The following is a 71,056-nucleotide window of genomic DNA, read 5'->3' on the forward strand; positions in this document are numbered from 1 at the left end:
CGCACCTCAGACATTTCTTGGAATAGCACTGGAGACCATGCTGCTTCAAAGTGACGACCTGGGTTCCGGCCCAAGACCAACTTTGTACGTGTTGTCCCTTCGGGGTTGTGATCCAGCTGGGGGCCCCGCCAATGCAGATTGCCCAAGCTCAAAGAACTCCATCAGCTGGCAAGTGCCCAAGGTAACAGTGAGGACCGTTCTTTGTACCCTTCCAGTTGGCTTAGGGAGCCTTGACTGTACCTTGGAAGGCTGTGCTAGCCCAATGTGCTCACAGGACTGCTGTGGAAACCCAAGTAGCCTCGGTAGTTTTTAGGAACTGTCTTGGATGACATCCTCAGCTCCAGGTATAACTGTCACTGACCCCCAGGTCTAGAAGTGAGAACCAGCTGGTCCTTTTGAAGAGCTATTAACTCAGCCAAGCAAGCTAAAGACAGCAAGCCACCAGTCTGAAGAAGCTGGAGCGAGGGCCTGTACTCAGTGCCGGCTGACTAGCCTGGGAAGAGGGTGGGGCCCAAAGGCACACTACCACTTTGTGTGTTACGCATTCTTTCCCAAGTGTAGGTGTTTGCTGAGAAGCCAGGGAGAAGCAATAGAGCTGAGGAAATCAAGGATGCTTCCTTCACCCCTCCCCTTTACCACCAAGCCAAGTGGGCCCCAAGGTAAACTCCTGGGGGGAGGGAGAGCTCTGTAGACATCATTCGCAAGCCAAAACAAGGGGGGGGGGGGAGCAAACCAAAACCCATAAAAATCCGTGTTTACAGCTATGTACACAAAGTCAGGGTCCGGGAGGGGTTGCCAGGAAACAGGGTCTGTGTGGTGGAGGGTCAGTGTGTAAGTGTCACGTGTGCATGTCCGCATACACGGCTTATGTAACTCAACTGTCCACAGAGGTGTATAGACCAAGATCACCAAAGTGCAACTTGCCACTGGGTCAAATGTCCTGTGGAGACAAATTGAGGGAGGGACCCCGGGCAAAGCTCCCAGGCTTTTTAGAAAGGGTGCTCGTGTGTGCTATCGTTTGGGGGGCTTCCCTCCACATGCCTCATCTGAGGAAACATCTGCAGCCCCTTCTGCAAGCTTCTAATACATTCAATTAGTGTAAGTGGTTGGCTGAATGTGTTTCGGTCTTCCATCTTCTGTCCTTCTGATCTGTGCAAGAACACCGCAAGCGACTGGGGCAAGGGCAGCTATATGGGTTAGCCAGGGAATGAAGATGCCATATTTTATACTTGCCGTTTACAAGCCAGTAAATGTTACATAAATAAAGCTGAACACAAACCCCTCCCTTCCTCCAATCAATAAATACCTATGGTTACAATTAACTTATTCTAAATCATAAGGTGTTACAACTAGTTTCCAAGGTGGGGTTGGGGGGTGGGGTGAATCCTTGAGAAAGAGCATTAGGTACAAGCTACTCATAGCTACCTGCCTGCTGGCCCCTCCTCTTTCCTGGGGGCAGCTCTGGTCCCACACGAAGAGCCAGAAACGCTACACATGATTTTTGCCTAATGCTTTTCCAATTTCCCCTGGGGCACCTCTTCTGACCCGGGCCATTTCTCGCATCATTAAGAGGCAGGGATGGGGACAAAAATACCACACAAAGCAAAAACCCCACACAACAGCTGAGGGGCAAGGACCAGAGACACTATAGCTTTTTGCATGCAACAAGTACCTACCCACTGGACGTGCTGCACTTTCTGAGTCCTTTAGCACCGTGAGAGAAAGAGTTGCTACGTCTTTGGGGGCTGTCGGGAGGGGCGGGGTTTGTGCTGCGCACAAAAGTGGGGCTCAAATCCAGTAGCCCCTGGAGAACTGTTCCCCACCCTCTCTGAGCTCCTCTGACTTCCCCACCGGGGCCTCCTAACACTAAAATAGACTCTGTTCATCCTCTCTCTATTTACATAAAGACAGACACATCACTATACACAAAAGGCTATGACAGCAAGCAGCAGAACCCGAAGAAAACCCAACCTCAGCTCGGCTCAACTGTCATTCTGCCAATGGGAGGTGTGGCCTCTTCTTCGCCATTCTTGATGGGCAGGGGAATTATGCTCCTTGAGGTTGTTGCCCCCAGATTTTGAAATCAGCCCTTCCTGGGGGGGTGGCCCAAAAGGAAGCAAGTTGTTGTATTATTATTGTTTAAACACCATTAGCATCTAGTTTAATTAAACATGTAAAAACATCGTGACTGGATCCAGAGACCACAGCCTCAGACTCATTGGCAAAATGATATTTGGTCTCGCTTGTGTCGCCCTGGCCCTCTTTAACCCAGCAAGTTTCTGCAAAGAATCTGAGTAGAGAGCGCTCGGGACACACAGCAGGCAGGCCAGTCCGTGACTCCGTTAAGAAGCAGAGGATGGTGTGATGAGTGGACACCCCCAAGTTAGTGATTGAAGCTAGGAGGAACACACTGCCCCGTGGCTCCTTAGCCATCCTGTGGCTCCGGGTGATCTGTTCTCAGCTATCAAGTCCATACAGCAGGAATTGCTACAGCGCACCTTCCCAAGAGGCCAAGGCCAACAGGCATGGACAGAGGAAGAAAAGGTAGAAGTCAAGGCTCTGAGGGTCTTCCTCAAGGTATCCCACCTTCCATTAACTGTTCTTCCCAGGCAGGAGGCTCCAGCAGGAGCCACAGACAATAGCAAAGTGGGAGGAAGAGACCGAGGAGGAGCTGGGAAGGCCATTGAGCAGCCGAACTTCCGGATTGTGTCCACATCTGTGTTCCGTCTTCTGAAATAGGAAAACCACATCCCAAACCAGCACACCCCGATGCTATCACTGCTGCTTGACACAAAGTTTCAAGAACATGAAAATCCCAAAGTGCATCTTCATCCTTTTGGGGACTCTTAAGCTGGGTGGCAGTGGTCTCTGCCTGCTTCTTCTCAATCTAGGGTTTAGGAGAGGACAGATGAGCAAGGTCAGCCTTAGGAGACTGGCAGGAGGGGACCACGTTTCCAAGGGCAGTGTCAGAAAGGCTTGTCGGACCTGCTGGCCTTGGGGTCGCCGCTGGCTGCCTTGCAGATGACACTGTTCGTGTGCTTGCAGCGGCAACCAGGACGTCTCAGGCGGTCATAGCCGTGCTGGGCCAGCTTGACACAGCCTGTGGCTGGCAGGTAGCACAGCAAACAGGGCAGCACCAGAGAGAGGGCACCCATGAAGGACCAGCGGGCGCAGCAGTTGGAGCGGGAGCAGGAGCAGGGATGGTCAGCACAGGAGCCCTCATCATCCTCGTTGGTGCAATGGTAGAAGATGCCTTGCACTAGGCACATGCATGTGCCATAGTTGACCAGGGTCTGGGCCGAGCACAGGCACTCCTGGTTGCAGACCCAGCAGGAGGGCAACGTCCGAGGGGACGAACATTCCTTGCACTTACACTTCCCACAGGCCTCACACAGCAAGAAGTGCTTATCGAGCTCTGGCGGAGCTGCTGGGCCCTTGAGGTCCAGTGGCTTACAGTGGACCGCCTTGGGCTGGAGGCGCACAGCCCTGGGCGAAGCCTGCTCAGCCACTGGCGGTGGAGCCATGTGGTCGAGCAGCCTCTGGTCTGAGGAGGTACTGCTGCTGCTGCTCACAGAGCTGGGCCGCCCGCTGAAGGAGATCCAGTGGTGAGTGACGTCCTGGTCACAGCGGGCAGGTGTAGGGGCCAGCTCTGGGGGCCCACCCCGGGTCCGCTTGGGACCCATGGAGGGGGCCAGGCTGGGATTGTCTATGTAGTCATTCTCCACGTGGCTGGTCTTCATCTGGTCAATGGGTAAGATGGTGAGTGGGTGCTGGAGCCGGCTGTGGGCCACTCGGCCGTCAAGGAGGGGCTGCACCATGACGGAGCTGGGAGTCAAAGGGGCGGCGCCCTGCGGGATCGGGGGCTCCATGAGGCTGGAGGTCCTGGACTGCACCGATAGACAGGCTTCTAGGGGCCCTGGGAGGGAGGAAGGAAAAAGAGAAAATGGATTTCTGAGCATCAATATGGCCTGTTAATACCCTCCTCTCCCCTCAATCTTGTATCAGGCCTTGGGAGCCTAAATGAAATGGAACCAAATTTCTTCAGTGAACGTCCTAGCAATTCCCAAGGCTTAAATGGTCACTACTACTGAGAATCACAGCAGTAGAAGTAACATCTATTGGGCTGAGGGGCAGCTTGGTGGTAGATCGCTCTCTGAGTATGCGTCACAGGTTCTTGCTATGGTCATCAGCACCACTGGGTGAGGTAAAGAATAGGTAGGGCCGGGAGGTGGTGGCACAGGCCTTTAATCCCAGCCAGCACCCGGGAGGCAGGCACGGTGGCATAGGCCTAGAATTCCAGAGTTTGGAAGGTGGAAGCAGAGTGGCAGCTGTGAATTTGAGACCAGCCTGCCTACAGAGCAAGAGCCCGTCTCAAAAAACAAAACAAAACAAAAACCGAAACACTTTAGGCCTAACAAGTGCTGCTGTGAACAAACTACAACTTCCTTCTCCATTATTTTGAATGTATGTGGAGGTCAGAGTTACTTCTCTCAGGGAACAATCCTTCTCTCTTCTCCCACTTCTGTGTGTCACACTGAAGGAACGGAGGTCCCCAGGCTTGTGAACAAGCGCCTGTACCAACCGAATGAGCCATCTCACTCCCCCAGTATGGGGGGGGCAGGTGGAGGGTCTCACTGTGTAGCCCTGGGCTAACTCACAGAGATCCACCTGCCTCTGCAGTGGTGAGTGCTAGGGCCCAAGCTGCCCAAGTTCTTTTACATCTATGGCTTATGCCTTAGTTTTGTGGCTGTAAAGAGGGTTCTTGCAGGGACTAAAGGGAAAAACACACACCTGATACCTGCACACATAGAAAACACTAAACAACTCACCACTATCTCAAAATATAACCATTTTTGACTTCCTACATAAACACTTCCTAAGTCCCGTAGGAACTGTACTGGGCACTGAGGACCGTGTATGTGGTCACTACAACAGCTCCTGTGTGCCCCCTCGAGCTCGTCAGCTGGATAAGTAAAAGCCTTCACTTTGGGAACTAAGAAGAGAAGGGCTGCATCTGATGCCCACTCATCTGGGACACTATTAACCTATTACTCCTGCTTCCAAGAGTGGTAACCTCCAGCAGCCAATAAGCCCCCTGGGTAGGTGAGCTCCCGACAACCTACATGGGAAATCCTCTCAAGGGGCACTCACATCACCCATTTCCAAGTGCTGAGCTGAACATTCAGACTAAATGCTATTTACTAGAATAGCTAAGGCAACCCTGGATCAGTTTCTAATTTCACTGAGAGAGTGCAATTTTAAGTTGGCATCCGGCCAGAGATTCAACTGCAGCGCCTGACACGGAAACCCAGGAAGTCACTTAAATCAAAGAGCGGAAACGGCTTGGTTCAAATTTAGAAAGTGCACATTGTTTTCTATTAGAAGTGCCATTTCCTTGCCTGCTGACCTTTACATTTGGAATTCGGATGGAGATCAATTTAAAGAAATAGCAGCAGAAGGCCAGGACCTCTGCTCAGAGGAGACACAATTTGGAATCCAAAGGAAAGATTACACTCTGGGAAGATTCCACAAAGAACTTCAAGGGACTGGGGGAGGGAAGGATGGAGAAAGGGAAGAGGAGTCTCCATAAAGACAACACACACTCAGCTCCTCGGTGTTAAGGGTGGTGTTTCTGTAAATGTCTTTTCAAGATGCTAATGACAGCTCATGTCTCTCAACTAAGTTTATCTCGCATCAAAGGCGTTGCCAAGGCAATGTGAAGTAGGTTTCTAGTTCCGTTTACCCCTCTTCCTGGGACTGTTAGTCCATCTCAGTATCACAGGAGAGTGACACTTGGCTCCCTGGAAGTGAAACTAGAGTAAAGTGTTCGTGGTGGTGGAGAGAGGAGGCTGATGGGAAGGCACAACTGTGCTTGCCTCTGCTCGGAGACTAGGGTTTGGTTACAAATAGTTGAAGCGTTTTCTTGGATGCTTCTAGTCGGCATGAAATAAACACAGCTAGCTCTAAATAGAAAGTTCATGAAAGGGATAGAAAGAAGGTTATCCACAGCATTCATCTGTACATCATCTATGCCGCTAAATGCAAAAAAAAAAAAAATCACATCTTTTCTACAAGGGTCAATGGTTCACTCACCAGACAGTTCCCATTCACACGGGAACTAACTATTGTCCCGACAGGTATTTCTTTATATACTATTTCCCTGTCTGTCTTGGATAAGAGTCTACATAGTGGCAGGGGCCACAAAGTTCTTTTCAGTGAAATCAGAACTTTTTTTTTTTACCTTTTAATTATTTTTTAAAACAAGACATTCATATAACATCTTAGATTGTCTGAAACTTATTATGTAATAGTCCAGGCTGGGCTACAGAAGTCCTCATTCCTCAGCTTCCCAATTGCTACAATTAAAGGAGTGCGCCACTATACACAGTTCAGAGCATCACCTTTGAGGTGAAAGCCTCCTCAACCACCTGGCAGGCTTTCTACCAAAGACTACCTAGTCCCTTGTCAAGGCAGCTTTAAGTGAATTGTTGTGATCAGGGCTGGGTAGAAGTATCGTGGAGAGCATCCCTCTAAGGAATGCTACCTTTCAGCTTATACACTTGTTCCAAGAGGTTTCCAAGGCCTTGCCTCTACAAAAAAATGTTAAGTTAGGGTCAACGGACCAGTAAACTTAAAAGCCCCAGGTTGTGGGGTCTTTGGCTAAGGAAAAAAAAAATCACTAAGTTGATATAAAGTGTCACAGATCAGACTCGTCAGGTGCTAGCCAAGTCAGAACCTTCTTCCTTGGACAATGATTCCAGAAAGCCCAGGTTGGGAATACCTGCCAACAAAAAGATGTGGAATCTTCAAGTAGCTGCATATTGGCCCTTGTAGCTAGGGTTTTATCTCAGGACCAAGTCCAGGACTGACCAAACTGCAGGAGAGAAAAAAGGTACTGCTAGGCAGACAGACAGACAGAGGCAAACCGATTCCCCACTCTGCTTTGCCAAGCAGGTTAACCAATTCTCTTTAAAAACAGCTGCATTTCTTGCAGATGAAGCAAAAAGCCTTAGGCAACTTTCAAGGATGTTTAACAGGCCCTGGAATCAGCAAGCAGACTCTCCAAAGCATGCAAAAGCCCCATCAGCAAGCCAGTTTGGAGCGGCCACCATAGGCAGGGAGGCTACTGCCTCCCATCACCCTCCAGAGGCAGCTGTCAACATCTGCGCTGGCAAATGAGGCCAGCCTAGAGAGTGTGGGATCTTGGCCCCCAGTGACTCAGCTCTCTCAGGACACGCACATCTGACATTTGGTTCCAGAAGACACGTTTCAAAAGGCATCTCCCTACCATAACCCTGAACTCTTTCCAGCCACCATCTCAGCAAAACCGAAGGGCTGGCTCCGAGAGCCACGGCTCACACTTGCTTAGGCCACGGCTCACACTTGCTTAGGCCTGCCCCAGCCTCTGCTGAATTGATGTGGCCGAAAAAGAAAAACAACTTCCTAAACTGCCTGTTTGATATAACCCCTCAAGCACAGCTCCCGGTCTACTCCCCCCCCCCCAGCAACACTGCCCCCCGGCCCCCACCCCGCCCCCCCAGTCTGAGTTCTATTTCCAAGATCAGTCTCCACCCCGGGACATTTCCAGCCCTCAGTTTGTGCATCCCCGCAGGTGTTAAGTGCACTTTAATAGGCACCTCCGCTTCTCCTCCAAGGAAGGAAGAGATTTATATAATATAAATGGGACAGGAGGCTTCGCCTCCCTAAGCTCTTGGGAAGAGCTTGATGGTCAATTTGGAAGATTCTGGATGGAAATGACGCCAACCCTGCACTTAAGCCTAGGAAGGATCTCACAGCCAGAGGATTAGCATAAGAAGGAACACTTTCACCTTCCCTCCAATAATAATAATAATAACAACAACAACAACAACAACAACAACAACAACAACAGCTAATTACTAGAAATGACTAATATTTATGGAACACTCTGGGTGCCAGGCTCTCTGCTGCACCCAGAGTGCTTTATTTTCTGAGTTAATCCTCAGGTGATCCTCACCATCACCTTAGGGAATAGCTCCCGTTCTGGAGTTAGAAATGCAAGCATAGGGCCGCGGAGATGGCCGGTCAGCACGGTGCATGCTTGCCACACAAGCAAGAGGACCGAAGTTCTGATCCCCAAAGCACAGTTTTGTCACATCTGTAATCCCAGTGTAGGTAAAGTGGGGACAGGAGGATCCCCCCAGCTCATTGGCCAGTCATGCCACTAGGGTATCACTAAGTTCAAGGAAAGACCCCATGCCCACCTCCAATGGTAAGGCAAATGGACTAGAGAAACAGTTCCCTAATTAAGAGGGCTTGCTGTTCTTGCAGAAATTCTGGGTTTAGTCTCCAGCACCCACACGGTAGCTCACAAATCACGTATATTTCTGATTCTGGGGAAATCTGATGGCAACCATTCTAAGAACATCAGGTATGTGTGGTATACATAGACACATGCATATTCTCTCTCTCTCTCTCTCTCTCTCTCTCTCTCTCTCTCTCTCTCTCTCTCTCTCACACACACACACACACACACACACACACACACACACACAAAGGATCACAGGAGTAGAGCAAGTGATCAGGGCAGGACTCATCTCTAGTCATGTGACCCTGTGGCTGAAACAGACATGGAGCCCTAGCTAACAATGACTTGTGGAAGCCTTCCCTACCCCTAGGGACCCATGGAAAAATGTATAAGTGCCAATCATTTTCCTAGCCATGGGTCTTTCAGTAGCCCAAGGCCCCCCTTAGCCACCAACCTTGTGGTAAGTGGGGGTGGTGAGAGGTTCAGTAACCCAACCAGCAGATAAATGACTCCAGATAGGGTTTTTTGGGCAATCTTTTCTGTTGCTTCACCTCCCTTTTACTAAATGATTTCACCTTTACCCCAATGGATCTCCCTTACAGGATTTCACTGTAACCATCCTTAAAGGAAAAGGAAATCCTGGTGTGAAACGGGATCCCCTCCCTCTTCACCTATCAAGTTCAACTCTGGGGTTCCTGGGGCATCTCTGATGATAGAGTTTCCAGTGCAGGTGTGGAGGGGTGGGGAGGGGAGAGGAGGGGAGGGGAGGGGAGGGGAAGGGAGGGAAGTGCCAGGCTCAAGGAGTTGGTGAGGCTGATGAATCAGCAAGCTCCCCACCCCACTCCCTTTCCCACCGCACAGCCCCTCAATCTGCTGCTGCTTGGTCTGGCAGCTCGAAGCTGCCTGTCTTGACCCTTACTGCCTGCAGGGAGGGACCTGGACACAGGCTGCATGAAAAGAATCAAGAGACAATGTTAAATGTCCACACAGTCTGGCTACCCTTCCCTGGATTTACCCTGGGAAGGACAGCTGGGAAATATTGAGAAAACCTGCCCGTTGTACTTTAAAATCTACAAGTCAGCGAATGACAAGCTGGCAAGAAGCTCCAAATGAATGGGCAGTTTCTGTGCTGCCCATTCAGTCTTAGCAGGCTCTTCCACAGAAGGTTGTTTAACCCTTTAAAGTCACAATAAAGGTCTTTAGGCTGCCCGAGAGCCGGCCGCCCCTCTGCAACACCATTGCCTGGTCCTTTGTGACACTAACCCAGTTTAGTTAATTAAGCTATAGCCAGATGGTGACTTATTGCTTTTAAAAAGACCCTTAAGAGAAGGGGGTAGGGAAAGCCAGGCCTTATGGGGGAAGCCAATTTGTGGAGGCCCAGTGGAAGGAAGCAGAATGCCTCTGAGCAGCTGAATTTGTTTGAGGACACACCTTTACCCACTTCCTACTTTACTAGCATTAGCGAGTTCACAGCTGGCCATGTTAGGGATCACAAAAGAAAACAGTGGTCCGTCATCCTTTGTCCCATCACCAGTTTTCAGCCCCTTTTCCTTTCCTTGTATTTTGAGCAATTTTAACCAGCTTCAAGCTTCTGCTTTGCTATATGTATACCCATATACTTGTGTCTGCCCAGTACCCCATTAAGAGAGATCGGAAGCCATGTCACAAAGGAAGGGCACTGGATGGGGCCTGCTAACCAGCAGCACCACTCAGGAACTGGTCAGGCCAAAGTGTAGAATGTGACCAGAAGCCTGCAGCCCCCCCCCCCCAGCCCCTTGAAAGGCCTTTCAGACGTCATCAAGATGGTCTTATTGTCTCCCCAACCTCCTCCAAGAGACAGAACTGACAATAGATTTTTAGCTTACCCTTGGGATTGAACAGGAAATGACTTCCCCCTTTCCCAGCCAGAAACAGACAGGGTAAGGAGAACTGCTCTAGTGCACTGGGCCACCTGCCCCAGGGCCCCTTCCCCTCCTCCACTAGACCTAGAACATCTGTGCCTCTCTCTACGACGCCTTGCTTCCTCGCTTCCTTCACCGACTGGAGGCCCTTCTTTGGAAAGAACCACCCCCATCACAGCTGAACAGCGGGGCCTCTTAAGCTTGGCCACATGTCGTGGACACATTCCCCAACCTAGTCAGCTGTCCAGATCTGCAGGGTATCCCCAGCTCCCTGAGAATCAATACCCCCACCTTTTAAATCACACAGCACCCTCTACTTTCTGTGCCTCTTCTTCAAAAGGTCCTTAAGACTAGACTCTCCCCTAAGAGTACAGATTAACAGTGAACTTGCCTCAGTCCTAGCCACAAACAAGCCCTACTGGCTGCCCCTGGTCCACGGGCTCTGGGAGTTTGTTCACCACTAAGGTCCAGGCTTACCAGCCCTTGCCTAGTCGGAAAGGACCGGTAACAGTTTTCCCAGCGTTAGTCATTGTCTCCTTACAAAAACCTATTGCCACTGTGTTCTTCTCCACTCTCGCCACCCCTCTTATTTAAAAACGCTGTTATAAACTGGGCATGGTGCAGCCTGCCTGCTTGTAATGCCCACACTCCAGAGGCAGAGGCAGGAGGACTGCTCCCAAGTTGGATGCGGCTCGTCTCCCCGGCGAGTTTCAGGCCAGCCAAGACCTTGTCTCAAAAAACAAAATAAAAAAGAACCTGTCATAACTCAGCAAGGTGGCACATCTGTAAAGCCAGCACTCAAGATTACAGGAGGCAGGGAGATTAAGAACCTCTGCTAGTTGGTGGTGTCGCACACCTTTAGTCCCAGCACTCGGGAGGCAGAGGCAGGTGGATCTCTCTGCGAGTTCGAGGCCAGCCTAGTCTACAAAATCGAGTTCTGGGACAGCCCAGGATTGTTCACAGAGAAACCCTGTCTCTAAAAAAGAAAAAAAGAGTAAGGTTATGGGGCCAGAGAGATGGCTTAGCTATTAAGAGCACATACTGGTCTTCCAGAGGACCTAAGGTTAGTTTCCAGCGCCAACTTGAGGCAGCTGTTACAACTTTAGTCTGTAATTCCAGCTCCAAGGGCATCCAGTGCCTGACTTCTGTGGGCAATTGCACTCACATGAAGTATGTGTGCGCACACGATTTATGCATATAATAATTACAATAAATTTTTAAGAGTTCAGGATTAGCCTGTGCCTACAAATCAAGACCCTGTTTCAAAACAAGCCAGCCAGCTGGCAAACAACAAACCCTGTTCAGTCTACTCCCCAAGCTCCAAACATCCTAGTAGACTGAGTAGGTGGCAGGAATCCTCCCTCAGCTGGGCACATGCAACTCCCTCTTGGTTCTACCAGAGTACAGATACCCTAGATTCAGAACCAAATTAAAACTCCAAAGAGGGCCCTTCTTCCTAGGCCATCTTGTAATCAACATGCAGGCTTTATCTACCAGGCATGGATTTACGAAAAAATGTGCTTACAAGTCTTTAATCCCCACTTGGGAGGCAGAGGCAGGTGGATCTCTTTGAGTTTGAGGACAGCCTCGTCTACAGAGTGAGTTCCAGAAAAGCCAGGGCTGCATAATGAGAACCTGCCTTAAAACTAAATTTAAAATGTTACAGAAGCCCACAACAGGGCAGGATACCACAGCAAGGGACTGGAATTTAAAGTCCTTATGTCTGATCCAAAGAGTGACACATTTCAAAAGCCACTGAGGAGCGTGTTCATGGGTTTTGTCTCTCCCTTCATTTTGGATGGCTTATTTGCCTTCATTTGTTTTCTGTTGTTTTAGAAAGCCAGCCAAACCTCTGGGCACATATAGTGCTAAGTTCACAAGACAGTGAAAAAGAAGTCTGAACTGGGCAAAGGGTGAGTTCCAAATTGCCAATTCTGGAATGTGATACAGGCAGAAAGGACGGTGGATGCCCAGCCTCCCATCTGCCCTGAATGGATCTAGTCTGTGCTGTCTCCTCCCACCAGCCTGAACCAAAGCTGTGATGAGGCTACCATTTCAGAGGGCCATGTGGAAAAGGTTGTGGGATCCAGCAAGAAGGCATGGATATCCCAGAAGGAAAGAGACTCTTGAACTCAGGTCTAAAACTTCAGATGGGACACAAGCAAGGGACGTCCTTAAAGCCTCCCTCCACCTAGTTGTCTACTCAGGGTTCAGCAATCTAAGTGCTCACCAACACAATTCACCTGCTCTAGCCTGGAGAGGATTTTCCTGGAGCCAAGGGACCCTCCCAAAGACCTGGAAACAGAGGAAAAGCCACCTCAGGGGTATCAACCGTACAACTTCTTTCAGAGAAAGAGCCTGAGCAGCTGCAGTCCTTGCTCTGACGGACAGATCCACAACCTCCCCAACCGCACTAACGTGGGGTTAGAAGCAGAAAATCTCAGATGTTTGTGCTCCATTTGTGTGAAGATCGAGAACTCCAAACATTGTGAAATCCAGCGGTGCAATATTGGGTAGGGCCTTAGGCCAGACGGAACTTATTAAGAGATTGATAAACCCCTATTTCCCAACTGCTCTAGGTCTCACCTTCCAGCTTTGTGCTGCGTAGAGGCCTGTTAGAAGGCTGCTGCACTGGTCACCCCCAGAGGAGATGTGCCCAAGCTCCTGCCCTCCCCAGGTTCCCTTGCCTCTCCTCAAAATGGGGAGAATCAAACCACTGGTTGGTGACATTAAAGAGGAGACTGCCATTGCATCTGAAGACCCCAAGGAATCTGTCTTTTCCTTGCAGCGTCGCAGGGTTCCGGAGAGCCTACTCCCTGCGCAGTAGGAGGCCTTCTGCCCTGAGCCAGGCCTGACAACATGGATGCCCAGCCAGCAGCTTTCCCCTCTGCATGCAATCCCCTCCAGCCCATGCCGCCTAGAACTCCATCCCTTAGCCCTTCAAGCCATGCAACCATCTTTCTGTCTCTCGCCTCTTCCTCTGCCCACAACCCCCAGCCCCCAATCAAAAGAATTGAGAAACCGTCTTCTTGCCCAAGAGGAGCTACTGTAAATGCTTTTTGATCGTCTGCTTGGAGGGGAAACTGGGCACAGCCGTGGCCCCAGTGATGAAGCCAAGCTCCAGCTGCCCGGGTTGGCCAAGCCCGTCGTCTCCCTTACCTCCCCCCCCTCAATGCCCCCGTGGCCCTGGCGACTCCAAATTCTTCAGAACATACCGTCTCTAACCTCTATTCTCCGTGTTGTCAAGTCTGGTACCAACAAGGAGGCAAAGTGGGCACCTTATCTCTCCTACGCATGCAACCTCTTCCTCCAGCTCCCACACGCCCGGCGTTATGTAAACGCACCTTCAGCCCCCACCACAGCCTTACGAGAGGCCCAGGGGCTCCGGGACCTGGCAAAGATCGATGTCTGAGGATAGGGGGATACCGGATGGCTAAGGAGCCTCGGGCCCAGAAGAGGCTAGGGAAAGAAGCAGCAAGGCAGTTGCACAGCATAAAATGAGGCAGCCGAGCAAAGGTCAGACGGTCTGGAACCGCCTCGCAAGGAGAGGGAGCAGAAAAGCTCAGTCCTTGGCCGGCCCCACGCTAACCATCCAGTGGGAAAGCAGGAGAGGAAACCTAGTCCTCCACGGCTCGGAACCGGGAAAGAAAAACCTACGTCGAGCATAGGCCCCTGAGGAAGGGCTGGGAAGACCCACGGCACAACTGGCACCGTAGGCACGGAGCCTGGGGGTGGGCGAGACGCCCAAACGTAGGGCGCCCCCAAGTCCCAAGCGGTCGCTCCAGAGCGAGCCCGGGGCTGCGGGTTCCGCGCTCAAGGAGAGTAGTGGCAGGAGAAGGAAAGAGGCCAGGCCAGAGGCAAACTCCGGACACTAACAAGGTTTCCAGAGTCGCAGAGGGCGCGGAAGCCCAACTTGGCAATGCCCAGGGTCGGCAACGACAGTGCCAGGCAGCGAACACCCCCAGCGCCGTGCCGGCCGGGCGCGCCTGGTAGCTGCGGCGTACCGCAGGGACTCGAGGAGGCGCAGACCAAGGGAAGGAACACCGAAGCGGCTCGAAATAGCGTACCATTGGCCCCAGCCCGTGGGGAGCCGCGTCACGGCACCGAGGGGGTACTTTCGGATCTCCAACCGGCTATGGACTTACTTTGAGGAGCTGCAGAGTCACAAGCATCGCTCCACGTCTACGTAAATGCCCGAACCGGAGTGGGTCAGTCGCTGTTGTACTCGCAGACGCCAGTCAGAGGAGCCGGCAAGGCTCCCTGAGTCCTGCAGCGCCAGCTCCGCCGCTGTCAGCTCTGCTCGCTGCCTCAGCGGCGATGTTGCAACCCTTGCCTGGGAAAATGGCTTTTTTATGAATGGGAGGGCAGAGAGCTCCACTGCGCACGCGCGCCGCCCGCGATTCTATGAATGGGTGGGCACAAGCGACCCCGTGCGCGCATGCGCTGCGTTTTTTTCCCCCTTTTTCTTTTTTTTATGAATGGGGGGCCGGAAAAGAGCTTAACCCGTGATTGCTGGGGCCGGCTGTTGCTCCTCCAGGGGCCGTCGTTCTTTTACAAAGAGGGGTGGAGGTTGTTGTTCCTTTTTTTTTTTTTTTTTTTTTTAATGAATGGAGGGCGGCGGCGACTGCTGCAGCTGGCTCAGCTGCGTGGGTTGTACCCTCCTCCCAGCCTGCGAGAGGAGGTAAAGGCCACCTTCACGCCACTGCGGGCTTGGGCAGGAACCGTCAGTGTGACTAGAGGGTGGGGGGCGCTGCGGCCTCGGGATTCTGGGCCTAGAGCAGGGTGGGGGAGGACACACCTCGATCAGCGTATCTCTTGTCGCCTCAGGCGATGGGGAGGGGGAGCGAGAGGACCCCTACTGGGAACCTTCTCCTTTTCAAGATCAGTGGCGCCTGGGGACGTCGGGGGCAGGGACCTTCCAGCCTCATTTGCCAAAAATTAAGAAAATGTCTTTTGTCTATTTCAAAGAAGGGTAGGGTGGGGGTTGTTGAGTGAATCTGGCTCCCTTTCTAAGTGCAGACCACTCCTCCTCCCATTTCTTGGGTGTGGACAGTATCTGGGCCAGGCCTCTTCCGGCTCCAGTACCCCCCGGGGTGATTCTGTCCACTCAGCCGGAGGCCTGGCCCTCACCTCTCAACCCCGCCTCTCTCCCGCCCCAGAGTAATGTCCGCAATGCCCCGGGCTTCCGCCCGCCCTCTGCTGCCCTGGCTAGGTGCCCCCTTCCCTCCTCGTGCCCTTGTCTTCCAGTCCTCAGAAGTCGCTGTTCTTTGTAATCTTGCGGCCCTGTGCCTTTTGTTGCAGAAGGCAGTTTTCCCGATTGCTCCCCTTAAAAGAAAAGGGAGCAGCGGTGAATTGGCCAGGTAGATGGGTGGAGCAGGCCTCGGCAGGATGCTGCCGGGGTGGCCACGGTATTAAATAACAGGACTCTTGAGCTCAGAGGGAATGGAAATGGCCAGAGAGCCTTTCTTTGCTGGAGGGGGCGGGGGGGGGGGGACGGGGGCGTCCGAAGCCGGTGAAAAGAGAAGCCCCTCCATTAGGCCTGACTCCTGAAGTCGGGCGCTCCAGCATCAGGCCCAGCTCCGCCCAGTAACCGGGAAGCCTGTAATCTCCTTGGAGCCTGGAGTAGGGATGAAATTGATGCAGTAAGGGGGAGCGGGAGGGTGCTCTGAGTCTGGATCCCCGGCAAGGTACATCTTGCTGGTGTTTGGCCTTCATGGGTTGTGAGGCAGTTTTTTTCCTCCTACGCCATCCTAGTGCTGCGCTTGGCTGTAGTCGGAGGAACCAATTGAAAGACTCAGCCCACGGGTGAGGTCTGGCCTGGGGCTGGGGCTCCATCACAAGCTGTTCAGACTAGAACTCAAGGTCACTGTGCCCTATCGTAAAATGCCTTCTTACCACTCGGACTCACATCTCAATGATTACTTACTCAGTTCCTGGGGCCGGAACAGACTCTCCCACGGAGCTTCCTTCCTGGGACAAAACCTCCACCCAAAGCCAAGGAGGGAGATCTTGGACTTCCCTGTGTACTTATCACTATTCCCATTTGTCAGATCTGCAAATTGAGGCCAACAGTCCTGCATCTGGTGAACCGAAGCACTGGTAAATTGTGCTGAATTTCAAGGTTTGCAACCCAGTTCTCTCTGCCTTGAGTCTAACCTCCTTTCCACCGTAGGGTTTCTTGTCATTTAAGCGGTTCAACAATGACACATTTTCCAGCTGATGTTCACCATGGTCCTTGCTTAGTTACAAGGATGAGAATAAATGACTAATGTAGGGGAAGGGACGCTGTCCTGTTTCCTTCATTAACAGAATTAGCCAAAAGACAGGGTTCCACTTTGTGATCCTGTTTTAAGGAGGGAGAATGCCCAGCCCTAGGTGGGGAGTGGGAGGACCTCCAGTGCTCCCCCCCCTCTGTTCCATCAGAATGCCTGAGAGGCATTAGCAGCAGTTTAGAGAAATTCATTTGCTTGTTGTGTGCTGCTCTCTGCAGTGATTGGGACTCATGGGGGGCAGATGTCCCTCCTTGCCCTGGTGAAGCTCACTCGGTCTTTTAGGAGACAAAGTGAGTGCAATTTGATCTCTGGCAAGTGCTCAGAGAGAGAAGTCAGCCATCTCTGAGTTCACAGAAATGAGGCATATAGAGGGGGGTATGCTTGTATGTATGTATATATATGGAGGAGTGTGCACATGCGTGTGCGTGTGGAAAACAGAAGTCCTGTTGAGTGTCTTCTTCCAACTCCTTAAAAGAAGCAGATTTATTTTCTCTTTTATGTGTGTGAATGTTTTGTCTGCATGTATGTATGTAAACCATGTGCATGCCTGGTGCCTTTGGAGGTCAGAATATAGGGTGCCAGATTCCTGGGTGTGGAGTTACAGATGGTTGTAAGTTCCTGTGTGGATGATACGAATTGAACCTGTGTGTCTGCAAGAGCAACAGGTGCTCTTAACCACTGACAGAGCCAGCTCTCCAGCCTCTCAGTTTGGTTTTTGAAACAGGATCTCCCTCTCTCTCTCTCTCCCCCTCTCTCTCTCTCCCCCTCTCTTTCTCTCCCTCTCTCTCTCCCTCTCTCTCTCTCTCTCTCTCCCTCCCTTCCTTCCTCCCTCCCTCCCCCCCCCCCCCCCTCTCTCTCTCTCTCTGAAATCAACTTGGAGCTCACTGCTTAGCTAGACTGGGTGGATAGCCAGCCCCGGGGATCCTCCTGTTTCTGCCTCCCCAGCAATGGGTTTACAAATGTGAGTAAAGGCTTCTTTATATGGATTTTGGGGATCCAGACTTCGCTCTTCATGCTTACAGAGTGTCTCAGTTAGGGTTCCTATTGCTGTGATGAAACATCATGACAAAAGCAACTTGGGGAGGAAAGGGTTAATTTGACTTTCCTGTCCTGAGTCACAGTCCATTGAGGGAAGCCAAGGCAGGAACCTGGAGTCAGGAGCTGATGCAGAGGCCCTGGAAGAGTGCTGCTTACTGGCTTGCTTTTCATGGCTTGTTCAGCCTGCTTTCTTATAGAACCCAGGATCATCAGCCCAGGTGTGGCACCATCCACAGTGGGCTAGGCCGTCCCTTATCAATCAATTTTTTTAATTGGTTAAGGAAAAGTTAGTTAAGACCCTGCAGGCCTGATCTTATAAAGGCCTTTTCTCAACTGAAGTTCCTGCCTTTCAATTGATTCTAGCCTGTGTCAAGTTGACATAAAACAAGCCAGCATACAAAGCAAGTATTTTACCAAATGAGCCATCTTCCTAGCCCCATGGGTGGCAGATTTCAATTTGGGTATCAGGAAGTGTCTCAGAAAGGAGCCTGTGGTTTTGAATTGCAACTGAGGGCTGAAGAATGAGTCCAAGGAAGGTTAGAGCATGTGTTAAGCAGAGGCGTCATGGGTGGAGGCTCCACCACACATAGGCAGAAACCTGGCATGTGGACAATTTGAACAGAAAGTCTCTGGCCACAATGTGATGAGCAAGGATGAGGGGTGTTAAGCAGGTGTAAACACCCTGATTGCACTTAACAGCAGCCCTGGGGCTGATGTACAGGGAACAAGAAGACAGAATGAAAGATGGTGGGGGAATCAAAACATTTGTTTCTTAGAAGGTGAAAGACCTCACTCACATTTACTCTTACAGTTGGGCAGCTGGTAGGCTATGCACATGCCCAAGTTTTGTCCCCAATCAACTGACTGCTCATTCCAGAATGCCTAGTGGTTTCCCCTGGAATAACATTTTTGTTTTGTTTGGTTTTTTTGTTTGTTTGGTTGGTTGGTTTGGTTTGTTGTTGTTGTTGTTGTGTGTGAATTTTTGTTATGTTGTTTTATTTTGTTTTGTTTTTTGCTAGCATCAGATTCTAACAACCATTCGGCCTGCCAATGCTGATGATGACAATCTTTCCACTTAGCGCTGGTACAAATACAGTTCATTGCCTCCAGATGGTGGACAGGGCCCTGGAGTGGCTTCAGTTCTGGGCTTTGCCCTTTTATCAAGGATCCAGGAGATATATTTGAAGAGGGAAGAGAGGCGGCAGTTCCAAGCCAATGTCAGACATTTATGGAGCACTTCCTGTTTGCTGCTCCTGTGGTCAGTGTTTTCACCCTTGGACTTTGGTTTTTGTTACTTTGGCTTTTGTTTTTGCTTTGGGAGTCTTTTATTACGTAGCCCAGGTTAGTCTCCAACTCTGGATCCTTCTGCCTCAACTCATCTCCATGTACCTCCATGCTTAGCTATATATATTTATTTGTTTGTTTATTTCTCAAGACAGGGTTTCTCTGTGTAATGGCCCTGGCTGTTCTGGAACAGGCCGGCCTCGAACTCACAGAGATCCACCTGCCTCTGCTTTCCTTAGTGCTGGGATTAGAGGTGTGCGCCACTGCACCTGGCTTGCTTTTTTTTTTTTTTTTGAGACAGGGCCTTTCTGTGTAGTCCTGCTGATCCGGAACTCACTTTTGTAGAGCAGGTTAGACTCAGACTCAGAGCTCTACCTGCCTCTGCGTCCCAAATGCTGGAATGAAAGGCATGTGCTGCTACCGCCTGGTTTTCATCAATATTCTTTAAAATGTGTGTGTGTGGTGGGGGGTGAGGATCAAATACTGAGCTTGCACATAATCAACACTCATCTAAATCCCCAGGCCATGTAATGTTTCTTTGGAAAAATGATGTCCTGGCCAAGGTTAGTGGTGTGGGCTTGTAATCCCAACTAGGGAGGAGGCTAAAAGTGGAAAAGATTGCTAATTCATATCCTGCTCAAGCTATGGGGTGAGTTCAAAGCCAGCTTGGGCAACTTAGAGAATGCTGTCTCCAGATAATTGAAACAGAGCTGAGATACAGTTTAGTGGTAGAGCATTCGGCCTAGGTTCAACCCCTAGTGCTGACAAGAAAAGTGGGGAGGGGCTGGTGGGAAAGGCCTGACGTTGTGACACATCCCTTTAGTCCTGGCATTCTTAGCCCTGGGTAGGCTGAGGCAAGAGAATGGCTGTGAGTTTGAGGCTAGCCTGAGCGACATCATTATGTAGTGAAATAGAAGGCAGCCTGGGGGGTTGGGGATTTAGCTCAGTGGTAGAGTGCTTGCCTAGCAAGCGCAAGGCCCTGGATTCGGTCCTCAGCTCTGGAACAAAAAGAAAAAAAAGAAGGCATCCTGGGCTATATACAATGAAAGCCTGTCTCAAAAAGGAGAAAGAGCTAAGAAATCCGAGGTATCGTCTTATATATGTGTTAATTCCATTAAAATGACTACATATTGCCTTTAGGTCAAGCACACTACCAGAGGCTAAGGTTGCAGTAAAAGAGACAGACACTATTCTGTCCTCGTGGAGCCTCTACACCGAAAGAAGCAGGAGGGAGCCATACATAGTCATTTCCGTTACCCACCGTTTTGTATTAAGTAGACATCTCTCCAGCTTTTCTCAAGTCCTAAGCAACAGAAGCAGATGAGGCGGCACAGCCTGGGGCGCTGGGAAAGTGTCCCTGTTGTCCAGAACTCCAGAATGCAGGCCAGGCTGGGATACTATTAGGCATGGTGCCACATTATCTGTAACCCCAAATCTTGGGATGCTGAGGCAGGTAGATTGAGAGTTAGTAGATAACCGGGTTCAACAGTGGTAGATCAAGTTGGAGTCCAAGACCAGTGCGGTTGACTTTAAATACCCCATCCCCACTGGAACCCAATGCTGCACACGGTAGGCAAATTCTCCCCAGTCCTGGCCTTAAATTCTTTTTATGGGAGGGTGGAGTGGGGTGGGGAGGTTATTTAAGAAAGGTCTTGTTATATAGCCTTGGCTGGTCTCAAACTGGGAATTTTCCTGCCTCAGTCTCCCCAGGATGGGTATTCTGGTATGTGTCAACATGCCCGCTACTTATTAGTCTCCTAGGCTCCCACTGTGGACATGACTATATCTTGTCCAGTGCCGCGCGAGTGCTAAATGGCATGCTGCTTTTTAGGTAACTTGGCTTGGAGCTGGCTACACAGGTTCCCTATGGTCTTCTAGTTGTTCTGTGTAGGGGAGCAAAATTTGAAGGTAGTGATCTTGGTTATGACGGTATAGTTCATTAGCTTCCCCTTTCTCTCAGGACTTTAAACAAATGCTGATTTATATGTCTTTGTTTCTGTGTATGTGTGTGTGCAGGCATGAGTGTGTGTGTGTACCGTGTGCATGCCTGGTACCGGAGAGGCCCGATGGCATTGAGTACCCTGAATTGGAGTTGTAGGTGGTAGTGAGCCACTTGAGGTGGGTGCCGGAAACCCAATCCGGTATCGACTCTCTCCACTCCTAACTGCTGAACCCAAGAACTTTTTTAAAGTACCGTTTCCATTTTTTTTCCTCCTAGAATCTGCTAAGACCTTTTATTTTCACACTGCCAAACTGGGCAGTGGCATGCTGTGTGTAAAGAAGCACTCTTTTTAGCTGGTCCTGGTGATACAGGCCTGGAATCATAACTACTGGGGAGGCTGAGGCAGGAGGATGCCCCTCAGGCCAAGACTTGCCTGGGCTGCAGAGTAAGTACAAGACCAGTCTAGACTATCTGGCTTCCAATCCTCCTACTTCAGCCTCCTGGGTGCTAGGATTTTACTCAGGAAGCCTCGGTGGAAGAAGAGAAACAGCCTTCTCATGGTTTCCCCTACATGTATGGTGTAGCTCATGTACTTCCCCCCCCCACACACACTATGGACACACACACAATAATAATAAACAAAATTAAGAATCAAAACCTGCTGGGCAGTGGTGGCGCATGCCTATAATCCCAGCACTCGGGAGGCAGAGCCAGGCGGATCTCTGTGAGTTCGAGGCCAGCCTGGTCTCCAAAGCGAGTTCCAGGAAAGGCACAAAGCTACACAGAGAAACCCTGTCTGAAAAAAAAAAAAAAGAATCAAAACCCAGCCAAGAATAGTGCCTTTGCCCTTGCTTATAAATCACAGAAACTTTTGAGTAACATCAGACTCTGAGGTGATAGAATGGCTGAGTGAACTAGCATGAGGTATGTATGCTTCTTAGTTGCTGAGTGGTTGTAATTGAGCTAGTCACAGCAACCTCATTGTCCTTTTTTGTTTGTTTGTGTTTTGAGGCAGGGTTTCTCTGTGTAGCTCTGGCTGACCTGGAACTCGCTTTGTAGACCAGGCTGGCCTCGAACTCAGAAATCACCTGCCTCTGCCTCCCTAGTACTGGGATTAAAGGCGTGTACCACCGCCACCTGGCCACAACAACCCCATTGAAATGTGTGTGAATGCTTGATGATCCCAAGCCCACAGGCTAGTTCAGTAAGCATCTTCTTCCTAACCGGCTCTTCCCACAGCAGAATGGGACCCTCAGAAGCCCAGGCTTAAGGAAGGACTAGACTGCCTGTCTGAACCCAGGAGTCAGCAACTCTGCAGGCCTAGGCTTGACTTTCACTTTCTGTAGAGAAATGAGGGCTGGCTTCCTTTGGACTGGTCAGTGGTGCTTTAGACCCTCTGTCTGCCTGGCTTCCATTCATGCCACATCAGTTAACCAGGCATCATGCCAGGTCCTGAGGATGCTGCAGTCATTGCTGTAGAGGAATGCCTCAATTTCTAGTCTAGTGAGAAGAGGAGAGTTGGTACCTGGTGCTGACTGCCAGGAGCGGTTAAAGTCCTGGAGGAAAAAGGCAATCACAGATTTGGTGGAAGGAGATGAGCTTTGCTCAAGGCCAGGGAAGTTCTGAAGACCAGGAGCCTCTCAATGCCGAACAAAAGAGTTTGTTAAGTCTCATGACCCCCAAGCAGTCACTCTGTATGTTCTGGGCCCCTGGACACCTTAGGCCTTGGGGCTCAAGTTATACATTTAGGATGCTCTGGCTTCCTTCAGTGGACTTGGGCCTTGTTGGAGGGGGGAGAATGGGGGGGGGGACTTTAGTAAAGTCAGAAGCCTTGGGCCCCAGGGAAGATTTTACACTGACCCTTAGCCTGTTGGCCACCAGCCAAGGAGCCCTACAAACCCCAGGGAGACCAAACCTGATTTACTCAAAATCCGTTTTTATAGAACCGCATAGAAAGCAGTTCAGCTAGGCAGGATTTTTTTTTTCCTTTCATAAGTAATCTTTTTATTGAAGTATAATGTGTAAGTTGGACCATATGTGACTGCCAGTATCCACCCACTTTTCATGTATAAAAATGCCAATTTCGTGTGATTCAACATAAGTACATTCAGAGTAGGGCACACTCAGAAGTGTACAGCCCTGGGAATTCTCACAAAATGAACATAGCTGTATAGCCAGTTCCAATTAAGAAACAGCTTTCCCCAGGCTGGGCGATGTGGCTCAGTGCGTAGACGGCTGGCCCAGCATGCAGGAAACCCTGGGTTTGATCCAGAATCACAGAAAACCAGATAGGGTGTCATATGTAGCTACACAACCGGTTTGAGGCCAGCCTGGGCAACATGATTCCCTGTCTCAAACCAAAACTGAACAAAACTCCATCAACCCTCAAGGTATCCCAACCACTGGGAAGGAAGGAAGGAAGGAAGGAAGGATGAACGGATGGACGGAAAGACAGAAAGAAAAGAAGGGCTGGAGAGATGACTCAGCAGTTAAGAACATTTGTTCTTCCAGAAGACCTGAGTTCAGTTCTCAGTACCCACGTGATAACTCACAATCATCTATAACTCCAGTTCAGGGGATCCAGTGCATTCTTCTGACCTCTGTAGGTACCAGCCATGCATACATGCAGGCAAATCGTTTTACACATAAATAAGTCTTAAAAAAAAAAAAAACTACTGCTTCTGGACTAGGAAATGGCTCAGTGATAAAGCACTTGTATAAAGCCCTGGGTTTGATCCCCTTCACCCCCAAGATATACCTTGCACAGGTACATGTATCTGTGGTTGTATGTTGAGTGCAGACTCGGCGTTCCAAAGTGACTGTGCTACATCTCCAGTGTTACTTAACTGCCTGGTGCTTTAATGAGGGCCCTGCAAAGAATGAAAATGAAAAGACTCCCCCTGCCATCCTAGCAATCGGGAGGTAGAAGTGGGAGGCTCAAGAGTTCAAAGCTAGCCTTGTCTATATCCCAAGTTTGAGCCAGCCTGGACTACATGAGACTGCATCTCAAATAACAAGAAGAGCCAAGGATTTGGAAAGAGAGCTCAGACTAGGAGCATTTGCTGAGAAATCCTGAAGACCTGAGTTTGAGCCCCGGACACCAACATCAAAAGCTGAGTGTTGTCCCACTCGGCATCTGACTCTAGAGTATTTTTTCCTGGGGTGGAGGGGAGGAGAGCAACTTGCTGGGTACAGCCCTAGTTAAAAACAACAACAACAAAACAGGAAATAACTAAGGAATATGGAGGAAGTATAGGGGAGGCTGTGACTGTCATGGATTGGGTCTCAAGTGTGTATTAGGATTAGGAGCGTACATCTTGGCTAAAAGGCAACACAGGGAGGTCCAGGACAGCCTGGGTAATCTATAGTGAGACCCTGCCTCAAAAACCTAGTCCTAAACCGGGTGTGGTGGAGCATGCCTGAACAATACTCAGGAGGCAGAGACAGGCGGATCTGTTCTAAGTTCAAGGCCAGCCTGGTCTATAAAGCGAGTTCCAGGATAGCCAGGGCTGTTACACAGAGAGACCCTGTCCCAAAAAAACCAAAACCAAAACAAACCAAACTGAAACCCTGAGAGCTGGGATGGAGCTCCAGAACACAAGGCTAGCTTAGCATGGGTGAGGCCGGGTTCAATACCCAGCATAGAAAATAAAAGGGGAGAAAGCAGACTTCTGGGAGCCAGCTAGGACAGGGTTTGGAGTTGATTTGCTCTTCCTATCCTTCTCCATATTGGCAAGTTAGCCAATAATACCAACTCTTAGTGTAATAATTCTTACCTCGTAGGCTCTGTCAGCCATGCAGACATTTGAGCAGTGGTATGGGATGCCTATGGAGTCCATTCCGGGACTGAGAATTCTGAGTGAGGTCCCATACACAGAACAGATATGAGAAGACCCGGTGGGGCAGCACATGCCTGTCATCCTGGCAGTTGGGAGGTGGAGGTAGGAGGGTCAAGAGTGGGACAGCCCTAGCTTGGTTTGGGTGCTGGGCACGCTCCAGTTAGGGGATGCATTTGTTGGCTGCAAAGAAGATTTGTTCAGAGTGACATATGCTCTCAGGCTGTAAAACAAGGTCCAGAGACTGAACAGGGGGATGGGGGTGGGGAGTGAGATGACTCAGCTGCGACCCAGAACGGCAGGCAGCGGCAGCAATGGCTAGACCTGAAAGGAGGAGCACTTGGAGCAGAGGGAGGGTGAGCATGGCCTGTGTGAGAACTGTAAAGCCATGCCCTGACTTTGGAGGCTGACTTTCTGAGAGAAGGCCCAGGATAGGAAGAGGCCTGGTCATGTAGGGCCTTGAAGGCTGTGGTTAATAGTTCGCATCTTCTTTTAAGGTCAGTGGAAAGTCTTTGGGGGAGCTTAAAGCAGAGAACCATCTTAAACACCATGATTATTGTTACTACTGATATCCTTGAAGAGCCTGAAGGTTTTCAGTCTTGTAGAGGAGGAGGAGGAGGCTAAGAGCCATATCATCCTCAGGTAAAGCCATGGTGTTAGCACACACCTTTGATCCCTGTAAGTTCAAGGCCAGCTTGGTCTACACAGTGAGTTCTAGGACAACTAAGGCTACATGGTGAAACCCCATCTTGAAAAAAAAAATTTACCTGGGCCAGTGTAAGGAAGAGATTGGAAGGAGCCAAAAGAGGTTCTGGTAACTTGGTAACCCCTCCGTGGCCCTTGGATTCCAGGGGTGATAATGGAGCTAATTTCCCAGTTTAGGCTGTTGTATTTACCACTCTTTCCTCTTTTTCCCTCATCTCTTATTCTCTCATCTGCTCCTTCCCTCCCTCCTTCCTTCTGTTTCCAGAAAGGGTCTCATGTAGCCCAGCCTAGCCTCAAACCTATGATGTGGCCAAAGATGACCTTGACTGTCCTTTCCTCCTGCTTTCTCCTCTGGGATAACAGGCAAGCATTTCTGCTTCCAGCTGCTTGCTAGGCAAGTACCTCACCAACCCGCCAGTGTCCCTTCTGTGCCTTCTACCCACCTATCTGCAAACAGGTCCATAAACTGCCCTCGAACAACCAGAATTGGCTTTGACTGTGGAGAGACCACAGGCTGGACCCAGCGGGAGGAACGTCAGCTTCTCTGTATTGCTGGATCACAGCAGTACTTTTCAGTTTGCTTGTAGTGTTATAAATACTGTGAGCGCAGGTGCCCGCTGAGGCTGGGGGGCATTGGATCCCCTGGAGCTTGAGTCCTGGAAGGTAGTGAGCTACTTGATGTGAGTGTTGGAAACTGAACTCTGGTCCTCTGGAAAAGCAACAAGTGCTCTCTCTTTGTTTTGATTTTATTTTACATACCAACCACAGATCCCCCTCTCATCCCTCCTCCCGCTCCCCCCCTTTTCCCCTCACCCCTTATCCTCTCCTCCAACAAGGTAAGTTCTCCCATGGGGGGACAGCTAAGCCTGGTACATTCATTTGAGGCAGGACCAAGCCCCTTCCCGCTTTTTCAAGAGTGAGCAAGGTGTCTGACCATAGGTAATGGGATCTAGAAAGCCGGCTCATGCACCAGGAATAGATGCTGATCGCACTGCCAGGGGCCCCTCAAACAGACCCAACTACACAACTCTCTCCCATATGCAGAGGGTCTAGTCTGGTCCCATGTAGGTTCCACAACTGTCGGTCTAAAGTTAGTGAGTTCCTTTGAGCTTAGTTCAGTTGTCTCTGTAGATTTCCCCATGAGGATCTTGACCCCTGCTTGCTCATATAATCCCTCTTCCTTCCCTCTCTTCGACTGGACTCCTGGAGCTCAGCCTGGTGCTTGGTTGTGGATTTCTGCATCTGCTTCCATCAGCTTACTGGTTGAAGTCTCGGTCCAGCTCTCGGAACTGGCAGAGTCTGTATCTCAGGGAGCAGCTGAGGTCTCGAGGATGGGTGGGTTTCAAAACAAGTACTCTTAACCCCTGAGCTATCTCTGCAGTCCCCACCCAGTCCTATTTACTTTTCAGTCTTTGAGACAGTCTCAGTAAATTGCCCGGGCTGGCTTTCAACTTGTTTTGTAGCCTAAGTATTTGGACTTTCCTGCCTCTGCCCCTTCCTATATAGCTGAGGGTATAAACCTGTGCTATCAGGCCAAGCTCAATGATTTTTAATTTTAAGCTCATTTCTGGGACCTTCATGGGTATTCTCCGATGCTTAGGTTGGAATTGTAGCCCTTCAGAAGTGTATATTAACTTATAAGTTACTGAAGTTTTTCCCCCAAGAGGACATCATTAAAATTTCTGTTTCTGGCATGGTGTTATCTACACCTGTAAACCCATCATTTCGAAGGCCAAGACAGGTAGATCTGGAGCCTAAGGCCAGTCTAGAATACATAGTAAATCTGTCTCAAAAAAAAAAAAAAAAATTCTGCTTGGGAATCTTTTACCTTTTGTTGACTCTGAGGGAGGAGAGAGAGCTGAAGAAAAGATGGGCTCATATTGGGTGTGGTAGTGTATAATCTACAGAACTTGGGAAACAGAGGCAGAAGCCTTTCAAGTTTGAGGCCAGCCTAGGCTGCATAGGGAGACCCTGTCTCAAAGCAACCACAGAGGTTGGCCACAGAGGAGCCACATGGGTGGTGCTGGTGGTGGGCTTGCTTTTTAGTAAAGCACATGTGCAAAGCAGGGATCTGGCCTGACCCTCCATGACTCTGTGGTTCTAGACCTCTTCTCATTTAAGGATTAGCAAAGCAATGGGGGTCGGGGGGGCAGCATTGTCTGACTTGTCAGTTCATCTGGAACTGGATTGTGGGTGGTGTGCCTAGGTTTCTGTGTGGACACATTAACCTGAGATGGGAGTTGTGGAGAGACTTGTAGCTAAAGCTTTGGAGGTTGGTAGATGTGTGCCCACCTTCGGAGCACTGGCTGTGTTCTAGAGATGAGTGACTTTGCTGGGATTTCTGTAACAAAACATTACAGACTGAGAGGCTCAAAACCCAGAAATTGCCAGGCAGTGGCGGCACACTCAGAGGCAGGTGGATCTCTGTGAGTTTGAGGCCAGCTTGCTCTATGGGCAAGTTCTAGCACAGCCAAGGCTACACAAAGAAACCCTATCTCAAAAGACAAAAAAACAAATCAAACCCCAGAAGTTGACTAACTCACACTTCTGGAGATGAAAGTCTAAGGGTGTCGACTATATTGCTTTCCTCTGAGACTCTTGATTGAGTTTCAGATGGCTGTCTTCTCTTGTATCTTCCCGTGCCTCCCCTCTCTGTGTCCTGATTCATGCTTGTTGTAAGCACTAATCATATTGGTTGAGGGCCCACCCTGGTGTCCTCATTTTAACATAGTTCACAATTACATCTCCAAAGTCCCTGTAAATATGGCCACATTCTAGATTACAAATGACTAGGACTTTTACATATGAATTCAGTGTATGGATTTAAAAAAAAAAAAAACTTATGTGTGCGAGTCTTTTTCCTACAGTATATCTGTGTACCATGTGTGTGCCCGGTGCCCACAGAGGCCAGAAGACAGTGTCAGATTCCCGTAACTGGAGCTACAGATGGTTGTGAGCTGCTATGAGGGTGCTGGGAATTGAACTCAGGTCCTCTGGAAGAGCAATCCGTGCTCTTAACCCCTGAGCCATCTCTCCAGCCACCCAACATGGACATTTTGAAGATGAAATGAAGGCCATGGGACAGATGGGAGAGAAAGGTTAACAGGAGAGTTCCAGAATCCAGAAAAGCCAAAGGAGACGGGTACAGAGAGAGTGAACTCAAGTGTTCAGTGTTGAGTGTTGAGGGCAGGAATGCAGGTGGACAGTGGCTTTTCAGTGGTGTCCCCGAACACTGGATGTGGAGGCTGCTTCAGCAGAGCTGGCCGGCATGCTTTGGGGGGTTGAGCATAAGCCAGTGAGGTGAGGAGCTGAGGGAGCAGTGGGGCCAGGCCTCTGCCTTCCCTTTTTGATGCAGTGAATTCTCTCGATGAAGGTACGGAGAGAACACATTAACCTCTTTTCCTTATTCTTCTGATATTCCAAAGCCGTGGTCTTCCTTTTAGAAGCTCGGAGGTAAGGTCTGTATTCTGGGACCCTGACTCCAAACTTTCCTTATGTGACTCAAAGCTAGTAATAAACGAGGCAAGAAGAGTGTCTAGACATTCTTACTTCTTGGGGGAAGGGGAGAGAGGAAGAAGGAGATGGAGGAGGAACAGGGGCAGGAGAAATCAACTGAGCAGCTGTGGAGTACTTGCCTGTGATATATGAGGATATATGATATATGTAGAGTATTTGCCTATGATGTATGAGGATATATGATATATGTAGAGTACTTGCCTATGATGTATGAGGATATATGATATATGTAGAGTACTTGCCTGTGATATATGAGGATATATGATATATGTAGAATACTTGCCTGTGATATATGAGGATATATGATATATGTAGAGTACTTGCCTATGATGTATGAAGATACATATGTAGAGTACTTGCCTATGATGTATGAAGCTCTGGGTTTGATCCCCAGCACTATATAAACTGGGTATATATGGTGGCACATGCCTGTAAGCCCAGCACTTGGTAAGTGGAGGCAGGAAGAGCAGAAGTTCAAGGCCATCTTCAGTCACCTTGTTGGTTTTTTGTTTGTTTGTGTCCCACCTCACCCCACCCCCCAGGGTCTTTTTGTCTCCCTCCGCACCCACCCCCAGCTGAGGATCAAATCCAGGGCCTTGTTCTTGCTAGACAATCACTCTACCACTGAGATAAATCCCCAAACCCTCAAGGCCATTTTCAAATATATACCAAGTTCAAGGCCCATCTAGGCTATGTGTGACTGTCTCACACACACACACACACACACACACACACACACACACACACACACGTGTGCGCATGCACACACAGCCAAAACCAAAAACCAAAAACCTACACTTTTAGGTGTCATAGCACTTGGGAGGCAGAGGGAGGAGGATCTCTGTGAGTTCAAGACCACACCTGGTCTACATAGTTTTCCATTCCAGCCAGGGATACACAGTGAGACCTTGTCTCAAAACAAACAACACAACACAACAACTAAGCCAAATATGGTAGCAGGACCTTGAAGTTACAGCAATGAAGGATGCTGATGCAAGAGGATCCCCTGAGTGCAAGAGTCTAAGGCCGTCTGAGGCGACTTAGCAAGACCCTGCCTCAAAAGAAAAGGAAGAAAATGCCTGGGAATATAGCTCCATGGTAGAGCACATGGCTAGCATGCACAACGCCCTGGGTTCTAGGACCAACAGTGAATGAGTAAATTAATGATGAGTGTCTTGCTGATCACCTCCTCCGACTTAGTACAGTGTGAGGTCAGAAGGAAATAGCTCTGAAGCAAATATCAAATATTTATTGACTGCTTATGCAATTCCATGTCCTGTGTTGGGCACTTAGTGTACATCCTGCACTCAAGGACTGCTGGTGTGGCTTTTTATTGACAGGATAGTTTGATGACTCGCTGACGGTCCCAGAGTGGTCACTGTGCTCCTAAGATCCAGCCCTTGCTCCTGCTCAAGCTTCGCCCCAGCCTTGTAACCTCTCTGGGGTGTGGTCAAAGCTGGCGGGCGGGGATTGGGGTGGGCATGGTGAGTCGGCTGAGCTGAGTATCATAGTCTTACTTCCTGTGGCCCATCCTGTCCTTAGCCTGAGAAAGGACACGTTGTAGTGGACGGATGTGGGCTGGGACAGTAATGCCACGTCACCGCTGACTGTGTGTTCCTATCAGCCACTGTCTGAAGCTCGTCACAGCTCCCTTCTTGTTGTCACATTTATGTCCTCCTGGCCCCATTGAAAACAAAACAGCTGGGATTGTGTCTCATGAAGCAAAACCGTGTTTCCTTCCTTCTCGGGGCCTTCCTCGGGGTCACCTGAGAGAACACAGCTGGTTTCTCAAGTGCTCTTCTCACATGTCCAGGATTTCCCCCATGCTTCCAGAGAAAGGCAGAAGCCTGACTCTGGGACAGCCTGCAGAGCAGGTTCAGGAAGAAGCGCCCCATGACCTTCTTCTTCTATTTTGAGGTGAGGAGGGAGGGGGGCCCCCGCTGCTGACCAGTGGGTGAGAAAGTGGATGCGTTATTGAACTCTGGATCTAGGGGGCAGAACCTGAGAGTAGAACCAAGTTACAAGGTTCTCCTCCTGACTAGTCTATGCAACGATCAGAGGCGTTGAAGACTTAGAGCTCTGTGTATGAGGATGTTCGTTAGGATGTTCTAGTATTAGCAACCTGTCAATAGCTGCCCATCTGGAGGGGGGCTGATGAAATCTGTGGCCATTAAACAGTGGGTGGAGGACCTGTGAGATGTGGCTATAGAAAAGTGCTCAGGGGTAATTGTGTTGTAGGGCAGGGGTGTGGTGGTACACATTTGTAATCCTAGGAGCATCAGGAGTTAATCCTGGACTACAAGACACATGTGCGCGCATGCGCGCACACACACACACACACGTGCACACACACATGAGGGATAGAGACTGATTGTTTAGGGAATTTAAAACAAGGCATTGAGGGGCTGCAGAGACGGTTCCAAGGTTAAGAGCACTGACTCCTCTTCCCAAGGACCCGGGTTCAATTCCTAGCACCTACATGGCAGCTCACAAATGTCTGTAACTCCAGTTCCAGGGGACCCGACACCCCCACACAAACATACATGCAGACAAAACACTAATGTTCATAAGATAAAAAATAAATAAAATTTTAAAAAGAACAACAACAACAAAAAACCCATTGAACTCTGTGTGTGTGTGTGTGTGTGTGTGTGTGTGTGTGTGTGTGTTCGTTTGTTTCTAAAATCATAGATATTTTCTGGAAATTTACAGGAGAAACTACTAACCAGCTGCTTCTAAAGCGTAGGAATGGTGACTTGGGTAGGGAGTAAGACTTGTTTGTTCTTTATTCTACACTATTGTACTTTAGTACCTCCTAAGAGCAGTGAGCATGTGCTGCCTCTGTACTGCCGTGGCAACAATATATAAAGGCTCAGGCAGGCTCACGGAACAAGCATGTCAGACCACAGGGCATTGCAGCCAGAAGTGCTGAGGAAGGTCAGTTGAGCGGGACCTGAGATGTACCTGAATGGCAGAGCTGGGCTCCAGCTGTTGCCTGCGGAGTTATGCTTTGAGTAGCCAAGGGTGGATACAGAGGCAGGGCATGGTGGGAAGTCTCTATTCATAAAATTGACTCCATAATGGAAAGAATTAAAAAAAAGTCAAGGCCAAAAGTTCAGATCTAAGATTAGGGATTGGAGTGTCTCTGCCAGCTAACCAGTGAGTACCTCTAACAGGTTGTGAATGCTAAACTGTGTGTATCAAAGTGATGCACAAAACCCCCTTCCAGCGGGAGCTCATCTGACCATCAAAACAACCCAACTCGGCAGCAGTCCACCATATAGAGAAGAGCACTGAAGCTTTTTTTTTGGGGGGGGGCACGGCTTGAAATGTCTTGCCCCAAAATACATAGTCAATAACTTACAGCAAGATTTCTCCTAGACGTGTTTGTTCCTCATCACTTGCTGAATGCTATTATGTTTGAATTTTAATGTGCCAGAGTAGCACTTGGAAAGCTGAGGCAGGAGAATTGCCCACTACTTCAAGGCCAACCTAGTCTATGCAGTAAGCCTTAATCAATCACTCACTCAATAAATGTTAAAAAAAAAAAAAAAAAAAAAAAAAAGCAGTGTGATTCAATAAATGTTAAGCCTGGTAGTAACACACACCTGTAGTCCAAGAATTTAACTTGAAGGTCGAAGAAGGAGGATCATGAGTTCAAGGATCGATAGGGCCAAATAATGAGTTCAAGGCCATCAGGGTCCACCTATCAAGACCCTATCCCACAAACAAACAAATAAATGAATGAATAAAATAACAGGACATTGTAAGCTGTTTGCCAGCAAGAAATACCAAGGTTAGTTGGAGGGAGACCATGCCAACCTAAGTCAACTTGACTTGCATAAGGCACCCATCATGATTTAATTAGCTGCAATAAGTACTACTTTGCAGGCAGACTTTTCTTTCCCATAGCCACCAGTTCCGGGCAACCACACAGAGGCTTATATTGATTAAAAATCCTCGGCCAATAGCTCAGGCTTATTACTAACTAGCTCTTACAACTTAAATGAACCCATTTCTATTAATTTATGTATTGCCATGTGGCTCATGGCTTTACATGTCCTCCAGCATGTCTTGCTCCCTGTGTGTCTCCTGGAGACTCCTCTGACTCCACCCTTCTTCCAGCATTCTCAGTTTGGCTGTCCCACCTATACTTCCTGCCTGGCTACCAGTCAGTCAGTTCTTTATTAACCAATGAGCGTAATATATATTCACAGTGTACAGAAGGATTATTCCACTAAGCACTACTTAGATCTTAAAGCTGGGAAGAGAAGCAAGTCCTGGTTCTGTTAATCAAGGTAACTCAGAGGAAGAAAGATTTAAACTAGATCTGGGTCTGGCATGGTGGTATACTCTTATAATCTTAGTACTAGGGAGTCAGAGACAGGAAAACCCCATCTCAAAAAACAAACCAAAAATAAGTACATAAATAAATAAATAAATAAATGTAAATCAGCTAGTACTGGAATGGTGGACTGGTTAAGCAAGTGGTGTGGAAAACATGCTGGAGAAGGTGCATTTGCTGTCCATCCAGTTAGCTCTGTTGTGTTGAGACCCGGAGGCAGCTTGCCTCAGCAGAATGAGGAGCTGGAGAGAACTGAGAGAGCAGTAGCAGTAATTTTCCCTGGGTGTGGTGGGCCGTGGCTGGAATCCCAGCATTTGAGAGGCAGCAGCAACCTGAACTACATAGCAGCTTTTAGGTCAGCCTAGGCTATGTAGCAATAGCCTATCTCAAAAAACCAATCCTGGGATATAGCCTAGCAAGCAAAAGGCTGTGGGTTCAATCCCCAGCCCTGCAAAAATGATTAATAATAATTCTTGGATTAAAAGCTGGCAGAGGAGCTGTAATTTCAGGTGAATAAAAATTAGGAGCCTTAGAAAGTATTTTGGGTATTGAACAGAAGGTACAAAAGTGATACTTCAAAGAGAAAACAGAGATCAAGGTCATTGGAGCAGAGGAGAGAGTGTTCTATAAAGCAAAGTATGGTGAGGAAGGTCCAGGAGAGGACCAGAGGAAGAAGAAGGTGGGCCAGTATGACATCTGCCGCAGCTGTGGTTCAGTGGAGTGGCCAAGCACTACCCAACATGCAGGAGACCCTGGTTCCATCCTCAGCAGCCACCTCTAAAAAAAGAGACCCTGAAGGAGATCAGCCAGATCACCTCAGGGATTGACATGCAAGTATCCATAGGAGACTGCCTGTGCCTGGAATGGGGTGGCGGGCCTGCGGGTTGTGCGGGGGAGTTTGAAAGAAGGTTTTGGTTGGTTGTTGGAGTTAGGGGTGGGGAGGGAAGAGATGGTGAGCTAGGTTTTCATGTTGATCCCCTCTTCTTCCCAGGGTGGTAAACACATCATGGGAACTTTTTTGTCTGTTAGATTTTCTGTGCTTCTGAGTGTGTGTGTGTGTGTGTGTGGGGGGGGGTGGCCTATTGTTGTATATGTGTTCATACACATGCCAGTGCATGTACCCGCATCTGTGCTCATATGTGGAGGCTAGAGTCTGACATGAGAGGTCTTCCTTAGTCACTCTTCAGGGAGAGGTCTTCTCTGAGATGGCGTCCTTCATCACTCTTCACTGTGTCTTTTGAGGCAGGGTCTCTCTGAACCTGAGTCTGTTGACTCAGCTAGACCGGCTGGCTCCAGGGATTGGCCTGTCTGGGCCTCACTAGCTCTGGAATTACAGGTGCACAGCCACACCTGACGACATGGCGGCTGGAGAACATGACTTGGGGCCTCTTGCTCTCCTATCTAGCCATTTCCTCAGCCCTGCTGTCAGTTTTCTTGGTGGTATAATACATACGATTTGTTTGGATTAGGTATTCATTCAACTTTTTTGGTTGGAGGAAGGAGGGCGGTTCTATGAATCCAGCCTAGTACCTGGAATGCAGGCTAGGTAAGTGAGTGTTCTATCACTGAGATATACTCCTTCATTAGCTCCTCCCTCCCTCCCTCCCTCCCTCCCTCCCTCCCTTCCTATTCTGAGCCTGGTCTCACTATGTAGACCAGGCAGGCCTTTCTCTCTGCCTCCCATGTGCTCCCCCCCCCCCCCGCCACACCCCCATTCATCAGGTTTTTATTAAGCTATCTTTACTTTCTGGTGAGAACAGCAGTGAGTAGACTTGGTCCCTGTCCTCATGGAAGATAAAATACTGAACAAGAAATAGTAAGGGCTTCTTTCTGTGCCCTGGATCTCTCCGTGGCATTTCTGTCTCCCAGAGCAGTCCTTTTCCCTACCACTGAATCTGGAAGGACCATATGCCAACTGGTAAGGGCATTTATCAAAGACTTTATCACTGATTATGTCTTTAAGTTTTTGCTTTGAGAAGTGGAACTCAGGCTGGCTTTAAACTCACAGTGTTTTAGCATCAATTTTCCAGCATGTGCTACCATACCTGGAGCTTGATTGTATCATTTAATTAAAAAAGTAACTTCACAGTACATGATATACCTGTATGAAAATGTCCTTATGAAACCATCAGTATATAATGAATATATGCCAATAAAAAAATAACCAGAGTGGGGTGGGGTGGGGCGATGACTCAGAAGTTAACAGCACTGGCTGTTCTAATTGAGGACATGGGTTTGGTTCCAGCTGCCACATGGCAGCACACAATGGCCTGTAACTCCAGTTCCAGGGGATTCAACACCTGGCTCTGAGGGCATATGTGTGGTGTGCAGACATACATGCAAGCAAAACATTTATACATATAAAATTCATATATATGTGTGTATACACATATATATATATGTATATGTGTATACACACACACACACATGCTAGGGAAGTAGCTCAGTGGTTCAAGCATTTGAGGTGACAAGTTTGAGAAGCGGTGTCCTCAATGCGATGTGGGTATGCTGGCCTGCCTGTAATTCCAGCTCCTGAAAGGCGAAGACGGGATCTCTCTCCAGAGCACACTGGCTAGCCAGACGAGCTGTATCAGAGAGCTCTGGGTTCAACTGAGGCACCTTCCTCAATAAATAAGATGGGCTGTATTGAGGAAGACTCCAAATGTCAATCTCAGGCTTACACATACACATGCCCGCACAAGTAAACACTCATAGACACATGTATGCACACGACATACTGTGCTGGCTAATTTTATGTCAGCTTGACACAAGCTGTAGTCATCTGAGAGGAGGGAACCTCAATTGAGTAAAATGGCTCCCTAAGACTGGGCTGTAGGCAAGCCTGTAGAGAATTTCTTAATTAGTGAGTGATGGGGGATGGTCTAGCCCATTGTGGATGGCACCACCCTGTGCTGGTGGCCCTGGGTTCTATAAGAAAGTAAGCTGAGCAAGTCATGAGGAGCAAGCCAGTAAACTGCAGTCCTCCTGTGGCCTCAGCATCAGCTCCTGACTCCAGGTTCCTGCCCTGTTTGAGTTCCTGTCTTCACGGCTTTCAGTGAGGAACTGTTAGATGGAAGTGTGAGTGAAATAAACCCTTTTCTCCCCACATTGCTTCTGGTCACGGTGTTTCAGCACAGCATTAGTCACCCTAATTAAGACATAGATACATTAAAAAACAAAACAACGCCAGGCAGTGGTGGCGCACGCCTTTAATCCCAGCACTCGGGAGGCAGAGTCAGGTGGATATCTGTGAGTTCGAGGCCAGCCTGGTCTACAGAGCGAGATCCAGGAAGGCACCAAAGCTACACAGAGAAACCTTATTTCAGAAAAACAAACAAACAAATAAACAAAAAACAAAACAAAGAAATAAAAGACAGTTAAAAAATCCTTAATGATCATTCATTCATTCTTGTTTTACTATACATTTATGGAGTGACACTCACTATGGCTATGAATTCCCAATTCCTCATGCTCCTAATCTATCAGAAGAGTCCACAGTGTAAACAAATAGGTGATAACATGGGGATACACAGTAGGTGTTGTGGGGGCTCCTAAGAGACAAAGCCACTCACCCTTGGTGTGTGTGAGGGGTTGGGGGTGGGGTGGGGCAGTGGTGGCTGGCAGCGAAATCTCTCTGATGAAGATTATAGCCCAGTTGTTTTTATAGATATTCAAGGCACAGTAAGAATGGGGGCGTTAGTTTTATATAAAAGGAGGGACTGAAGAGATAGCTCAGCGGTTAAGTGTACTTAAAGTTGTTCATTTTCTAGAGAACCCTGGTTCGATTCCCAGCCTTCACATGGTAGCTCACAAAAGAGACTGGTCATTCCTTCTACTAACTGAGCTATCTCCCCAGCCCTGAAACTTGTTACTCAACAACCTGGACACTGGAGACCCTCATACTTCTTGGGAACAAAGCTGGTCAAGCCAGGAAAGTAAGGTTTAGAATTTTATACCTTGTGAAACTATCCATCCAAATAGGAATTCCAGATGAAGTAGTGTGAGCAAAGTGTCCCAGCTACTGGAGGCTAAGGTGGGCAGATTGCTTGAGTCTGCCTTAAAAAAAAAAAAAAAAAAGAATAAATAAAAATAAAGATTAAGGAATAAAAATAGTTTTCAGATATGTAAGGTCTGAGAAATTTATCACCTGAATTTTTCTTTCTAGGAACCTAGTGGAGGATTTACTCCAAGGAAACAGGAAATCAGGAAAAGTGATTGGATGCCAGGAGGCCAACAGCAAGAGCTAGGCAAGCAGGAGCTGTCTGAAGCATTGGCCGGTAAGGAGTCTGGTATGGACTTCACTGGAGTGTCTTTTTCCCCCTTTCAAAGTCCCTTCTGCTGGTACAGGGAATCAGACCAGGGCCTTGACATACAAGGCAAGTTCTATTGAGCTACATTCCCACCTAGCAACTTAGAATTACCTTTTATAAGGATATAAGCAGGACAGTGGTGCACCCTCTTGATCCCAGAACTTGGGAGGCAGAAGCAGGTGGATCTCTGTGAGTTCGAGGCCAACCTGGTCTACAGAGTGAGTTTCAGGACAGCCAGGACTACACAGGGAAATCCTGTCACAAAAAACAAACGAACAAGATCAACAAAATAATAGTAGTAGTAGTAGTAATAATAACAACAACAATAATAGAATGAAGATCTAAAATGGAGACTTTTTTCCCACCTCAATTTTGAATTCTTCAGTCTTTTGTTGTTGTTGTTGTTAAAACCGAATCTCTCTATTATATTGCCCTAGCTGTCCTGGAACTCACTATGTAGACCAGGGGTCCTAGAACTGACATAGATCTCCCTGCCTCTGCTCCCTGGAATATTGGGATTAAAGGCATGGGCACCACACCTGGCTCTTGGGTTCCTTTTCAGCAATGTTGTGATTGACATTAACAAAGAAAAACAATAGTTTTAATATTTTTTATATGTCTTATTACTTTGAAAAGCATTCTACTGCTTTTTTTTGGGGGGGGGGTCTGGAAACCACTGTTACTTGGAAAACCTGAAAAATATGTAGACTCCCAGTTTATGGTGTGGTTCCATCCCTGCAAACCCACTGGACATTGAAAGCACACTTAATACACCTAACTTACTGGACACTACAGTGGCACTATCTCCTTGCATGCTGGTAGCTTCCTGGTGTCCTGAGAAGATCCATCTGCACATTGATAGCTCAGGAAAGATTCAAATTAGAAAGGAGGAAGTACGTTTTCTACTTGTTTGGTAGAGATGTTATATTGCTTTGGACTGTTTTGCAGTTTGTAGCAAACCATTGAATCATCTGTGTTCTTTAAGCAGCTTTGTGTAATTTGTTTGGCAGGGCCCTGGGAGATGCTGAATCAGTAGGTTAAAGGAATTTTACTGGACTTGGTAGCTCACACCTTGAAATCTCAGTATTTGAGAAGCAGAGGCAGGAGGATTACTATGATCTCAAGGCCAGCCTGGGCATCGTAGAACATAAATCAATCAAATAAGCAAACCAGAAATATTTGGCTTGCAAGCAAGCAAAACACACCTTGCTACCGTGCGCCTAAATCAAACACTCAAAAAGCAGGCAGGAGGATTGCTGTAAGTTAGCAGCCACTCCAGGTTACCTCAAGAATGAGTATCAGAGCTTTGTAGTAAGACCTGTTTAAAAAACAAAACAGCTGGGTGGTGATGGAACATACCTTTAGCCCCAGCACTTGGGAGGCAGAGGCAGGCGGATCTCTGAGGTCAAGGCCAGCCTGATCTACAGAGTGAGTTCCAGGACAGCCAAAGCTACACAGAGAAACCCTGAACAAACCAAAAAAGAAAGGAAGGAAGGAAATGCAGAAAGCCCAAATAAAAGTAGAGACTTTATAGGGATTTTGAGGCTGTGCCCAATGGCTGTGGGACGTGGGAATCCTGGAGCAGTGCATTGGAAAGTGAAGTGGGGCTGAGCGTGGTGGTGCATGCCATTAAATGCCAGCACTCAGGAGGCAGAGGCTGGCAGGTCTCTGAGGCCAGTCTGGTCTGATAGTAAATTCTAGTACAGCCAGGGCTCTGTAGAGAGACTCTGTCAATCATCATCATCCAGAACAGCCAGGGCTGTGTAGAGAGACTCTGTCAATCATCGTCATCATCATCATCATCATCATCCAGATCATCATCCAGGATAGCCATGGCCATGTAGAGACTCTGTCTGCAACAATGACAATAATAATAACAAGGTGCAGAGGTGAGAAAACCTCTCTCCCTACAAGAATTCAGCAACACTTCATTGTCCCAGTCTTCTCCCTCATAGCAAAGGTGATAACAGAGAGCATTTATACTAGAAAGGCCTCCTTCAATTTGCCTTTGCCCAGGCACTCTCTCTGCCTTCTGACCACCTGGAATGATGGGAATCAGTAATGCTCTGCACCATGGCTGGGAAAAGGCTCTCTCTCTCTCTCTCTCTCTCTCTCTCTCTCTCTCTCTCTCTCTCTCTCTCTCTCTCTCTCTCTCTCTCTCTCCCTCTCCCTCTCTCTGTCTCTGGCTTTAGATAATATTTAAGAGCATCTTACACTTCAGCAGATCTCCCACTGAAGCCAGAACAGGGATCCATTGCCTCAATCTGAAACCAAAGAGAACCTTTTGGCTATGATCTCGGCAGACAGGCACTTTCTTCTCCAAAATCTGCATTTCACACACCAAACCCTTAAAAATGTGTGTGCACAAGCCAGGCTGCGGTGTGATGATGTTTACTGGGTTTACTGGCCATAAAAATGGGCAATCTATCCAATTCCCCACCAGCCAAGAACAAACCCTTCTCTCCTCCACCAGCCTGGAGTCCTTCCTCCAAAAGCAGAGTTTTAAATAGCTATGCTCTGGAGTTAGCCAGTGACCTGGAAAATTGCTTTTGCTTTGTTATGCTGTTAATGGTCCATCAGTTTAAACCTCTCATTCTCAGAAACTCTCTCCAAAATATATTGGAAAGGAGGTAGCAGGTTTTTGTTTTGTTTTGTTTTATTTTTAAAGAAAGAAAACACAAGGAAGGCATTTTATCTGTATATGTATGTCAGTCTGTATCAGCTAGCATTCAGTATATAAACTACCAATAGTAGGGATACATTTTGTAGCCCTGGCTGTCTTGGAACTCACTATGTAGACTAGGCTGGCCTCGAACTCACGAGATCCATCTGCCTCTGTCTCTGGGTGCTGGGATGACTAAAGGTGTGTGCCACACCATACCCTGAATGTGTGTGTGGGAGGTGGGGAGTGGAGATATGGGGGGACGGTATTAGTTATCAAGCCCAGGACCTTGTGCACGCTGGGCAAGTGCTTTACCAATGAACTATACTCCCAGCTCAAAGGTGATAATTTTTGAATAAATCATAGCCTAGTCACTATTGGATTTGGGGCAAGCATAGGCCCCTGGATGACTTTTATTCTCAGAGACCACGTCTGTGTGTGAACACTGATGAGCTGCTTAGCTTAGTCACTTTCCTCCCTCAGATGTTAGGTGAGGTCCATAACGGCCTGGGGTCTTGTACTTCTAACTCTAAAGCTGGCAGTTACCCCGCACTGTGTGTGCCGGGTGCATGGCTGAGGACTTGGCTTTATTAGTGCATTTAACTCTCACCGTCAATTCTGTTGTCAAGAGGAGGAAAGGAACTGGCCATCTCACTGAGTTCTCAGTCTCCTTAGCCTCTGCTCCGAAGCAGGATGCTTCGCTGTTTCTGAATGAAAGACAGGAGAAAACATAAATAAGAGAAACCACCCAGTTACCAGACAGTCCTCTTAGAACCCAACACTGTGGCTTTTGCTGTTGGCCCAGGTCATGTGCTTGCTGAATCAGTCGCTCCTTATTGGAGGAGCGGCTCCTTCGTGTGATGCTATAAGCAGGCCCCCCTACTCTAGCTTTTTTGTATTTCCGGTCTTAGGTTCTGACCGTCTGGGCTATTTCCCCCTTTCCCACAAAGCTGTCATCTCTCCTCTGTTGGAGCCCTGCAGCTCTCAAATCTGCCCTTCTGGAATCCAGAACCTTCTTGGGACACGAAGGTGAGACAGTCGGTAGGAGACCACCTATGGAAGGATGTCTGAGAAGCAACTGTGGGGGACGTAATGGAGCCACGATTCTCAGCTGGAGACCTTGAGAATGTCCTATGGGGTGTCAACTCTGAGTGATGGTCCCAGGGTGCAGCCTCAGTTTCGATGCTTCCCCTTGTAAGGTCTATTTCATCATAGTAGATGGGGCTTGGAGAGATGACTTAGTAAAGAGCGCGGGCTGTTCTTCCAGAGGACCCAGGTTCAATTTCCTGCCCACATGACAACTTGTAACTCTCAGTAACTTCAGATCACAGGATCTGATGCCCTCTTCTGGTCTCCAAAAGCTGGGCACACAAGTGGTGCACAGACATACATGCAGGCAAAACACATACATAAAATAATTTTTTTTTAAAAAATTATTTCATCATAGTAGAGTGCTTGCTTAGCATGCACAAAGCCTTGGATTTAATCCAAGTTTTTGGACACTATTCCTTATGAATGTAATTTGCACCCAGATTTCAGAATGACTAGATTTTGTTCACATTTTCTAGCTGGGGAGTTGAGGGGCTCTGAGAGGCCCTGAGGATGTCTTTCAGGTGGGGGATGGGCAGTGGCATTGCTTTCACGTATGACTAGGTGAGGTGGTGCACACTTGGAGTCCTAGCACTGTGGGTAGATGGAGGGAGACGAGTTACATCGCTGTTCAAATGCTGCCTAGCTGGGCAGTGGTGGTGCCCACCTTTGATCCCAGCACTCAGGAAGCAGAGGCAGGAGGATCTCTGTGAATTTGAGGCCAGCCTGGTCTACAGAGCTAGTTCCAGAACTGCCGCAGAGGCTATACAAAGACACCCACTTGAGAAACAAAACAAAAAAATTATTTATGTGTGTGCTGTGTTTGTGAGTGCCTGCATGTATGACTGGCATGCAAGAGGGTAGAGGTCAAAGGGCAAGTTTCAGGAGTCCGTGCTGGGCTTTGCCTACTCTATCTAGGCTTGCTGGGCTTCCAGCTTCTCCGGTCCCTGCTTCTCAGCTCTCTCCAGGAGCACTGGGGTTACAGATGAATGCCACCACATCCTGCTCGTTGGGTTCCTGGGATGCAGGAACGCAGGTCACCCGGTTGGCAAAGCAAGTGCTTCTAACAAAAGCCATCATTTTGGACCAGCATTGTCCTTAAATAACCAACACTTTAAATAATACGGAGATTAAAGCAGAGAGTAAAAGTATATAGGGATCCAGGCATGGATCCCTGTGAGTTTGAGGCCAACCCCATAGAGGCTGTCCTTCCGGGAGATTTTGATGTTTGTGGGTTTATGTGCTCCTGCTTTCATGCAATGTAATGTGTCCTAAACAGTGGGAGAAGATCCTGTTCTGAATGTGGATATCTTGGGCCTCCTTCCTGCCTTCCCCTAGGTAGCTCAGGCTAGCTACAAACTCATGTTTGTTTCAGCCTTCCTGGGTTCCTTCTGGTCAGTAGAACTCCTCCTCTGTATTTTTGTTTTTAGACAGGAGCTCATCATTTAAATCTGGCTGGTCTGGAACTCACTTAGCGACCAGGCTGGATCCAAAGTCCAAAGTGGTGGAATTAAAGGTGTGCACCGCCACACCCAGCCCCTCTCCGGCTTTTAGCAGGACCACCCTATTCTACTGTCAGTTCTTCCCTTTTTTTCCAGTCTCTGCTTTCCGGGAACATTTCCTTCCCCAGGGAACATCCCCTGGTGCACACTCACACCACACCCTCCTCTGGGTCCTGCACAAATGGGAAGGTGGTGTGACAGGGTGAAAAGGGGTAACGGTGGCCTCACACGGGGGAATGTGAAGGGCAGGGGAGTGTTCTGTTCCCGGGGCACCCAGGCAGCTGTTTCCTCTCTGTTCTGCCAAATGGTTTCTCTGACTGCAGCAGGACCTCGGGGTTTGAGAGATCATCTCTGATGGACCCAGAAAACCAGCAGGAGCCAAAAAAAAAAAAAAAAAAAAAAAAGCTGTTTTTTTAGGGCTGCACTCTGTCAGTTGGGACCAACACCCTGGCATCCAGGCTCTGGCCTCTGGCACGTAGGAATGGCTGAGACTAGTGACACCGTGTTTTTTTTTTTTTTTTCCTTCAGTTTTTCAAGACAGGGTTTCTCTGTGTAATAGTCTTGGCTGTCCTGGAACTCTCTACAAGAACAGGCTGGCCTCGAACTCACTGAGATCTGCCTGCCTCTGCCTCCCAAGTGCTGGGATTAAAGGCGTGCATCAACACCGCCTGGCCCATGTTTTTCTACAGCTGCACTATCCTTAACAACCTGATCACCTGAAACCCACCTCTTCTTAGAGGCCCTCTTGGTCTTGACCAAGTTCCACATTCTCTCCGTACCTGTTTCCTTATCTGCAAAGTGGGAATAATCATTATATCTATTTTATTGGGCTGTTATTCTTGTCCGATAAATTAGATGAAATACATTTGATGTCCATGGAGTATATTGTATGATAAGTACTCAAGGCCTAGCTGCCTTGAAACTCAAACTTCAGATTTTCTAGGTCCCTGGTTCTGAATCCATTTATTCCTTCCTTCCTTCCTCCCTCCCTCCCTTCCTTCCTTCCTTCCTTCCTTCCTTCCTTCCTTCCTTCCTTCCTTTATTTTTGAGACAGTGTCTTACTAGGTAGCCCGGCTAGGCTGGAATTTGCTATGTAGAACAGACTTGCCTTGAACTCATAGGGAATCCACCTGCCTCTGCCTCCTGGGTGCTGGATTAAAGGCGTTCGACATCACTACTGGGGATCTTGGTTAGTCATTAAGCATGTCCCTGAGCCTTCCTGAAAGTTTAGTGCCTTAGGCCTCCTTACCAGGAACTCTCACTCCCTAGATCTCAGGTGGGTTAATGTCTTTGTTTTTTGAGGTACTGTTAAACTAACTTGGGGTCCCAAGTCAGTACCCTCAAGAAGGCAAGTTGTCCTTGAGAAGCCTATTAAAACTGTCAAATTAATAGTTTTTTTTTAAAAAAAGATTTATTCTCAATGGCCACATTGGGAAAAGAGGCAAAGAGATGCAGTGAATCCCTTGATCACAGTCTGTACCCCAAGAATCAAGTTCAGTTAGCAGTGCTAGAGAGCAAACTATGCCAAGCAAGTTCAGTCTGGGGTACAGCCTCAGCCCACGGAGACCAGGGCTTTGGACGTTTTTCTTCCAGAATTCTAATTTGCATCTAGAGAGGGCACCAAGAGGCCTGGGAGATCCTGGGGATGTCCTTCAGATGGTGAGGCCTGGCTGAGGTAATGTCTCTCCTTCTGGCTCTTTACTACTTTACTAACAATACTGCTTGGACTCTTCAGCACAGTTTTTTTTTTTTTTTTTTTTTTTTTTTTTTTTGTTTTTGTTTTTGTTTTTCGAGATAGGGTTTCTCTGTGTAGTTTTGGTGCCTGTCCTGGATCTTGCTCTGTAGACCAGGCTGGCCTCGAACTCACAGGGATCTACCTGGCTCTGCCTCCCAAGTGCTGGGATTAAAGGTGTGCACCACCACCGCCCAGCTTCAACACAGTTCTTTAGGGGTAGGGTCTTTTCTTTTTTTAGAGACAGGGTTTCTCTGTGTAGCTTTGGCTGTCCTAGAACTCGCTCTGTAGACCAGGCTGGCCTCCAATTTACAGAGAGATCAGCCTGCCTCTGCCTCCCTAGTACTGAGCTCAAAGGCATAGGCCGCCACCACCCAGCATAGGTCTCAGGTGAGCTGACTACCTCCTCAGAGTTCTGACAGAGAACACCTGTTCTGATGAGCGCTTTAGTCTATAGGTGTGAAGTACTCCACCTACCCATACCCATCCTTAAAACTTGGAAAGTTCTAAGCATCCTGAGGCCAAGGACCCTGTCTGCCGCATAACTGTTGTACAGTGGGCCAGAGTGATGACCAGCACTTAGTAAAAAATAATCATTAAGTGACTGAAAGAACAAAATCCCAAGAGGGCAGTTGAGTGTTTTGCGTTTTGTATTTTTTTTTTTACCCCCGATCCTAAGCATCTGATTCTCATTACTTCCACAGCTCGGAAAGTCTCTCTCTCTGCCTTGGCGTTTTATAAACCTCGTGTGCGCACATCCACATTTTAACCATAAATCCACAGTTTGGGGGCTGGAAAATCTGAGGAATGGGGATTGGCAGAAAGGGATAAAAAGTACCCAGAGGTCCAAGGCTCTTGAGGCACTGCTCTTCGGTTGGGAAATGGCAACCCAGAACTCCCAGCACATCCCCTCTGTGGGAGATGACCCCGGATGCAACAACCATCAATGGGGTTGGCCACGGTTTCCCTGCGACCTTGGGAGGGGTCACAATCCAGGCTGTGGCCAGGCACCCCAAGAGCAGCCGCTTGGGCAATGCTGCCCGGAGGCGGAGCCTAGGGGAGGCTGGAAGTCTAGAATAGGGCTGGGGGGGGGGGGGGGGGACACCGGGAAGGGCTGGGGGGGAGGGAGGGGCCTGTGCTGTCTCTTTAAGAGCCGAGTACTGCCCCCGCCTCGCAGGCGCCCGGAGTCTCACAAAAGAACAGGATGTTGTTGATTTGTCACCAAACCACAGAGAGGAAATGATTGTAAATTTCCTTTAAACATCCCCACCGCGCTCCGGCCGCCCCCGCTTCCGCCTCCGCCGCCCCCGCCGGGCCCAGCACAGCGGGGCGTCTGCGCTCCCGTGGCCGCTTCGGCTCCGGCTTTCGGCCGGCCGGGGCTCTCTGCTCAGGCTCCTGCGAGCCTAGGAGGGAGCACCCCCGACGCTTGGGGGAACGTCCCAGCCCCCGGTCCAGCTGCTTGCTGTGGAGCTCTTTTTTTTTTTTTTTTTCCTTCCAGCAGCTGCAGCCAAGGATGGCCCGCAGCCCACGTGGGCGCGCGCCGCTGGTGGATTGCATTGTTGCTGCTGCTGCTGCTGCTGCTGCTGCTGCTGCTGCAGCGGCAGGGTGTCCTACCCGGGAAGTTCCACCCCGCCAAAGCCTAAGCAAGGGCCGCGATCCTTGGCTTTAATGTCGAGGGAAACTGAGGCACGCGGAGATGACTTGAGGTAGTTGAAAGTTACCGGCGCCTGCTTTCCCACAACTGGTTTAGGTCACCCCAGAGTTTATGTGCCTCATCATTGAGCTACACTGCTGGAGAAACATTCTCGAAATAATGGCCCCAAGAGGTGGTGGTCTCTGTTGCCGAGCCAAAGTAGGGATACATCAATCTGAGTTACTTCATGGGGAACACACCTGCTCTTGCAGCTGACATTCTCTACTTCAGGATCCACTCGGGTTTCAGTGTCGCCCGTGCCTGCGCCACCTGACCTCCGCTTGTCATGCCTCTTTGTTGCTGCCAGTTTAAGATTTCTGGAATTGCCTGATTAAGTTAGTACTCTCTCTCAACCTGTGGCCTGCCTGGTCTGTGGTCTAGGAAGGGGCTGCCTTAGTTGTACATAGTGTTCCTGTGGAGCAATTACTGTTTATTCTGGAATTGTCTTCCCTGAGCTTCTAGAGTATTAAAAGCAGCAGCTGATTCCCCAGGCACTGTGCTAAGCCAAATTGTTGCCCTTAATCTTTGTGTTAAAAGCAAGAGGTAGGTGACGCTATTTGTATGGACTGGCCAGAAAGGTTCTGAGGTTCAGAATCTTGAACTGGACTAGCCATACCAGCCAAATTCACTGCATTCTGATGACTGGTGGGGTCCCTCTTCAGTACCTTTGAGCTTGTTAAAATCGGTGCCCAACAGATTACAGGGAAATAATGCTTTGGGTCTTTTGTCTCCTCAACCTCCAGGGGGACCTGGGCAAGCCCTTGTTTGTGCCTCTCTCTCTCTCTGAGAGCTGTTGTGAGTGGTTGAGGCTTTCGGGCTGGAAGTACTGTTTTCTAGCCTTCTGAAGTCTCCTGAGTGGCCATAAAGGCGGGGAGGTCTTGAGTGGCTTGGGACCTTGTGTGGAATCTGAGCAATTGCCTCTACTTGATTGTGTGTGTGTGTGTGTGTGTGTGTGTGTGTGTGTGAGAGAGAGAGAGAGAGAGAGAGAGAGTGTTAATGCTGGGAATAGCATCCTGGCCCTATGTATGCCAAGTCAATGCAACCGTACACCCCCACCTTCCACTCTACTTAAATGGAGAAATGAAGTCCCTTTAACAGTTACCTGGTGCTGGACTTAGGTCAGATACCCCCATGCCGTCAGACTGTTCAGATTTCCAGCCCTAGGGCCAGTGATGAGTCGTTGAGGTGGGTGGGGATGTAACTTTGGGTACCAGTCATGTCATGTACAACAGTTAATGTTAGGTATTTACCCTGTGCCTTGCACTGTGCAGGATGCTAAAATTCCTTTTTTCTCATTTGATCCTAAGAGATGAGCAGTTGGTACTGGGTGAGGTAAAGCTGGGGTGAGACTCGGACTCCCAGGATCCCCTGGGTGTGTGCAGAAGGAAGTCACCCCTGCACTCTGGACTGCAGTTGCTTGTCCTCAATCATGGCAGAGAGACAAGAGGGTCCTTGGTGCTGGTGGAGTCGCGGGGAGATTTGCAGCCCGCCTTGGCTCCGTGTGCCGCAGCTGTCATCCCTCAGCTTGGAGCACATTTGTTGTTGGATTTCCAGACAGGGTCTCTGTTTCCACCTGTCCTTTTATAGCATGCTGATCAGAGGCACGGAAGTTCTGAGTGCTCACGGACAGCCATCGGATTATTACATTCCCCAGATGCAGCCTGAGAGGGTACCGACTAGTGAGTGCCACCAGTGTCTTGGGGACACTGATCAGGTAGGCCCCAACTAGAGCAAAGCTACCAGGGGTCGGAGTCTCCACCCTCCACTACTCACTCAGGTCTAGGGAAGGGGGAACCCGAAGGCAGGTCACCTGATACCTCCTGGTATCAGTTTCCAGGGTTAGAATAACTTTGATCTTAGATGGCCTTTCCAGCCATTGCAAGAAAAATGGATCCTGTGTACTCACGGAGTTAATATTTTTTCTTATTTTAAAAAATTTAATTGTTTTGTTTGTTTTTTGAGGCAGGGTTTCTTTGTGTAGCCCTGGATGTCCTGGAACTGGCTTTGTGACCAGGCTGGCCTCAAACTCACAGAGATCCACCTGCCTCTGCCTCCCAATGCTGGGATTAAAGGTGTGTGCCACCATGCCTGGCTTAAAAAATTAATTTTTAATATGCATGTAGTGCATGCATGCACACACACACACCTACATGAGTTTATGTGCATCACATGTGTGTGGGTCAGATGACTTCAGAGCCTCTGGAACTGGAGTTACAGGCATAGGGACTTGCCTGGAATCAAACCTGGGTCCTCTGAAAAACCTGAGTTAATATGTATTAAACACCATTACATGCCAGGTACCACTGTCACGGGTCTTAGAGATAACAGCAATCAATAAAATACAGTCCTGCTTGGAGGTTAACAAAATCCCCCAAGTATGTATCTTATCTACTGTGCATGCAAATATGTGCATGTGTCTCTGTATATGTGCATTTGTGGAAGAGCAGGACAGAGTTTAGGTTATGATAGAAATGAAGAGTGAGCCCAGGTGGTGGTGGCACACACCTTTAATCCCAGCACTTGGGAGGCAGAGCCAGGCAGATCTCTGTGAGTTCAAGGTCAGCCTGGTCTACACAGCGAGGTCCAGGACAGGCACCAAAGCTACACAGAAACCCTGTCTTGAAAAACCAAAAAGAAAAAAGAGAGAAAGAAATGAAGAGTGAAAGGGAGCTGCGGTGTGTGTGGGTGGAAGAGTTAGTTTCTCCTCTGGTGGTCAGGAAGCCTCACTGATCAGATGGAGTAGAGGGAGTGCGTCACACAGATTTTAGGAAGAAGCTTGCTGTAGGCAGTTGGGATGGCAGCGGGAAAAGGATGGGATGGGGCTGTGTTGTGCTGCACCTGCTCTGCCATAGTCACTGTGCCAGGAGTTCTGATGAAGAATGAAGCTGAGAGAGGCCATGGGATTGGCCGGTGACCAGCCAGCTAGTATGGTAGGTAGAGGAGGTGATGTTTAAATGGCGGTTCAGAGGACGTTAATATTTAATTAACTTCACCTCCTGAGTGCTGGGGTTCCAGGCATGTTCCTGGTTCTCTCCACTGTTCTAAACCAGCAAGCTTCCACACCCTGGGGACTCCTCTTTCACAAATCTGCTTGTGTTTAATTCATGATTTGGTTCCTCTGGTTTCTACGAGGCTTAAGTGTCACATTGGCCAAGGAGATTGCTAGCCCAGGAGAAGCATGGTTCATACCAGCATAAGACTCAGTTCCTTTCTTCTGATGGGAAGGGAAGTAGTATGTTTGATTCTGGAAAACCCCATGTTGTGTTTATGGCAGAAGGGGGAGCAGCACCTCTGGATTACTGTAAACAAGAGAAATGGAGAACGGGGGTAGCCTGGATCCCTCAGCCCCCCACCTTCATTTTAATTTCCTTACGATAGACCCAACACAGCGTGCTGTATTATACAGTGGTAATTAAAACACTCGGATTAGTGAGCGGAGATTTATAGGGCCAACAGGAGCCAGAGGAGAAAAAGACAGCCTCTCTTTTATTCCCAGGCAGATATCCGGATTGCCACTTGCTCGCATTTTCCTGGCACGGTTGCCCACCCTGTCTAGATACCCTTCCTCTCCTTACTTCCAAGTATCTGCTCCGACTGCTGGTCAGTGCAGTTTGTGAAGACCATAGATCTGTACTCCCCTGTCGGACACTGGAGAAATGGGAGCCAGCACCCAGCAGGCTGCACGTGAGTGGCACAGAACAGAGGCCGAAAGCAGAACCCAGGGCCAGGGTGAGCAGGGGCCAGGGCCAGGGTGAGCAGAACCCAGGACCAGGGTGAGCAGGGGCCAGGGCCAGGGTGAGCAGAACCCAGGGCCAGGGTGAGCAGGGGCCAGGGCCAGGGTGAGCAGAACCCAGGGCCAGGGTGAGCAGGGGCCAGGGCCAGGGTGAGCAGAACCCAGGGCCAGGGTGAGCAGGGGCCAGGGCCAGGGTGAGCAGAACCCAGGGCCAGGGTGAGCAGGGGCCAGACCTCTTCCAGCTGCCCTAGACAACTGGCCATGTGTTTGCCATGGGACAAGGCAGTGAGAGTGAACACTTCCAAAAGCAGACCACCCCAGAGCGTCTCCCAAGATCAGATGCTATCGTGCTGTACTGTGTTCACACCCTTGTTTCCAACTGTGGCCTTGAGGAATAAGCCAACAGAAATGGGAAAAGATAAGGTACCAAATCTACAGTCTAGAACAAGGGATAGTTGGAAATGGCTGATGAGAAATTTTCGGCCAATTTAATTTGTTCAGGGGCTAAGATAATTATTGAGTGTTTGTTACAGGACAGCTGTTCTAAGTGTTCTAGGCATTGGAGGAATGGAGCTGTAGTTACACGTCATGTATCCACCATATGGATTTCTTTCAGCTTGAATAAGGGAGGATGTCTTTGCTGTAGAGTACAGAAGTATGTGTAGTTGCACAGCCTTGGCCAGAGTGTGGTCTGCATTCTAGCTCTGCAAGGTGGTGGTGTTAAAGCAAGAACATTGAAGTCCTTAGTGTTTGAGGGGAGCAATCTGCACCTCCGAAGATGATCATGCCTTCCCCAGGGCTGATCTCCTCACAGGGTGATGGTCTGTGAAGTTTGCTGTTCCTAGAATCCAGGGTGACCACGGACAATGGCTGGAGACCTGTGCGGGCCTTTTGACCTTCTAGAGCACGGCTTTGGAAACCCCGACAGTCGACAGTCGGATGCCTCAGTTACTTATCTTTCTGCCTTCAGCGTTGGAGAGGCTGGAGTGGGTTAGATAAGCGTTGCGTTTTTAAATAGACATTCCTGAGTGAGTCATACACCTACCTGCAGTCATGAGCAGATGACTGACCCAAAGTAAAGGAGACAGAAACAATAGGAAGGCAGAGATGCTGGGCTTCTGTCTGGCTTTTAGTTACACGTGAACCCAAGTGTGGAATCGGTGTAGTTTGGCAAAAGTGGCTTGGATGAGCCTGTTATAAAGACAGTCTAGTGTGGTCCAGGTTGACATCTGACCTTGAATCTGACATCTCCTAGCTAGCTATGTCTGTCTGTCTGTCTGTCTCTCTCTCTGTCTCTCCACGGTTCACTCTGTAGCCCTGGTTGTCTTAGAACTCACTCTGTAGACCAGGCTGGCCTTGAACTCACAGAGATCTGCCTGCCTCTGCCTCCCGAGTGCTGGGATCAAAGGCGTGCGCCCCCACTGCCCAGCAGCTATATGACTCTTAATTTTGTTAATTTACTAGTCTGAATCTTACTTTCCTCATAAAGGAATAAAAGGAAAAAAAAACCATTTATATGAAGCACACACCTAATCAGGACCTCAGGACTACCCAAGGTCTGGGTGGGTGTTAAGCTGTTCTAACTAGTAAGTGCTAATAATGGGTTGACAGAGGAACTGAAGGAAGGACTAACAACAGTTTGAAAACGGGTTATGAGTCCCGCTGCCTGCTTTTCCCCCCAGTATTCTTGGTCTGAACATATACCAGGAAGGCAGGAGAGCTAAGGACTCTCACCCAGAATTCAGATGGGAGTGGATTAGATGCTCATTTGGGATGCAAGCTACAGGATGGAGTAGAGAACTGTCAGTGTTTTGAGTCCATTCTTCAAGATCACTGTCCACATACTTTGTGTTTATCCAGATAGTCCACAGCAAGCCCTGTAAGAGGCTGGAGCTGCCCACTTGACAAATAGGAGAACAGGCATCGAATGTGTGAGCGCCCTGCCAAGGTCACCTCCAGCCTCCTGAGGAGGTCTCCTGCCGGCCAGCGGCAAGTAGAAATCACAAAGAAAGAGGCTTGGATTGATTGTAGGCAGGCAGCCCAGGGAGGTTTCCTGTTCCCTAGAACTCAGAAGCATCATCTACTTTACCTGCAGGGCCTGGTGCTCTCCCAAGTAGGAAAGCTCAGCCTCCCCAAGTGGCCCCCAATCCCACCAAAGGTTCTGGAACTGCTTTGGGGTAAAGGGGAGGAAATAATTTAGCATACAGGGGAGAAGCAATCACGACAAGAAAAGAGGAAATAAGAATGTGGGATGGAGAGCTGGGGATGCCGACCTTTTAGTAGGATGCTGGCCTGGCATGCACAAAGCCTGAGTTTGATCCCCAGCACTCTATAGTGGCACAGGCCTGCACTGTGCTTGGGAGGTATAGTCAGGGGGATTAGAATTTTAAAGTCATCCTTAACTACATAGCAAGTCCACAACAGCTGGAAGGAAGGAAGGAAGGGCTGGAAGATACAGGATGGAGAGTTTGGGCCCCGGAGCGAGACGGACCCTGGTTTACTGGTTCCTCCACCCTGTCACCTTGGGCAAGACATTCTACCTCTCAGAGTGCCAAGTGGGATGATAACAGTGCCAAGTGATGATGGGGTTGTTGGGCGACTGAAATAAGACGGGTGCCATGTTTTGCACAGTTCTGGGTGCAGGGGAGGCCCTCTATTACCGTATTACTACTGAAGGGGAAAAGGAGCTAAGCTGGGCTGAACAGGAGAGGTGGGAGAGCTTCAGGTCGCTCTTAGTCCTGATGTTGGACCACACTGATGAAACTCTGTCCACATGAGCTTTCACCGTCAGCCACACAGGAGATGCAGTCTTGTCTTCTAAACCCCACAGGGCAGGGCCAGACACACCTCTGATGTGGTTGCAGGCACTGCAGCCCCGGGAGGGGCCCTCCTCCATTTCCCTTTTCCCTCTCACTTTGATCATGGCCTCTCTGGATGAGACTCATCATCCCTCTTGGTTTTTTCGTTTCGTCCATATAATGAAAATAATTCAGCTTGCCTTCACTCATCACTGTCCAGAAGAGAAAGTCTTGCCATGGTGCTGTGCTGCTGACTGGGCATCCAGGCCATTGCAGATGGGGGTACAGGATCCTGGCTTCATGGGCAGTGAAAGCCTGAAGGCTGCATATGTACCTCACAATGAAAAAGAAATCTCAGGGCTGGAGAGATGGCTCAGCAGTTAAGAGCACTGGCTGCTCTGCCAGAGGACCAGGGTTCAAGTCCCAGCACCCACATGCCAGCTCACAACTGTCTGTAACTCCAGTTTCAGGGGACCTGAAACTTGCCATGGCAAAACACTAATACACGTAAAATTAAAAGAAAAACAACAACAAAAATTTTATAAGCTGGGCAGTGGTAGCGCACGCCCCTAAATGATGGAGTGTGACCTGAGAATTGTAAGCTGAAATAAATCCTTTCCTCTCCAACTTGCTTTTGGTCATGGTGTTTTGTCACAGCAATAGAAACCTAACTAAGGCAGAAATTGGTACCAAGTAGTGGGGTATTGCTGTGACAGACCTGACCGTGTGTTTTGGGGAGGATTGTGGTAGCGTTTGAACTTTGGACTGGAAAAGCCATTGAATAGCTCAGTGGGCAGTTCTGTGGGAGCTTGGAAGATAAGAATGTTGAGAGCCGCCGGGCGGTGGTGGCACACGCCTTTAATCCCAGCACTCGGGAGGCAGAGCCAGGCGGATCTTTGTGAGTTCGAAGCCAGCCTGGTCTCCAAAGTGAGTTCCAAGAAAGGCACAAAGCTACACAGAGAAACCCTGTCTCGAAACCCCCCCCCCCAAAAAAAAAAGAATGTTGAGAGCAATGGAGATGATGGAGGCCTGGCTTGTGAGGTTTTAGGGGGGAAACAGAGACTCTAGTGAGGCTCTTTGTGTGTTATTTTGATTAAGAACCTGTGGTTCCGGTCAGCAATGGCTTAAGAAGTGACTGTGATTAATGAGAGAACCAGTAAAGTGAAACCTTTGCTTTGCTGGAATAGCTGATTCTCGTCAGGTGGAGCTGAACAATCAGCTGTAATTAAAAAGAGACTGGTGCTGGGCGTAGCGGTGCGTGTCTTTAATCCCAGCACGTGGGAGGCAGAGGCAGGAGGAGTTATGTGCGTTGGATTCCAGCCTGGTCTATATAGCAAGTTCCAGAAGAGCCAGGACCACATAGAAAGACCCTGTCTCAGAAAATATATCCCCACCTCCAAGAGAGATGGCGGGTGTGTGTGTGTGTGTGTGTGTGTGTGTGTGTGTGTGTGTGTGTGTGCAGTGCAGGAGCACAGCCCAGCATCATCGAGGTGAAATCTTCTTGTTAGTATTTCTTCAAGGTTAGTGTTCCTTGTGCTGGCAGCTGAACCTGGTTATGCACGAGAGTTTCCCAGGTGGTAATGGTTATGGCTTGGCACTAGGAGAGGCCATTAGTGAACGTCGCAGTAGAAACCCCAGGGTGGAAGAGGTCATGGAGAGAAGTTGAAGTTTGCACCATGTGGCGGGATAGGAGTCCCTGAAGACAGCCCAGGAGAAGTTATTGGTGAAAGTGCCCCTCAGTTACAGCAGGATCCTGACATTTTGGAGATGCCAGTACCATGAGGTGACCGACCACCAAGGACAGTAGCAGCTGTGGCGTGGAGCTGGCCTGAGCCTAGGAGACAATCCTCATGTGCTGTGTGTAGTAGAACCAGAGAAGCAGAACTCCTCAGCCCTTTAGAGCTCAGCAGCTCGTGACTGAAGCCCAGGTATCTAACACTGAGTTTTTTTACATTGCTGAACTTGGGTTTTGTTTTGATCTGATTGTAATTGTGCCCTGGCTGTTCCTGAAATGGGAAATGTGTAACTTAATTTTATTTTGCAGCATCTCACAGTTAAGAGATCTTGGATGTTTTAGAGAGACTTGGGATGTTTTAACGAGATTGAACTTTTTTTTTTCTCTAGACAAGGTTTCTCTTTGTAATAGCCCTGGCTGTCCTGGAACTCACTCTGTAGACCAGGCTTGAACTCACAGAGATTGGAACTTAATGCATGAATCACCACTGCCCAGTGAGATTGAATTTTAAAGTGTTTGAAATTGCCAGGCAGTGGTAGTGCACGCCTTTAATCCCAGCACTTGAGAGGCAGAGGCAGGCGGATCTCTGTGAGTTTGAGCCAGCCTGGTCTACAAAGTGAATTTCCAGGACAGGCTGTTACACAGAGAAACCCTGTCTCAAAAACAAATGAAGAGCCAGTGGCGCAGGTCTTTAATCCCAGCACTTGGGAGGCAGAGGCAGGCAGATCTTTGTGAGTTCGAGGCCAGCCTGGTCTACAGAGTGAGATCCAGAACAGGCACCAAAACTACACAGAGAAACCCTGTCTTGAAAAAACAAACAAAAAAACAAAACAAAAAGTATTTGAAATTTTAAAGACTATGGGACTTTTAAAAGTTGGAATGTGGCCGGGCGGTGGTGGCGAACGCCTTTAATCCCAGCACTCGGGAGGCAGAGCCAGGTGGATCACTGTGAGTTCAAGGCCAGCCTGGGCTACCAAGTGAGTCCCAGGAAAGGCGCAAAGCTACACAGAGAAACCCTGTCTAGAAACCCCCCCCCCCCAAAAAAAAAAAAAAAGTTGGAATGTGTTTTCTATTGGAATAATTGATACTAATATGAGCTCTTGGGAGTAAACAATAAAAGAAAGAAAGGTTATGCTTTAGTAGTAATGAGTTGGTGTATCAAGTTGACAAAACATCAGTTGTCCTGATTTTTCTTTTTTATGGTCAACATGACACAGCTAGATTCACTTGAGAAGAAGGAACCTCATTTGAGAAAATGCCCCATCCAGATGGGTCTATGGGCAATCCTGTGGAGCACCTTAATGATTATGTGGGAGGGCCCAGCCTATTGTAGGTGGTGCTGTCCCTGGGCGCAGGTGGTTTTGAGTTGTATAAGAAAGCAGGCTGGAAAAAGCAGTAAGCAGTGTTCTTCCGTGGCCTCTGTTTCGGTTCCTGCCCTGAGCTCCCGCCCTGACTTCCCTCAGTGACAGAGTGTGACCTGAGAGTGGTAAGTTGAAATAAACCTGTTCCTTCCCAAGTTTCTTTTGGTCATGGTGTTTTATCACAGCAATGTAAACCTAACTACAGCAATAGGAACCTAACTAAGACAGTTTAGATGGATAATATGGGCAAACTCACATGTAGAGCCAAGCATTATTAGTGTTACTGCGTTTGTGTCTTACAGAATTTTGGTAAATTCTCTTTTGTGCAGTTTCCACTGAAAATGAGAACAAGAACCTGTGGTGTCAGGTAATGGAATAGATGTGCTACTGAACATATTTCTGACATTTGAGGCTTTCTCTTTTGACTAGGGAAGGTCAGTCCTCTCATGTAAATTCTGCAGGTCTGATGAGTGGAAACATCTTGAAGGAAACATCTTGACTGTGTTTTTCACCTCCTCGCTCTCCCTCACCACACAGTGTGGGACATGCCTGGTGACATTGTATTCCCCCAGCAGAGGTGGTGACACGATCCCCAGATACTTATTCCTGGGTGCTGTGCCTGCACTGGACGGTGATTGGTGATGTCGCTTCTCTGTGGAGGTGACTGTAGACCAGATAGCTATGCTAAACTGACCATATCACCGAGGCAGCCCTCATGTGCATCCATTCCCAGAATGCCAGTGGTAAACAGTAGAGACGGCGGAGTAACAGATGACAGAACACAGTGGGAGAGACACTGGTCTTTACTTTGTGGCAACTAAAAAATTTGATGTTGGCAAATGGTGGAGAAGCCCAGAATTGTAGGCACACCCCCTTTCCCCCCAGGTGTTTCCCAGGGCCTTAGAAAGGGCTAATTCAAGAACAGGTCCTGTAACTCCAGTGTCAGAGCTGTGCAGTGGACCTGATTGGCTCTTCTTAATATCCACAGTTAAGAGCAAGTTCTTTCCAAGCGTGGTGGTGCACACCTTTAATCTCATCACTCGGGAGGCAGAGTTCGAGGCCACCCTATTCTATATGGTGAGTTCTAGGATAGCCAGGGCTACATAGTGAGACCCTGTGACTTTTTTTTTTTTTTTTTTTTTTTTTTTTTTGTCAGGATCTCACTGTGTAGCCCAAGCAGGACTTTAATATGCCATCTTCCTGCCTCAGCTTCCAAAGCCATGGGATGAGAGGGACAGACTGCCATACCCAGCCAGTGTTGTACCTTTTTAGAGAGCAGTGGAGCCCACTTAAGGTGGCATGTGGGTTACTCAGGTGTGTTAAATAAGACACAGGAACAGGGTATCCCTCACTGGGATTATATGCCCCTCAGGGGCAGGTGATTGACTCTGCTTGCTGTCTTTAATGTCTAAAATAGGAAATCCTAACTCCAGCATGGGACTTGGAATGTGTCAGCAAGCCAACTCCAGGGTCTTGGAGAAAAGGACCATCTTGACTGAGGGCACACTGGGAAGTGTCTGTATTCAAAGCCAGAGGTGAGGGTGGCTGGGCTGCCTTTCCTTCCAAACAGAAGGGGGCAGGGTCTAGTCTAACCTGCCTTAACGGTCCTGGACTGACTGAGTTATCGCTGTGTCAGGGTTATGAAGGGAGGCCCCTGGGTATGTCTCTGGAACTGGTTCTGATCATCCCTTCAGGAGACTATGTCATCATCATCATCATCATCATCATCATCATCATCTCAACCCCCCCCAACCCCCAACCCTCCCCTCCCAGCTCCACAACCTGAGTCCCTGAGCTGCTGTGAGGTGAGGAGACAGTGGAAAGATCAAAGGTGAATGATTTTGAGCCATAAAACAGCCTGAAAAACAAGTTTGGAAGATGAATGGCTTTGAGTCTGTGGAGCTTAGCCGAGGTAGCCCTGAGAATTATTGACATTCCTGCCTGGGACTTCCAGAGGCCTGACCCCCTCAGAGGCCTTTTCTACAGTTCCCCTCTATTCCAAGGGGACCACAAATGATGGGGGGGGGGGGTGTCACCCTGTCTCTCAGATCCCTGGAGATGAAGCCAGAGCGAGCCTTGTCAATATATGATAGCAGCTATGATTCTAGGGACTGAGCAGATGTCACCTTGCCAAGCAGGTGACAAACATTTCAGCTTGGTCTCCCAGACCTGTCTGGGTTCTCCTATGTCTGGTGGGGGGGTTCCAGCTCAGCTCTGCACCACCTTCCAGCTTGGTTCTTTTTGTGTTGACGGCCTCAGTAGGGCTGGCCTGGGTCTGCAGTGCCTCCCCTTTTCTTGAGGCTTCCGGTGGGACAGGCTGGGGGTGTTCATGTCTGCCCTGTCTTTAAAGACACCAGTAGGATGTTGCAGCCTCGGCCTTCACTACCCCCCCTCCCCCATCAAACCCAGTCCTGGGATAATGTTGATATACAGTTGCTGGCTCTGATCTCCACCCAGGAAAACACCAGCTGCAATTGCAAATCTTTTTGCGTGTGATAGAAAGCAGGACAGCAGGGCCTCATGCAGGCCTGCTCGGGCTTCTCCAGAGGGTGTTAGGAGGCAGCAAGTGTGTTTTATTTATGTTTTTCAAAGTCATCCCAGAACCGTGTCTAGGCAACTGAAGGCCTGTCAAAGAGCCGAAAAGCCTAATTCTGTTTAGAAGAGACAAAGGGATTAGGTGTCCCTGGGCCTTTAACCAGAGCATTGTTGGTGGTTTTGATTTAGGTTTCATTTAGGGAAGGCAAGGGCAGAGAGGATGCCAAAGATCCGGGCTGCCAGTGTTGTGGCGATGTTAAGAACCAGGCACACATGAGGTGTTGGCAGGGATATGAATTAGTGTGGCCTTTGGGGGGAAACGCTGGCAACGTGTTTCATAACAAATGAGCCTGACCTTGGACACAGCGATTCACACATTAGAAATGGTCCTACTGTAATAGCTACACATATATGCAAGGGCCTGTGTTCAGAAGTGCTTTCTGCAGGGCCGGGGATGTAGCTCAGTGGTAGTGTGCTTGCTGGCGTCGTACCACGTTCAAGGTTGGGGTTCAGTCCCTAGAACTGGGAAAAACAGGACTCACAGCAGTTAAAAAAAATAGAGACCTACCTGAGTCTATCAGAAGGGGACAGGTTCAGTAGGTTATGGTTTATCCAAGCACTGGACCACTCTATGGGAATTAAAGAAGCAAAATGGAACTAAAAACAATGGGCAACATACAGATGGTACTTAGATTCCCAGGGCCATCATTCAGGAAATTAGCTCACTTCTAATATTAATTGAGCCTTCTTAATAATACTTTGGTTTCTGTTATTAGAACTTTTTTTTCTGATGGGGAAAAGGGATGTTCTGTAACTTGGCTAAGGCCCCACCATCACTGAGTAGAGGACTTGGCTCAACACCTTTGCCTCAGGGACAGTGACCATCATACAGTGCCTATGCAGACATGCTTTTGATGTGTCGTGAAGTGAAAGATGCAGGTAGCAGAGAAAGAGGGCATGACCTTATGCATGTAAAAAAGAAACTGTACACATGGACATGTATTTGTAAAAGGAGCAGTCTGGAAGAACACACATTGATTTAACAATTCTTTGTAGGAAGGGAGGTGAAGTGAGCTCTATGCAGAGGATTTATTTATTTATTTATTTAGCTAGACATTTATATTTTTGTAATTCCCCTCCCCCTTTATATAGTGTGGGGGATTAAGCCCAGGGCCTCATGCATGGTTGTTGTGTGGTAAAATTTTTCCTGGGGAGATGCAACACACAGGTCTACTCATCCCAGATAGAAATTCCTCTATAGACCCAAAGTACAGATACCACCAAATCCAGTTTGGTAAACCAATGAGTTTTATTGGAGTTACTTGTATGAATGTGGGTTAGGGGTTACTTACAGGAGCAGAAACCTGGCTCCTTAGAGGCTCACAAAACTGGGAACCTGGAGCACATAGCACAGTCTGCAGGCAGCTCCAGGTGCCTCAGTTGGTCTAAACCTCTTCTAGGCAGCTTGGCTGGTTTCTGTTTTTTTCCAGACAGATGGTCTGGTCTCAGTCATCTTTGCAGCTTGGCTTTGCTGGGTATGAGGTTGTCTCAACTTTTATTGTTTACTATGGCAGGGCGGCGCCTATTGAATCTGGTCGGTTTCAGGGACTTCCTGGGGCTATTTTGAGTTGTTTACTTTACTGCTTAAGGAGCTTCCCTTTAAAATGGAATGTTTCAATCTCGGAGGAACCGGTTAATATAACAGTGGTAGGCAAGCTTATGTCTCCAGCTTTCCGTATTTTCTTGAACAATTGTTTTTTAGAAAAACCCCAATGCCGAGTGGTGGTGGCGCAGGTCTTTAATCCCAGCACTCGGCAGGCAGAGGCAGGCGGATCTTTGTGAGTTTGAAGCCAGCCTGGTCTACAGAATGAGATCCAGGAAAGGCACAAAGCTACACAAAGAAACCCTGTCTCGAAAAACCAAAAAACAAACAAACAAACAAACAAACAAAAAAACCCAAAATAACTAAAGTAATACTAATTGTCTTTGTTCTTTTGTGATAAAGAAAAAGCAAGTTGACTAAAGGCAACTTGGAGAGGAAAGAGTTCACTTCCCTTGTGTATCATGGGTCACAGTCCGTTGAAGGAAGTCAAGGCAGGGACTGAAGCAGAAGCCTTGGAGGAATGCTGTTTACTGGCTTGCTTTTCATGGCATGCTTAGCCTGCCTTCTTATACCACGTAGCACAACCTGCCCCGAAGTGGCACTGCTTACAGTAGGCTGGGCCCTCCTCCATCAATCATTAATCAACAAAATGCCAGCCATCGGATTTCTGGAGGTGTTTTCTCAGTTGAGGTTCTTCTTCCCAGATAATTATACCTTGTGTGGAGTTGACAAAAAGTTAGCCAGTACACTAATAATAACAAAATAATAACTCAGGGCTGGGGAGATGGTTCAGTCAGTAAAGGACTTGCCTCAGAAGCCTTAGTCAGTCTGAGTCTGGACCCAGAAACATAAAAATCTGAGAGTGGGTGGGGTTGGGGATTTAGCTCAGTAGTAGAGTGCTTGCTACAAGCGCAAGGCCCTGGGTTCAGTCCTCAGCTGGAAAAAAAAAAATCTGAGAGTGTCTGCTCACCTGTAGTCCCAGTGTTGGGGAAGCAGGGACGACAAGTAGATCCCAAAAGCTAACTGGTCAACCAGCCTAGCAGGACTTCCTGTCTCAAAAAAAGAGACCCTGTCTCAAAAAAAAACACAGTGGACAGCAGTAGAAGAAAAACACATAGATAGACCTCAGGTCTCCATGTGCACTCACATACCCATAAAGCCGAGTAAACCCCCCCACACACACACACACATAACACACACAGGCAAGTGGGGGGGCGGGGCTTTTCCCTTTCTAAAAGCCTATTAGAGTGAAGAGACTTCTGTAATCCTGGGGCTGGAAGTGACTCTCATCATTAACTCCAGGGTAAAATGTGGCACCATACCCTGTGGAGTGATGGTTCTAAGTCACCTGAAGGGAGCAGAGAGATTGCTCTTCTGATTGGCTAAAGGTGGCTGAGCTAATGACTGCTGTCCTTGTCCTCCAAAGTCATGCCTCCTCTGGGAAGCCTTGGTGATGGTGATTTTCCTGACATACAGCCCTCCACGTTCCCTCTTCATCCTCTCCCCCAGAGTTCATTTTGATTAATGCGGTGTTGGACCTGGTGTAAATCATCCAGGTATTTAACTTGGTCTTTGTTAAAATCCCTTTCTCCTTCAGGATCACTCTGCAAAAATGGATTCCTTAGGCATTTCATTTTTAGGTTCTTTACAATTTGCAAATCTTATTCCTAATCTTCATTTCAATTAACTGGGGATGGAGCCTGTCCCTCTAATGCACTGTGTACACCCTCTCTTTCAGAGTTAAGACATGCATGGGCTTAGGAGAGGCTTAGATGATGAATAGGAAGGCTATCAAAATGTCAGACCCCCTTCCCTACTCTTGCAGCACTGGGGAAGGAGCCCAAGGCCCAGAGCACGCCAGGCCAGCCCTCCTCCACTCAGCTATACCTCAAAGCCCCTTTCCTGCAGTCCTTGACTGCTGAAAGGCACCGCCCCATCTTCAGATACCGATGTCTGAAGTATCACGTCACAGAGAGTATAAAATAAATAAATGTAACTGTCAGAGCTGCAGAGATGGCTTGACCGTTACGAGCAAATGCTGTTTTTGCAGAAGGTGAGTTTGGTTCTCAGCACCCATATACAGTGGTTTCCAACCATCTATAACCCCAGTTCTAGGGGATCCAAAGCCCTTCACACATGGTGCAGAGACATACATGTGCGAAAACACCCATCCCCCACTAAAAGAAAAATAAATGAGGGGAACAGCTCTGCTTTATTGTGTCAGATCAAAAAGCATCTGTGTTTCTGTGTCTTCTTATTTTTCTTGAGGCAAATTTTGGGACAAAAAAATTTATATTATTTGTTTTCTTTAGGGGTCATTAAAAAAGAATCTCTCTGTAAAAGAGCTAAGGTTGTGGGAACGATCCTCCATGTTTTGTGGAGGAGAAGTGAGAGATGGACTTCTTCCTCAGCCCTATCTGCGTGTCTCTGTCCACAAAGTCCAAGTGTTGAGCCTTTCCACAGAGGGGAAAAAAAAATGGGGGTGAGGGAGGTCATGAAAATACACCTAACATACTGCTAACAGTTCAGGGTTATTTCCTTTGCTTTGTGTAAATGAAACGCAGAAAACCAAATTGACCGTCAGAGAGTGAGTGAAATGTTTAGATCCTATTTTGATTGTTCCCCCTGCACCATTCTCACTGTCACCATGGTAACCACCTTTCTTGGTGTCGTTTTAAAAGATCACACACTGTTAGGAGAGTGGTGTCCTTGGACAGAGTCCTGGACGTGAAATTGAAGAGGTCTGAGAGCATCACTCGGTGCTGATGTTTCCATGTTTGCCAGTGCACGCCGCTCTCGGAAAGAGCCGTGTGTGTGTTTCAGCTTTATTTTCTTTATGAGATCTTGTCTCTTGTATCCAGCGCTGGCCTGGAACTCACTGCATAAAGGAGGGTGACCTTGAGTTTCAGATCCTCCTGCCTCTGTCTACCTCCTAAGTGCTGGGATGACGGGTGTGTGGCACCATGCCCAGTTTCAAAAGAGCTGTGCTAATTTGAGTTGTGATCAGTCATTCTGAGAGTGCCATTTGCACCGCCGTGTGTGTTCTGAGACGGGGTCTCACTGTATGTAGCCCCAGTTAGCCTCAAGCTTAAGATCCCGCCTTAGTCTCCTGAGTGCTGGAATTACACTTGACTACCACAATGCCTATTTATAAGACTTCTTTTTAATTTAAAAAAAAATATTTTATGTCCTGGCCGTGATGGCGCATGCCTTTTATCCCCATACTCGGTAGGCAGAGGCCAGCCTGGTCTACAAAGTGAGTTCTAGGACAACCAGAGCTGTCATACAAAGAAACCCTGTCTCGAAAAACAAAACAACAATTATTTTATGTGTATGGGTGTTTTATTTGTGTGTATGTCTGTGTACCATGTACGTGCTTGGTACCCAAGGAAGGCAGAAGAGGGCATCAGATCCCCTGGAACTGGATGGTTCCAGATGGTTATGAATCATCATATGGGTGCTGGGAATTGAACCTGGTCCTCTGGAAAAATAGCCAGTGCTCTTAACTGCTGTGGGATGTCCTGTATGCTGTGAATATATGTTGCTATGATTGATTGATAAAACGCCGATTGGCCAGTAGCCAGGCAGGAAGGATAGTGTTGGCAAGACGAGAGAGGAGAATGCTGGAAAGTGGAAGGCTGAGTCAGAGAGACGCTGTCAGCTGCCGTGATGAGAAGCAACATGTTAAGATACTGGTAAGCCACAAGCCACATGGCAACTTATAGATGAATAGAAATGGGTTAACTTAAGATATAAGAACAGATAGCAAGAAGCCTGCCACAGCCATACAGTTTATAAGTAATATAAGCATCTGGGTGATTATTTTATAAGTGGGCTGTGGGACTGCGGGGGCTTGGCGAGACCTGGAGAAAAAACATTCCAGCTACACTTAACCACTGAACCATCTCTACAGCCCCTAGCGGCATTTTCTGTCTTCTGCCTAGTTCCAAGACGTTTTCATTATCCCAAAAGATAACTACATACTTGTGTGTGTGCGGGGAGGCCAAGTTTGAGGTCGGGCTGTCCTCTGTTACTTCCTAACCGTCATTTTTTGGGATAAGGTCTCTTACTCAACACTGAGTTTGACATGTTGGCTGGAGTGGCTGTCCAGCGAGCTACCAGGATCTACCTGTCTCGTTCCCACCCCAGTGCTGAAGTAACAGACATGTGCTACCATGCCGAGCTTCTATATGAGTTCTAGGAATCCAGACTCAGGGCCTCATATTTGCACTGTGAATACTTTCCTCAGCTGATCCCATCTCCATAGCCCCTATATCATTTCTTTAAAGATGAAAGTGAGTGAGCTGGGGCTGTAGTTCAGCGATAGGTAGTATGCAGTAGGGAGACCCCGGGTCTTACACCGTAGCCTGGTTAGCCTGAACTGTTTGTCTAGGATGGCTTCAAACTCTTGGTAATCCTCCTGTCTCGGCCTTCCAAGTACTGGGATAACAGGGTTGAACTACCATCCCAGTTGGGAAATTATTTCTTTTCTTTTCTTTTTTGAGACAGGGTTTTTTTTTCTCTGTAATAGCTCTGACTGTCCTGGAACTCGCTCTGTAGACCAGGCTGGCCTTGAACTCACAGAGATCTGCCTGCCTCTGCCTCCCGAGTGCTGGGATTAAAGGCGTGCGCCACCAGGCCTGGCTGTAAATTAGAGTTCCTTTATTAGATGAGGATTCAACAGCAACCTGGGGGAGTTTATTACAAACATCGATGCTTAAGTCCTAGCAGCTATCTGTTGAATCAGAACGCTTAAAGACCTGTGTTTTAACCCAGCCCCACCCCACTGTGGTCCCAAGGCCACAGGTAGGGGCCGAGAATCATCGTCAGCCAGCTCCATCCTTCCAGCTTCCGCTGCCTCCAGTGATGACATACCCTCTGTACCCTGTAGGGGTTGGGGACCGGTGAAATTGGAGAGGCTTTGGTGCAACTTTTCACACTTGGTGCCACCACTGGGGGATGGCAGCCAAGTTAGGAGAAACCCTCTACGGTTTGTTTCTCAAGTGCCTCTCTCAGTGCCTCTCTCCTTCACTGGGGAAGACCCCACCACCACAGGAGAGGCCAGGCCCAGAGAGGCTGGCTGCCTGTCCAACACTCTTAGCCTTCTTGCCTGAATGTCCCAGAGTGGTTGAGACAGGAGCTGGCCTCCCTGTCTTCTGGTTCGCCTGGAGAAGCAGCCAGAAGGCCTGCCATGGGGAGCATGCCCAGCTTCTACCTTTCCCACTGCCGCCTTGGTTGAATATTGGGGCCCCCGACCCTTTGGACATGGGGGACCCATTTGCCAGGCCCTGTTGTTCATCTTGTGGGGCCAGCAAGGTGCAGCCCTAAAGTACTGTCTGCCTCCCTACATCCCTTCCTCCTGCCTCCCCCACCCTCAGCAGCAATCCTCTCCCAGGCCAGCGGTGGTTTTTTTTTCCCCCAAAGTAGATGTGGCCATGTCACCTAATAGGTTTGCTTAGTGTCTTCCCAACCATGGGAAAGGAGAGGTGGGAAGTGAAACCCGAAGGGCAGTGAGTGCCAAACTGGAGGGCTTTGAATTCGGATAGAAGGGAGCACCTTCCAAGCTTGCTGCTTTCTTGTTTCCCCATTCAGCGCTGGGGGGTGGGGGTGGAGGTGGGGAAGCTCCAGCTGAGCGTAGTGACTCAGCCCTGCTGCTTAAGAGGTTGGGGCAGGAGCAGCGCTTTGAGTGCAGGAGGTGGAGGTTAGCCTGGCAATGTGGGGGACCCTGTTGAAGAAGGGAAGCTGGGGCCAGGCGGTGGTGGTGCACGCCTTTAATTCCAGCACTCGGGAGGCAGATGCAGGCGGATCTCTGTGAGTTCGAGGCCAGCCTGGTCTACAGAGTGAGATCCAGGACAGGTTCCAAAACTACACAGAGAAACCCTGTCTCAAAAAACCAAAAAAAAAAAAAAAAAAAAAAAAAAAAAAAAAAAAAAGAAGCTGAGTGTGGTGGTGCAAGGCTGAAGCAGGAGGATTGTGGTGAGTTTGAAACCAGTATAGGCGATACAGTTTAAGGTCAGCCTGAACTACAGAGTGAGACCCTGTCACAAACAAAAGTCGCTGACGATGTAAAACCTTTCAGACAGTTTTGGAAATGGGGAAGTTCACAGTAGCAGCCCACCAGTCGTTTTTACTAAGTCAAATAAGCGGCTGTCTGCATGTGCGTACAGTGCCTGGTGGCCGGTTAGAACATGGCGTGGGCTCCGGCGAATCTGAGTTCTGACCCTGTCTTCTCACCAGCGGGATATTGGGCAGCTCCAGTTACCCTCTTGAGGCTTCAGGGCTCTGTGGCTGTTGTCCTTTTAAGTGCTGAGCATGAAAGCCCTGGCCTCTGACATGGTAGGCAAATGTTGCACTCTGAACTACAACTCAGCCCCAAGGTATTTTATATGTGGCAGAGGAGGTGCTAAGTGGCGGCTATATGTTGTTGTGTGATGTGCTTTAATCCCAGCACTCGAGAGGAGAGGCAGGTGAATCTTGTGAGTTCAAGGCCAGCCTGGTCTACAGAGTTCCAGGACAGCCAGGGCTACACTGAGAAACCCTATCTCAAAAAACAAACAAATAAACAAACAAACAAAAACAATGAGAAGTGCCGAGCTCTCCTTCTAAAAAGACGCCATCACTCTCAAACCTGGGAAGGAGCCTAACAGTACTCCCCACCTCTATACTAGGACATGACATTTCTTCTTTCTTTTCTTCTTCTTCTTCTTCTTCTTCTTCTTCTTCTTCTTCTTCTTCTTCTTCTTCTTCTTCCTTCTTCTTCTTCTTCTTCTTCTTCTTCTTCTTCTTCTTCTTCTTCTCCTTCCTCCTCCTCCTCCTCCTCCTCCTCCTCCTCCTCCTCCTCCTCCTTTCTTCTTTCTTCTTTTTTCTTTCTTCTTTCTTCTGAGACAGGGTTTCTTTGTGTAGCCCTGGCTCTCCTGGAACTCTCTCTGTAGACCAGGCTGGCCTCTAATGCAGAGATCCGCCTGCCTCTGCTTCCCAAGTGCTGGGGTTAAAGGCGTGCGCCACCACCACCGCCCCATGGACATGGTGTTATCAGCGATGAACCATGACAGTTCCTGGCACACCCTGGTGTTCAGTCACCCCTAGCGTGGTGACAGAGGGTGATGGGATCTGGTGGAAAGATCCAAGGGAGAGAAGGAAGCCCTGAAGGCCCGGTGAAGGCTTGCCTTTCCTTTCACTGTGTGGCACATCCTTGTGGAAAGCCCCTCTTACGTGGCTTTTTCAGGGAACGGATCGGCTACAAGATTCTGACTCACGTGGGTGGGGTGGGCCGGAGTTAGCAAAGTGACTTCTAGAGGAAGAGCAAGGACAGCTTAGTGTGTCCCGATTCCTAGGATGTCACATGCCAGCTGCCTGGAGTGAGGTTCAGTGAAGGCAACTCTTCCTGTTCTGACCGGCTTGCTGAATGGTCCTTGGGGACAAAGATTGGTTCCCTCCTCTGCACGCCCTCCTCCCCCCACCTCACCCGTACCTATCTGTCCCCTGGGTCTCTGTGTTTAATATCTCTAGACTTCACTTGGGGTGCAGCTAGTGCTGGAGAGGAACTGTACTTACCTGCAGCCCAGGGAGTAGCTGGTAGTTCCTAGGCTAGTTCATTCAAAGCATTTTGGAAAATCCGATTAGTGTTCTGAAAAACACTTGAGGCTTTGCCCTCCTCTGAGAGGCTCAAAGGCTGAGGAAGAGCCTACATCTGTTTACTTTTCTTTTATATGGAACCTTCTTGGGCTGTTTCTATAACCAGTTACCCTTCCCCCAATTTACTGCGCCCCCCCCCTCCGGGCTTAGGCGGTCCGCATTCACTAGCCATTGGCCCACGGTAGTTTTGGGGGGTTCAGTGGATCCTTCTGCTGCCCAGAAGGATTCTTAGAAGGCTGGGGATTAGGGGATACATGCTGGGCTGGCTGGGCACTTGTGCAGCTGTTAACACAATTGCTTTCTTCCTCCCTGAGGGTGGAGAGAGGTCCGGAGAGAGGGCAAAGCTGGACTTGCTACCAGTCTTGTCCTGGGAGGAACGCAGGGCCTCATGCATGCTAAGAAGGCCCGATTCTACCACTGAGCTGCTCTCTAGTTCATGGACCCAATTTTGAGTAGCCTGGAGCTGCTCTCAGTCCCTGGAGTGTGGTGGTTCTTCTTCCTTTAAAATTAAGCCCTGGAAGGATTTAGGTAATGTGTTCATGTGTGGTGATGGTCATGGATGTAGATTGTATGAATGGATGTGGTAGACATAGCAAAAGTGTGGGTGGGTGTTGCGGAGGTAGAGAAGGAAAGAGGACAAAGGATCTTTGCTGTATTTTGCTTATGAGTGTATTCTGTATTCACTTATTTATTTTGCATGCTTTCTTCTGTTGAGGCAGAGTCTCACTCTGTAGTGCTGGCTGCCCTGGAACTCTCTGTAGATCAGGCTGACCTCGAACTTACAGAGATCTTTGCACCTCTGGATCCCAAGTGCTGGAATTAAAGGCATGTACCACCCCACCCAACTATGTATTCTATATTTAATAACTCAGATTACCCCTAAGATTTACATAGAATTACCCCAAGATTAGTCTGATTGGCTGAAGTTTCAAGATTAACTTCCCACAAGTGATGACAGGTAAGCCTGAGACCCACAGACAAGTAGAGGCTAGATTTATTCACTCAACCAATACTTGCTGGACTAGAGACACAGTTAATCTGGCAGTGTTTGCCTAACATGCATACGGTCCTGAGTTTAAGCCCCAGCATCACATACAACTAACTGGGTATAGTAGTGCACATCTGTGCACAGCTGTAATTCCAGCATTTTGCAGGCAGAGGCAGGAAGTTCAGAAGTTCAAGGTTATTCTCAGCTACATAGTGAGTTTGAGGCCAGCCTGGGCTACATTGAGACCATGTCTCAAAAGAGAAGTTCGGGATCTAGTAGAATGTAAGATCCTCCTCTTTTGTTGAACTTCAGTCTAGTGGAAGAAGAAGAAAGAGAAACAGAAGGGTGTATGGAGCTGGAGGGCAGAGCTCAGTGGGGGAGCACTTGCCTAGCATCTGTGATGCCGTCCCAACACACAGACACACAGACACAGACAGACACGCACGCACGCATGCATGCACACACGCACATACATGCTCACACATGGTTTATTCAAGCAATAAGTATGTGGGTGCTATGAAGAAAACCATCAGTGCTAGTGAGTCCCCAGAGTGATGGGGTGTTTCTGTTGTGGCACTGGGGTTGATTCTAGGACCAGTATGTGCTAGGCAAGCTTTCTGCCCAGAGCTACATCTTCAGCCCTTTGTTGGGGAGGGGGCAGTGGACAGACTCTTACTATGTAGCCCAGGCTGGCCTTGAACTTGAGATCTCCTTCAGCCTTCTAAGTGTTGGGGTTAAAAGAGTATATACTACCATGGCTAGCAGGGTGCCTGTTTTGTTTTTAAGACAGGTTTACTCTGTAGCCCAGGCTGGCCTGGAACTATGTGTGTAGTAGTTCTGGTTGGACTAGAACTTGTGTCCATCCTGCTTTAGCCTCCCAAGTACTGGGGTTACAGGCTTGATACACTACATCTAGCTTAAGAATGCTTTTTTTTTTTTAAACCATTTATTTTGTTCATGTGTGATGTATGATTGTATGTGTGTGCATGAGCACATACGTGTGTACTTGTGTTCTGGTGTGCATATGGAAGTCAGAAGACAGCACATAGAGTGATTCTCTTCTTCCACCATGTGAGTCCCTGGGATGGAACTCAAGCAGGAAGTGTTCACATCAGTTCATCTTCCGAGCCATGTCCCTGGCCCCAGGGATACTTTTTACTAGCAAGTGTTAGCAAGGTCTCTGGAGGGCAGAACCCTAGTGATATGAAAGACCTAGACTTTTAAGTACCCCAGGAGGTAGGTGTTCGGGGTGCCTGTGTAAAGTCACTGAGGATGTCTTGGAACAACTGTAAGTAGGAGGTAGTTTGTAGAGGGATGTCTGAGTGGGATAGCTGTAGGAGGGTGTGTGTGTGTGTGTGTGTGTGTGTGTGTGTGTGTGTGTGTGGTGGGGAGGCAGTATCTTGCAAGGCCTTGTAGGATGCTGAGAAGGAGATGAGTGGACAGTTGGGAAGGACAATCTAGACTGGGGTAAAAGAGATCTCTGCCCATCTGCAGGACAAGAAAGGCCCTGTGTTACAGGGGATGCAAAGAAGTATGTACCAGGGAGCTTGTGTCAGGAGGAAGCAGGTAGAAGCGACTAGTTGGGCAGAGGCTAGGAGCTCTTGCCAAAGAGGATGGGGTGGGTCACACAGGTCCTTTTTCATCTTTTCAGGCAGGGTTTCTCAGAGCTTACGTCCTTGTGTTTTGAAAAGTCAAGCCATAAAGGGAAGAATGCCTTCCCGTTTAACTTGAAGAATTACAGAAGACGGGAAGAGAGAGTTAGCTCAAATAAACTTGGAGCCGGCCTAGCTTGGCTGGTTGCCCTTCCTATAAATACCGGCCTCCCAGGCCTGGAAACACAGCAGTCAGGGCTATTGGGAGCTATTGAGGAACATCCTTCCTGGTCCAGTGTCCGGGAGTTGACTGCCTGCACACATCTGCACACAAGTGCCTAGAAGCAAGCAGGGTGGGCACAGTACCAGAAGGTGGTTATTCTGAGACCACTCCCTTAATCCTGGTGGGCTGCCTTCACTTCCTGTGGGGGCCCAGGCAGCTCGCTGGCGAGTCTTCCGCAGAGAAATCTGTAAAAGTCATTGGCCTGATTTAGGAGAACTAATCCATTGCAAGGGGGCTGTTGAAACAAGAGAGGAGGTCAGCTCCCTGCCAGAGCAGGGATGGTCCCCTGTTTGGGGGCGAGCCATGCCACCACTGTAGTTTTGGCGGTGGGGGGGGGGGGGAGTGGATGGAGGGGCTGGTAGAGCTCGGCAACACGTGAGTTAAATGGCAGATGAAAACCCACAGAGTAACCAGACATTCTTCCTTGTATGCAAGCTCCTGCCGAACGTTGGAAGAGGAAGGAATATTTTTCTTGCTTTTTAGACATGGCATCCTGTGAGGGGAAGATTTAGAACAGATGGGGACCAGGGGAGCCTTGCTGGATTTGCTTGTTTCACCACACTTTTCCCCTGTCCTTCAGCCAGAAACGTCTTCCCTACCCCGTTTAGTGAAGTTAAAGAAGGAAAAGGAGTAAGCAGATCTTGTAGATGGGCTCTTACGGCTCAGTCGGTAAAGTGCT

The 71,056-nt window shown here is 48.7% G+C and overlaps 1 protein-coding gene across 1 annotated transcript; it reads right to left on the bottom strand.

Moving 5' to 3' along the window:
* Positions 1–1,971: 1,971 nt before the first annotated feature.
* Spry4 (sprouty RTK signaling antagonist 4) lies at positions 1,972–14,509 on the bottom strand. Its single transcript, XM_059246211.1, has 2 exons — positions 14,334–14,509; positions 1,972–3,916 (listed from the first exon to the last, which is right to left on the bottom strand). Exon 2 carries the CDS (start codon positions 3,867–3,869, stop codon positions 2,967–2,969), a length of 903 nt encoding a protein of 300 aa, XP_059102194.1. The 5' UTR covers positions 3,870–3,916; positions 14,334–14,509; the 3' UTR covers positions 1,972–2,966.
* Between the last annotated feature and the right edge of the window lie 56,547 nt (positions 14,510–71,056).

Source organism: Peromyscus eremicus, chromosome 19 (genome assembly GCF_949786415.1).
Source record: "Peromyscus eremicus chromosome 19, PerEre_H2_v1, whole genome shotgun sequence".
Taxonomy (NCBI): Eukaryota; Metazoa; Chordata; class Mammalia; order Rodentia; family Cricetidae; genus Peromyscus; species Peromyscus eremicus.

Excerpts from the sequence above, each read along its gene's own strand:
- Spry4 (XM_059246211.1), bottom strand. The coding sequence starts at position 3,869 with ATGGAGCCCCCGATCCCGCAGGGCGCCGCCCCTTTGACTCCCAGCTCC.